We start from the raw sequence: 72,089 nt of genomic DNA on the forward strand, positions 1-72,089 counted from the left end.
CATGGTCACTGGCTTTTCAGAGGGAAGAGGTCAGTGATGGCAGAGGTTCCATGCATTGCTCATGGGGTCAGGGCCCTCCAAATACAGACCTGGGGAACTCAGTGTCAGCAGTTTTCAAACACCAGACAGTGTCCCTCTGTACCCACACTATCTAATCTGCAAGAGACAAACTAAGTCAAAATGGTACTGAGGATTATTTCCTGTCCCCTTTGGTGCACCATGAAACAAAGCTTGGAGTCTATCACCTAAAAGATAAAAGAAACAAACAAACAAACAAAAAGTCTGAAAGACTGGAGACAAGGTGTCTAAGCACAGCTTCTCCACGTAGGTGATATGAGGCCTTCAGCAAATAAATCAAGCTTGTTATTTTTTCATTTCTCAGGATGTAAGTGGACTTACTCAGTGGACATCAGGCACATGAGCCAGGGTGACGAGCCACGGAATTGCTCAGGAAGGTGGGAGGCAGAAGATGGTGGGCACCACTGCATGCACTAGGACATGGACAGGCAAAAACTGTGCGGCCATTGGGAAGATAAAGAACCCTTCACTGACTCCTGTAGGCTGAAGACACAGGATCAGACATGAAGATGGAAACTGATGGATGCTTCTGCATATGCTGGAGTCCTTCTTCCTTTCCACTGCACCATTGTGTTTCTCCCTGTAGCCTGAAGTATGTGTTTCTGCTCAGTATTCTTATTTCCTGGCACCTTTCTCATCTGCCATCTCTCTCATTTTCTCTGTCCTACATGGCACAGCTTTCCTTTGTTTCACCATCTTCTGTCATTTTTTTTCCCAGCTTTGTTCCCTGTCTGTTCCTGCATTAATTTATCCTGTTGGCTGGCCATTATGTAAAATATTGTGGGAACAGGATGTTCCTTTGATACTTAATTAAGGATAGAGTGTGAACAGCTGATCTCCTGGCATTTTTACCAGGGAGAAAAAAAAAAAAAAGTAAAAAAAAAAAAAAAAGTGGGAAATTATCTTCCATATCCATTGCATGTCTATTTTAAATTAAAATTGTTCTGGACAGAAGCCAGGTGGCAGTGGCAGGTTGAGTAACCTCCAAAATTTTCATTCTTCTTAGGCTAGGATGAGGAGTATTGTCATAGTCAGTATCATGCAGTGGTATATTCATGATTCTCAAAATCAACACATGCAAGTAAGAGGAGTGAGTGAGAATAGAAACCAGTCTGCTTTGCTGTGGAGAGCCAAGGAATCTTTCAGTGGAAAAGGACACACAATGGTGGAGACCTGGCTTCTTGTAGGGTTTGAACTTCTTCTCCAAGCAAACCCATTGCCTCCAGGGGTACCTAAGGCATGGTGAGGGGAAGATATATGTTCAGAGAAAACTTGTTATGGATATGACTTTGAGAAAGTTGTGTGGATGGATGGTGGTGACCAACAGCTGAACCTAGCTCTTGAGACAAGGCAAAAAAAAGCGTGTGACATTTGGATCTACAAATGGAAGAGAAGGATGAAAAATTGGACCAGGTCCACAATGAAGTGTGAGTGTTGGCAGTACGGAAAATGTCAAGACACTGTGGGACTCCTCAGGTTGTTAAACTGAGGTTAAGCACTGACTTCGTCACAAGCTTTCCTCACTTAATCAGAGAAAGGACACTCAAAATAAACACCTATTTTTAGTCTAAATACAGCCAGATAGAGCATAAAGATGTACAAATTTACTGCTAAGAGGAGTTAAGCACTGTAGCATGTTAATAGTGCTGATGGCACCTGCTCCATGACCAGAATTTTTAAAGAAAATATTAAGTGCCTGTCTCAGTCCTGCCCAATAATTCAGACAATGATGCATTTAGCATGACAGACAAGACGCTCACAGTGATTCCTCTAGGCCTTGCACCCCATTGCATACACTAAGTGTGTTATGGGACCACCTGGCATTGAGTGGAGTGTGGTGGATGTGTATTTACAGCGTACCAAAAAATGTGTGTGCTTTTCAGTGGGTGGGATCTGAATCAGAAACAATCTGCTGCAAGCTTCATAGGGCCGAGGAGAATGCCGAAAGCCCACGCAGGAGCGAGGATGCAAAACATGGGAAAAGGCACATGGTACGAGGGCTTCAGGTTGGAACGTGCTGCTGGGCTGCTTCCTCACCTGCTGGATCTTGCCGCAGGGCACCATCCCTGCTCTGCACAAACGATTGACCTGCTCAGCTGAAAGGCTGCCAAAGAGCAATCAGAAAATACTGAGAAGTAAATCAGGCTTTATTCTTTACTTAAGGATTTGCAGCCTTTCCTCCAATTTGTTAAATATTTCATAGCACGTTAAATAGGAATTTTAGGAGCCAGCTATGCCACTAGACAATGTACTGATCACAAGGGACACAACCTATTGTTATCGTCCCCTCTACTCTTGGAAGTTCATCCATTGTGAAAATGTCAGAGTAGGCTAATTTTGTGCTGTATAATGTATTTGACCTACCGCTCTCACTCAGATGCATTTGAAATTATTCAGATGATCCAAAGTAAATCTTGCAATGAACACTGAATTCCCAATGTTATTGATTTATGTTTTTATTGCACTAAATGATTATAACTGCAGAACACTGTTCAATAGGTCAAGCATTCTCTTTGCTTAATTAGTATTTGTCACAGCCAGTAACCTGAAGGTGCCTCAGTGAATTAAACTAGAAATATGCAGCCTGTAAGCTTCATGGAGCTAGAGCTATATTCAGATTTCCTTTGCATTCTGCATTAATCTTCCATCACATCCTGAGACAAACTCAGTTAGTCTTTTATGTTGGGTAGTTTGGAGAAATGCACAGAATTTGAATGTTACTAAAAATTCTCTGGTGCTGTGTCACCTACAAATAACCAGATGCTTAGTCATAAATATACGCATGGTGCTGTCCCCTCACTGCAAACCTTTCACCTTCCAGCTGCTCCGTTTTGCCCGTGATGCAGGTTGGTGCATGCTTTAAAAACTGCAGCATCAGGCTTTAATTTCAGGGAGAAAGAGCTAAGGGATTTAAAGGTTGGACCTGGCGCCTAGGGACATGGTTTAATGGGTGACATTGGTAGTAGGGTGATGTTTGGATCAGATGGTCTTGGAGATCTTTTCCAACCCTAATGATTCTATGATTTTTTCCTTATAGCTAACGACACACTTGGGCTCCCCCTTATTTTTCACAAATATTGTGGCTTCAACCCTGTGGACACCCAACAGCAGTGCTTCACTGCTGGGAGGTCCCAGCTGTCTCCAAGAGTAGTGTTCTCAGTCCCGAAGCCCAGCATCTCTGACGGGTCTCGTCAGGTTTCTATCAGTTCCACTGAAGCACCTGACGCATCATGAGAAGCCTCGTCCTAACGACAACACCCTTTGGGTATGCCTGGGGGAGTGGATTACTGTACAGATGCATACTTCAGTGTGCTGGTGGAGTTACTGGCATCTCATTATTATCCAGTCCCACCGGCCAGGCTGGCCTTGTGTCCATAGAGCCACTCCACGCACACATGGCTCCATCAGTGGGGAAAGCTCATCTGTGCCAACCCATGTATGGCAAACAGTTGAGTGTTGCCTGCCTCTTGGTGGGGACAAGACAACTTTAATGCACTAGCCCCTGCATAGACATGTTAATTGTGAACTTACGGGTCTGTGACCTTGTAGAAGACCTCAAGCATGATTTTTAGATTTTTTTGGTCTTCAAGGCTTCAGGGTTTTGGCATGTGTTGAAATTTCTCCGTCAATGGAAGCCTTAATAACATCTTCATCACACCATGCAGAAGAACATACCTTGCCCCTCATTCTGCACCTCTGCTTCCCTTTATTTATTTTCATTGATAAAGTCTGTCTTTTCTATCTCTCAGGAACTACTCTTTACAACATTTAACTCCTCCCACCATGTCTCCAGTTACCCAGAAAATTCTACTGCTTTCTTTTCACATTTATTCTTGCTTAGTTTCCCCTTGAATGAATTCTCTGTGTTTGGCCCCTAAGGGAATATCTGTTTTCTCACTTCCTTCCAGGAAGGGAACAGGAAGGTGGGCTATGTAGGAGGGAGGAGAAAGGTGCAGAAGTTTTTTTGTTTTCAGGCAAGGAGGTCACTGTGACATTACGAGATTTGCCTGTTGTTCTCTACCCCTCCTCAACAAACACTTCTTGCGAATACCCCACATTGATCGTTTTCCTCTCCAGTCAATCTGCATCTTTTCATCATATTCAGATGGCAGTCTCTGGATTTCAAGTACACAGCCCTCCATATCCTGATTTCCAATAAAACATAGTCTTTAGTCAGTCAGAACTTTTCTATGAATGCTCAGTATTATCTCTGAACTCATCTCTTTACATCAGCTTCATCTTGAAAAAATTCTTAAGGGGATTTTCCTTAAGTAAAACATTGGGCTGTGTCATGTCTACTCCTAGACAATTGCTCAATTTACATTCAGTGAAATTGCATTTCTCAGCAGGTCTTCAGGCTTTCTTTCCTCTTCATATTTCTACCAAACTGATATTGTTGATTGTGCTAACCCAAAAATGGCCGTCAAAAACCCTCCTGGAGTAAGTAATGTGCAACAAGATTATCCTTTCTGTGAGAAAAGTTTGTTGTAATGCCTGCATCTCTCTCCAGCCTGTTGTAAAATGCAAGTATTTTTTCTAATGAACACAAACACATTTTTTTAACTTCATACTTAACATGTTTTTCTTCTGCAGTCCTTGCTCTTCTTTTACCAAGGCCTCTGTTCCTGTGAGTGACTGTGAGCCTTCATCTCCCACTAACTTCAATGGGCATGTTGTGAAAATGCATCGACATGTCCCTATTAAGGCTGGGAACAGGAGGAGGTATTTATCCCTGCACTTTCTAACAAACCCAGAACTCTATCTTCAAAAACAACATCATGTCACAGGAAAAGAAAATAGTTTTCCTAGCTGCATTGCTGGTTAAAGTATTTCAGCAAAAGGAGCAGCTGTAACAGTCAGATGGAGACTTTTGAAAAAGTGATAGAAACAAACTTAATTAAAGTCAAATTAAATACTGCATGAAATATCTTTATTTTTTCAAGACTTTGGAGTCAGTACTTTTTGCCAGGACATGTTTACTTTCAGAAAGAAAAAGGATATTAGTAGCATGGCTAAATAAAGTTGTTTAATAGAATATACACTGCTTAGAAAATAGATAATAAGTTACAGGCAAAATTCATCACACTCAGGAAAACATTCAGACAGAACACAATATTTTTCCTATGGCAACACACCATATACAGAAAGTCTGCAGAAGCTGACCGAAATGGGTAACTTCATTTAAAAGTTTACTAAATGCAGGGGTAGAGCAAGTGGAACATGATGTTTCTTGGGAAATAAATCATATTATGAGAAAGGAAAAAAATATCTCTTTATTACTTCAATTGTTTTGGACATAGATTCACTCTGCTTTTCTGCTCTTTGGAGTGTTATGAGAACAGGGCTTGTTGTAGTGAGCCTGTGTTCCTTTGCAAGTACCACTTGTGAAGAACAAGCCAGACAGAGATCAGGCTAAACCCTCCAGCCAGGCCACAAAGACCACAAGAGTGTCTGGTCTATGGAGCCCCTTAGCCTGGCTGAGTGCTGTCAAGAACAGATGCAAACAGAGCAGGAGAGGGGTAAGCAGTATGGCAATACCGAGCTCCAGAGTCTGCAGCTGGGAGATTTTCTGACACTGAACCTTTATGTTGGTGTGTATAATAAGGTAAGATGAAATATGCAAAGAATTAGGGTGATTTTAATGAGTACTACCCCATTAAATGATCCTGATGAATCTAGAGGCACAGTTAAATATTATTTCAAATTTCAAATACTAAGGCATTAACATTGTTCTGCACTAAGCTAGTGACTCCTTTCCTTCTGACAACTATATAATTGCTATCTTTGCTGCATATACTGTGGAGCTGTCATTCTAGTGGTGTCTTGTGGACTCAGAAGGAATCAGGATCCTGGCCTTTTCACAAACACAATTAGAAGATAACACTTTCCACCTATCAATCCACACATCATCTCTTTCACTGAAACAATAGACCATACAGCATGAAATAAAGCAAGTACTGGGATCAGTTGTGAAGGGAAGCTGTCCAGGTTGCTGAGAGGTGATTTGCTAGAAGTCCTTGTTTTATAGCAGAATCAACAAAGCATCTTCCCCTGAACATCAGTCAAGACTTTTCAGTGCAGATGAATAAAGCTGACAGTGAGTTGAAAACAACAACCTGCTGTCAATGGGGGAGGTTGAACCTTGGCCAGTTTCTACTGAGCCTTTTAAAGTCTGATCCCAGTTTTCCTCAATCTGCCTTGTTTTGCTCTGAAGGTACTGCAACTCCCACCAAGGCCCAGCCTGGAGCACCACCCATGAGATGTTGTCACCCTGGGCTTCAGGAGGCAAACTGGGACATGCCTCATCAGAGAAGGATGCCCAGAAGAGAGCCTGTGAGCTGGGCTGGCCCCACACCAGGGTGCTGCTTGGCCACCCAGCACCATGCAGGGTGGCCTCCATGTGGATGATGGCAGGTACCACCATGGCTGTTTGCAGTGCTGGGATGAGGGAGGATTGCAACACCAGTGAGCCTGTAGATATCAGAAATAGTGTATCAGAAAGAGCTTGTATCAGAAAGAGTGTAGCCAGCAGGACTGGGGAAGTGAGTGTTCCTCTGTACTCAGTATTGGTGAGACCGCACCTTGATTATGGTGTTCAGTTCTGGGCCCCTCACCAAGAAGGGTATTGAGTTTCTCAAGCATGTCCAGAGAAGAGCAACAGATCTGGTGAAGGGACTAGAAAACAAGAGTTACAAGGAAAGAACTTATGGTATATAGTCTTATATATCTTATACATACACTCTTTCTCATGGAGAAAGAATTGTAGTGCACAATGGCACTGGTTTCCTTTTGGAGCACCTAGAAACATGGGCTGCTGAATGTCCCAGATCACAAGGGATGCTGTCTCTGCCTTTGCTTTCTATCAGTATTAGCAGCTGAAGAGGGATGTTATTTTCTGACATGTGAGTTCTACAAAAACATCAACAGAATATTAAACCTAGTAAGAAGAGGGAGGGCTATGAAGTCTGATGTTATTCAACCATTCTGTGGGGCTTATCTAGAAATGTCACACAAAATGCTGAGTGAAAATGGGAAATTGTATCCCCCAACAAATTCCAGTATTTTAAACTCTGGGTATTACATCAAGTCAAAGATGGACAAGAGAAAGGTCAAGATTTTTGCACAAGAAAGTTCAGAAATGTGACTACAGACCGTTATGGGGAGCTCCCTCATCTACCGTGGCAATCCATGCCTGATGTCCAGCTGATGGATGAAGAGGCACCTCCAAAGGGTGAATCATTTCACCCTGAGGCAGGTGTCTCAGACTGCTGAAATACCTCCTTGTGGGGTCCATGCCTTCCCTCCACTGACAGAAAAGGGCAAAGGGCTGGCTGCCTGTCGTGGTTTCGCTCGAGTGGGCAGCCGAGCTCCACCACAGCCGCTCTCTCACTCCCCCTCCTCAAAGAGGAATGGGGAGAAAATATGTGAAAAGGGCTCAAGGATTGAGATAAGGATGAGAAAATCACGCAATAATTATTGTAACGGGCAAAACAGACTCGGCATAAGGAGATAGTAAGATTTATTGCCTACAACTAACAAGCGAGAGAAGTGAGAAAACAAAGGAAAAAAAACAAAAGCACCTTCCCCCCCATCCACCCTCTTCCACCTCCTCCCCCCGAGCGGCGCAGGGGAACGGGGAATGGGGGTTATGGTCAGTCTACAGCACTTCTTCTCTGCCGCTCCTTCTCGGTCACTCTTGTCCCCTGTGCTGTGGGGTCCCACCCACGGGATGCAGTCCTTGATGAACTGATCCGGCGTGGGCTTCCCACAGGCAGCAGCTCTTCCAGAACTGCTCCAGATATGGGTCCGTACCACGGGGTCCATCCCTCAGGAGAAAACTGCTCCAACCTGGCTCCCCTACGGGCAGCAGCTCCTGCCAGATCACCTGCTCCTGCGTGGGCTCCTCTCCACGGGCTACAGGTCCGGCCCGGAATCTGCTCCGGCAGGGGTCTTCCACAGGCAGCAGCCTCCGTCGGTGCAGGGCCACCTGCTCCACCGTGGTCTCCTCCACAGGCTGCAGCACGGAACGCTGCTCCACCGTGGTACTCCATGGGCTGCAGGGGGACATCCTGCTTCACCATGGTCCTCACCACAGGCCGCAGGGGACTTCTGCTCCGGCGCCTGGAGCACCTCTCCCCCTCCTTCTACACTGACCTTGGTGCAAGGCTGTTCTCTCACTCCCTTGACTCTCCCGGCTGCTGTGTGGCGCAGCGTTTTTTCCCTGTCTTAAATTTGCTCTCACAGAGGCGCAAAACAACATCGCTTATTGGCTCGGATCTGGAAAACAATGGGGCCCTTCCCAAACATGGGGCAGCTTCTAGATCTTTCTCACAGAAACCACCCCTATGGCTCCCTGCTACCAAAACCTTGCCACGTAAACCCACTACACTGCCACAAACCCAGCAGTGACAGTAGTCAAGGAAAGCCTTCTCCACAGGTTTTCAGTAGTTCTCCCATTTGTTTTTTTCTGCCATTTCCCTTCAGTTGGCCTCCTATTCAAAGGCAACCACATAGTGCAGAGAAGTTCCCTCTCTTGTTCTTCTATTATTTCTAGGAGAGGACAGGTCATTTCCATGTCATGATGACAAAAAGTTTCTCCACCTAATCACAGTTCTGAAAGCACCTCGTTGCTTTCCTTAATTAGGTACACTCAGGATGTCTTGCCATTATAGCTAAACCCCTGTAAAGCACAAACTGCCCAGTCCAGCTGGTGGATACTCATAACTGCCTAACATTTATTCAGCCCAACTCCCTAAGCAAAACCAGCTTTGCAGTTAGAGCAGCTCTCCACCAGTCTGTTTATTGCAGAATAGCTCGTCTAAGTGCTGATAGAAGAAGTCTTTGATTACCAGTGTATTCAGGGGAATTTAAATTCCAATTGAAGTAATTAATTCCTTGTCCACTACAGACAAAATGCACTGCTACTAGAGATTGGCAGTGCATGGAAGAATATTTTCATTAAAAACTGAATATACCCATTTACCAATTTTAATTAGAGTGGCATCATTTGCATTGCTACAGTTAAAGGCCTATTGGTATTTCTGGTATAAATAGGCATCTATCATAACTTCTCAGTATGCATTTGCACTGAGATAGAACATGACAGGATATATTAGGTTGTTTTTAAAATGTGTTTTTAAATGTTAATTTAATACATTTTCAGTGTAAGCACAAATTTGAACCCAGCTCTGAGAGGAATTAAGTGTCCCTACTGTAGAGTTGTGTTAGAAAATCCTTTTAGCATTAACCAAATGAGTTTCCTGTCCTGAAAAACATTTTCTGAGTTTTCAGTTTTTTTTTCTTTTTATCCTTACCCTTTGTATCAGGATGAGGCCAAGACCCTGCCAAAGTTATTAACATCAACAAATACCAGGAGAAAAATAAGCCTTGCCTTAAAGCAGCTAGTGAATGCCAGCATTTGAGGCCCAGCTTTTGGCAGATTCAGGCAAAAAAACCAACAACCCTTACTTCTGATCTTTTGCTCACTCAGTTCACAGCTCACTAAGCTGTTTTGGGCTCACTTCACTACTTCTTCTGCTGGCGCATCCCGATGTTACCCTTGGTGTCCTCCCTCAAGATTCTCCTCACCTAGGGTCTCAGCTCTAGCTTTATATAGGAATTTCACCTGTGAGCTGAGTTTCCTCAACACATCAGCATCTGCAGCACCTCAGCATTCACAGCCAGCCAGAGCCCCACACTCCCCTGTGCACACCTTGGGAAACTTATGTATGCACACCTATCTGCAAGTGACCTTCCAAAAAGATAAGAAATCCTATGGTGCTGTCATTTCTGCTCCTTTTCTTCCGCACAAACCCACTACCCCATTATCTATTCAATTTGTATGAGCAGTAAAGAGAGGCCATAATTATTCATGAGCCCTGTTATGCCAGATCCTACGAGAGAGTGTCCCAGCCCTCACCATGCTTGTGAGCAGAGGCTGTAAAGCTTCGCTTACGACTTAAATGCCTCAGTTTTGCTCACGCATGCTGATGAGTATCCCTGTCCCCACTGCACTGAAATACCGGCTGTAAAGAAGCAGTCAGCTCCAGGTGGAGAGCAGAAAACTGGCTTCCTTGCAGCACAGGGGTGTGTGCAATGTTCCTGCCTAGGTTTGTGCAAAGAGAGCTCACAGAGTCACAGCCCCAGCATGAAACCACCCCTGAGCTGAGGGGGCTGAAGTCCAAGCAGGGCAGCAGAGAGAGGCTGAGGAAAGACAAGCTGGTCAGGAAAACAGTCTTTCTTCCCTTCACACATCTCCTTGGCAAACATGGTCACTCAGGGTTTCATTTAAAGGATGCCTTGTTTGGGACTTTTCAAAAAAAATTTTAGAGCCCCTCCCCAAAAAAGTGAGAATTTTAATAAGACACAGAGCAAAAAAAAACATTTCCCTTTCAGTCTTAAGGAATATAGTCTAGAGCTGATTCTGCATTTCTGAACTCTCAGGTTTACTATTGCATTTGTTATGCACTTGCCCGGTCTGAGAAGCCTGTTATGAATTTTTCATTTCCATTCTTGCCCCATGGATGCAAGGATCAAGCTTCATCACTACAAGAGGCAACCTGGGCAGCTACTGGATGGCATCCATGCAGAAGGAAGCAGGAGCTCCCATAGTATTGCATCAATCCCAGCAACATCAGTGCCTTTAAAAACAAGAAATAGCAAATGCCTGTATTTACTAAGTGATAAACATGCAAATTAAAGTTCGGGGGTTCTTCTCGGGCTTGCTAGAAGTTGTGAGATATTTTTCTCACTCCAGATATAACCATAATACACTGATAATGTAAAACAACTTTCTGCTACCCATGCTGATTGTCAGATGCACACCAAGCCTTCGTTATCCCCACTGTGCTACGCTCACAAATCCCAGTGCTAAGAACTGGGAGACAAGTGGGACATCTCTTGGATTCCAATGAGCTACAAAGCACAGATTAGTCGAGGAAGGGCCTGACAGATCACTGTGGGACATCTTCTCTTCCATTACCAGCTTCTACATGTAAGTTATCTTTGGGTGACACTTCCCCCAGCTTTGTCAGCCCTGACACTGCTCAGCTGGTGTGCTTTTGTGGTAGCAGCTGAGGCAGCATGCTATTACCAGCACAATCCACCACTAGCTGGTGAGGATGGCACCCATCAAGCACATACCCCAAGAGCACCCCAAGGGCACAGCACCACAAAAGATGGGTGCATAGCACGATCCACAGGTAATGGCTTTGTCACACCTCTGGCTCCATTCCCTCTGTTAAATGAAGGCTCTCATTTGACACCAGCACTCACTGCCTTGTGAGCAATTAGCTGAGTGAATGGGACCAAAATAGTGCCAGTATTTGGGTTTTCCTGCTGGAGTAGCCAAAACCCCACAGTCTTATTCGTGTCATATATCAACCACAAAGGTCACCTTCTAGCCAAGTTCCTGATCTCAAGAAGCTCATCTTGAACTTGGCAGAGGAAAGTTTGGTTGGCAGCATGGAGCTGAAAGGGCCGTACTAGCAATTCACAGCAATTTGTGAGTAACGTGAAGAGTGAAGTGCAAAAAAAAAATCACATTATTAAGTGGATTCACCTTCTGAACTGAAGAGGATGACGGAACTGGAGATGGTCACAAAGGTACAGAACATGGATGTCTTGTTCAAGTCCAGTAAAAGTTGCAACATGCACCTGAAAGCTACGTGGACTTTGCTGGAAACACACGTGAGAAATGCAGTGGGTGACAGAGTGGCATGAAGAAAGAAACAAAACCAGCTTGCATGAGAGACAAACTGTCCCCATCCCTCCCAACTTGTGGCCGTATATTTTACTTGAGGGGTGAGATCCCCCTGCACGTTAAAAGCGAAGTTATCCTCTCTGCTTTAACCAAGATTGCTAAATGATCAGTAACACCTTTTAGTGTCTCATTAAAGTGAAGGCAAGTGATGATCCTACTTAAATATGAATGAATAAATAAATAAATAGCTAGGTAAGTGCAAAAAAAAAAAAATAACCTCTAATAATCTGTTTTGTTTGTTTGTTTTCTGATTACCATTTAGGCATCTGCAAAATATTAACTGGTACAGCCTTTAAAGCAAACTCTCCTGCTAGCACCTATGAATGTTACTAAGGTTGCTTATGCATCATGTCTCCTTGTCTGTAAAGGCACATCAGTCATTGCAGAGGAGATTGTGTCATTGACTGTGCCATGTGGAAGAGTTGGCTGTGGGTGAATTTTGGAGGTATTTAAAAATGAAAAAGGAAAAAAAAAATCCTCAGGGAACATAATGAGCAAGCTTCAGTTTTGCTCACAGTGGACTTCCATGGCTATTTGCTAAATACATGGCAATGCCTTGCTTAGGCATCTTAAACCCACTTGCTAAGCATCTTAACTGCTTACCAGTATCCCTGCAAAGGCATGAAGGAGAAAAAAAGTGACTTGCTTGAACATTTGTCTTTGGTTTTCTTTTGTTTCTATGAGAGATGTTTTGTGTCACACCAACAAAGCTGAAATGGATTGAGTGCAAATAACTAATCTTTAACCACTTTCCCACATAAAAGCTCAAGAGATCCAGAACTTGGTTGGTAACACTAGAGGAAACTACTCACATTAGCTCTACAATTTCTTTACTCACCAGCTGAGCTTGTGTTCATGGATAGAAACAACATATTTTGGGAATAAAAAAATAAATTAATTAATTAAAAACCACATCCAGATAGGAAGATGAAGCCTGAAGTGCATGTATATAACCACAAATCATTGTGTTGGCACTACTCCTATTGTTTGTTAGCTGTGATGGGCATGTAGCTACAGGCTTCCTTCAGAGACCTCTCCTTGGCCTGCAATTGTCATCCTGAGAGCATCCTTCTCCTCCTGCTCTTTGTTCTTCCACTTGCAGCAGATCCTTTCAGAGCCTGCAGAAAGAGGCATCCGTGGGTGGCTCTGAAGGCTGAACGCATCCGCGTCAGGGTGGCCCAAGATGGCCGTGAAGGCACACTCACTTCTCCCTCTGTTCTGCAGCACTACTCCTTAAAATGTTCTGTTACTCATACACAAGGATTTACTACATTTTAATGTGCTCCTTCAAGATGTGCCACAGCAAGCTGACATCTTTGCCTATGTTGTGACAAACCATTTTCTCACCGTTCCTCCCAAAAGGAGGGCTGCGCTGACTCCCTAGGCTGTTCCCACCTAGTGGAGCAGGGAGAGAAGGTAAACCTGGGTATGAAATGCCTCCACCAGCAAAAGAGAGGATGAGAAAAGACCATTCTGGGTGAAGCTGTGCTCACACAGCATGAACACAGGCACTTCAGGGACTCAAAGCTGAAGTCTGTGCCTCCATCCCAGCAAGACAGCCAGGCCAACATGAAAAGCCCATCCCCAGGGCCTTTACCCTTCCCACTTAGGTGTCATCAAATCAAAGTGAGTAACTGGCTAACACATCCTCCCAAAGTAGCAGGTGATATTAAACGAGAGATAGACTGTGAATTTGGGTTAGCCATCATGCAAAGCTAAGATAACTGTAAGTGCTGTTTCTATAGCCAAAATCTGAACAATGTGTATATAACTTTTACTTATTTTTTATTTTTTAAATTAAAAACGCTGCCGTAACCTAAAAGGAAGTAACTGGTTGCTGTGCTTTGCACAGACCTGTTTGCAGCATCATTAAATGTCCCTTGAAACCTCGCTATGGGAAAGTGGATTTAGCCAAGTCCCATTCTGAGCCCAAACTGCTGTACAAAATTGCTTGCTTTATTTGTACAATGGTGCTTAAAATGTTCAGACCTCAGTGCTTCAAAGCAGGCATCCCTCTATTTACATTCCTAAATTAGAGTACGTTTTTATTCATGACTTGCTTACCTGCAGCAGACAGATTGTGGAGTTCGTATGACCCATCCCATCCTGTCTCAAGGGAGTGTGCTGTAATTAAATGTTCCCCATTTCCAGCAGCACACAAAACCCTCTGTAATGTAATCCCGGCCAGAGGTTCTGGCACTTCAACTCAGCTATCTCAGCTGGCATCTAACCATCAGACAGTCAGGAGCAGGAGGGGGGGCTTAAATAATCCTCCTGAATATTTATACAAATTTAAGCAATTGCTCTTCTTGTTTGTAAAAACATATTCCAGTATTTAGTTTTTTTTGTAAAAAAAAAAACTAAAGTATTTAGTTTTTTGTAAAAACTAAATACTGGAATCAGTGAGGGGTTAGCAGAGGGTCAAGTTAAATGAGTATGCTGAGGGATTATGCCACTTTGCAAACAAAGGAAAATGTAAAGTAGTGAAAGTATCTAAAACATATTTCAGAGATAAGAGGAGATTATTTCTCTTGCGAATTTGCCCTATTAGAGTCATTCACCATTGCACACTTGGTGTCCATTGCAAATTTTTTTCCTGCTTAGGCCCCTTTGCAGATAAAGATGTTTTTGCAGTTCACTGAAGAAGCAGGCAGCTCTGAGATGTGATCACTTGAGATACGAAGCGGTGGCCTCCTCCATCTCCCCTGCTTCCTGGGGCTCCCCCCTCTCCTGTGGGCCCCAAGGAGATCTCCTGAGCTGTGGAGGTGCTCACTGAGATGTGTTTCTTCCCTGCCAGTTTCTGCACACCTCAGCTCACACTCTCCCTCCTGGACCGAGATGTCAATGTCTTGTGCTGCAGCTGGGCTGTGGCCAAGGCTTTTCCCTCTTCTCCTGCTCATGCCGTTTTCAGGCTGGTGTTTGAACCATGGCAGATAAATACATTAAAAGCTGACAGCCATGAGCTGCTCCTGTTTCTGCTGAGCACTTCCAACACATTCTGCTGCCCAAGTTTTAAGTGTTGCCACACTGAATTTGGCCACTGGCATTTAAATCACTCTTACTATTCCCTGATGATGAGTTTGTGTTTTGGGACACAGGTCTTGGGACTGCCGTTTTAGTCCATTTGTGATTGCACCTGAGATGGAGTTAGGACCTTCTGGTGACTTGTAAAGGCTAGAGACTGATGGGAAACTCATGTGGTCCATGAATGCTGGACCCTGGCTGCTGAGGACATCTGACAGTGCTCACCACAAACGTGTAAGAGCACCTGAAGCTGGGACCAGGGTGCTGGGTTCCTCCACCCCCAGGTCCCCAAGCTGGCCAGGGAAAGCACCCAGCCACAGAGGTGGGTTTGACTCACGTGTTCTGGTCGCAAGGTTGTGCTCCCAGCAGCATTCACATCAGAAACAACTTTGGTCTCTGACACAAAAAATTAGCACACAGGGCAGTACTTTCTCTCCTTGGTCGGGAAAGTGCTGCTGCTAATGAGCTGCTGGGTGCCCCATGGAGGCAATCATAGGGGAAGAGGTTTATTCTTCTTTCTTTGCAGCTGCACACCCCTGAAACAGAAGGTATGGGACTATAAATATTGTGTAATTGAATCTTACTTGATGTAGTGTATCCTGCCGGTGGCACTGCCTTTTCTCCCGGCCACATATCTTTCAGCACTTGCTGCCGTGATTCCACATTAATACCCCGCCTGCTGCTGGAATGTGCTCTCGCATCAGCAGCTCCTTCCAGCAATAACACTATTAAAAATAATGAAATGTCAGGTTGTGCTGCTGTGCATCTAGATCCATTATGGAAAAGTGCTTCAGGACCATAGCAGCCTGAGCCAGTCCTCCATTGAGCTTTTGGAGGCGTAAGGTGCAGGCAAAGACATTTATGTTTTTAAAAGCACCTCAATTCCTTCCACAGCTCACCTCTGTCTGAGCAGTGCTTTTCCAGAAGGATGTGTGGGGAAACCTTTCAGTGAAACAAATCTTGTTTTACTGATGGCCCTCCTGTCAGCAGACAGAGCTTTTGTTATTTTTATCCACCAGAAGTGTGAGAATTTAAATGAACATAAAGGAAGTCGGAGGCTCCAGAAGGAATGGACCAGCACGGGATTTCAGAAGATTGGGGTAAACAGATCTAATAATGTAGGAAAGAAAAAACTAGTGGATACTACACAGGACATTTCAAATACTGTTAGCTATATTGTCAGAGAGACTGCAAATGTGCAGTCATTACAAATTGCCACTAGAAATAGAGGCAGGTCTTGGGGAAAAAGAGCAAAATGATGCATAAGATAAGGAAAATGTGGAGAGCTGGGTAGTACATAGTGGTACCTGGAATTTCTCATGCAACAAATGTGTTTGGATTATATCCAGATGGTTTAGCGTGATTGCACAGAGAAGTTTATTTCCATTTATATTATTCCTCTCACTGGGAATTCTCCACCTGCCTCCTCTATAAAATAACAGACCACATGAGATAAGCCTAAAGGAATACAGACTAGAAGAAAATACTGCTTGGTAGTGATGGGGTGTCCAATAGCTGCAGGATGCCATGCATAAATGTCCTACCCATTTCATTAGATTTTAGCCTGGGCTGGTGTTATGAAGCAGGCACATCTGCTTCTCCCCCTGTGATCCAATAGCACCGTAGCACCTCTTCTCACAAGGATGCCTGGGTTTTATCATTCACCCATGTGTTGTGTTGAACAATCCCACGAGCATATAAATTGTAATTTTAAATTACACACTCTGTTTTCTCTAGGAATAGAGGGGAATAAGCCCAAGGGACCGGATGAGGGCCCTGAGAAGGAGACAAAGCTGTCATCTTGTCAGCGATTTGACCAAGCAGCCAGCCTCAGCAGCTGGGATGCACCCAACAGCCCCTGCAGGGAATTGGGCGACCACCAGCAACAAGTGCTGTGCGAAACAAATGTGCCACGCACGTACGAGAAAGAAACGACCCATAAAAAACACCGTTCCTAACAGCAGCATATCCAAAATAGGCTCTGGCGTGTCAAACAGTTTACAGAGAAAGAGTGTCAGCTTCACTGGCTGGGGCAGTGCCATCAAGTGGGACAGCAGTGGCTTCTTGTGTGACCCAGCAGTGGTGAAGTTACCTATCTGGCTAGCTAGAGCTATAAGGATGTGAAGGATTTATTCACTTAATTGCTTGCAGCTGTTGTCCTAAAACACGTTCTCTAAAACCCCACGTACCTCCCTGGCCCATAAACTTTCCTGCATGTTTAGATCCTAATGCATCTTTGATCGGTAGTAATAAAATCCTGTTATTTAGTGAACCTGTCACTGGGCATTGACACCTTTACTGTGTTCCAGGTAGATAATGGAAAATGCTATTACGTATTTGCTAAAGGAAGGGTAGGAACAGAAGAGAGGATGTCTGACCGGAGATGCTCTGCACAAGGATGTGATGCAGCACATGTTGGGAAAGTTTTCTCGTCAACTTCAGCAGGCTTTGGGTGCAACTGAAAATCATGCTATAAAAGTGTCTGAAAAGACTTAAATCAAGTTGAAGTGACTGAATAGAATGTCAGACTGAAACAAAATTGTGGCCGCTGAGTATCATCTTCTTTTCATCTTCTCGTAAACCCATGCTGAGATACATCCCTATTAAGGGATCGCACTGTCCCCGCCTCCATTTATCACCCAGTTCAACATCGCTGTTTAACCATTTGGCATTGGCAATAGGAGAATTATGAAAGCACATCCTGAGTCAGTGATGTATCCCTATTACATCCAGGGTAAGAACCACACAACGTGCCCAAATAGCATCTCAAGTAAATATTTAATCCACGATAACAGAGCACACTGAAGCATAAAATTTACAGTCACCACAGGCGTGCCCTCAGTAGCTGGGATAGATACGAAAGATATTATAGATAAGCTGCAAGGTGTTGCCAAAATGAGTTAATGCTTTGGGACAGGTTTTTTTTTGTTTTTGTTTTTTTTTTTTTTTTTTTTTGTTTTTTTTTTTTTGAAAGAAAGAACAAATATCAATTATATAAAACTTTTATCCTGGAAGATTTTATGAGGTACAGCTATTGCCTACAATAGCCTTATACATGCTTTGTTTTGTGTGGTCAGTGTGAAACTGATGTGTTTTTTCACCACTTCAACCACATTTTTTTCTTTTCTATGTAACTTCCGTGCATTTAAATTTAGAATTATAGCAGACTACAACCATTTTCTCAGTGTCTCCACATTTTATTTTATTTTTTAATCGGGCTGATAAAATATAGACTTTCAAGGTTTTAAGATGCTGTTTGGGGTATTCCATATCTTGTAGTACCGAAGTCGCCTAGAAGAATATCTTTGTAGCGGTTTGTTAAAATATCACTGATTTTCACAAAAATAAAAGAAAAAGAAGTTATTCCATCACTGTACAATATGGCCTAAATATTATACTTAGCCAAATACCTGCTTTAGCAGAGTTTTGAGTATGCTCAGATACAATGACCACTACACTGGAATCTCTCCATACATATAAAGCCATTGAAAAAATTTGGTATGAAATTTAAACAAATTTATAACAAGCCTGGAGATTATTGACTGTTTTCAGTTTAAGAGGAATAAATATTCCAGAAATGGACAGTCATCATAAAACAAGAGTTTGTGAGATCCTGCTCCAGTTAATTTATTGCCATAAAAATGTGGGGTAAATTTAAGCTTGCCTTTTCATCCTCAGGTTATTTGTAGCAAAATAAAGATATAATTTTATAATTAAAGTAATTCACAGATATGTGGCTGGGCACTGGGACAGGCTCCCCAGGGCAGTGGTCACAGCACCGAGCCTGCTGGAGTTCAAGAATCATTTGGACAATGCTCTCAGACATGGCCTGTTTTTTTGGTGGTCCTTTGGGGAACCAGGAGTTGGACTTGATGGTCCTTGGGGGTCCCTTCCTACTCAGGATATTCTAGGATTCTACGAATTAATTTTAGATTCCAGTTAAATAAGAAATATATAGTCCTCCATCAAGAGTACTCTGTGTTGTGTGCTTGATCACATTTTAATCAACATCAGGGGCTTTTATCAATTTCAGAAAGGTGTCCACAAAAACTTCTGTGATAACAGCACTCATGTGATAACAGCACTCATGCTGTTGAAAATCCAAATTTCAAGTGCATTCTTGTGGAGTTTAGAAGACCCTTAACTACAAGTATATATTTTTCACATCTTTTTCCAAATCCGAGTGCCAGGAAAATATGTGTAATGGTACATCAACTTCCCATCTCTTCTAGAAAGCCCTCCATGCCCCCAGTGTGGAGGTGTGAATCCCAAAGGTGTGATTCAGGGGAGTTGGAGCTTGTGTACAGTAGAATGCAATGCAACCAGGTTGGCTGCAACTAGGTCAAAAGCCTGTGACAAATGTCAGCCTTGGTGAAGCATCGGCTGGCATATATCATACTAAGACTGTCACTAAAGCATTAACCAAAGCAGATCCCCTACCAGCCATGAGCAATAAATGAACTGCCCGCACAAGCATGAGCTGCTGAGGTTGGGAGGAGGCTACAAGATGAATGAGCCTACAAAACAGAAGAGTGACAACGATGGAGAAAGGGTGACATTTGCTGAGCATTTACGAGTGCCGCTGATGGAGATGGAAAGAAAACACCCAGAGCAGGGCACGCATGTAAGCTGATGCATAATTATTTTGACCACTGTGCAAATGAACAAGTCACAGAGGGGCTTTGCCCCAGACAAGCAGAGCCAGAAGGCTGTGCCTGTGCCATGTCACTGTCATTTTGTTCAAAGAAAGATGATGCTGATGGCACCAAGGCACCGGAGGCTGCAGCACCAACATGGGGACAAGCAAGGACCCCAAAGCCACAGCACAGCAGTGACCTGTTGCTGCCTTCTTCTTGCTGATGAATAGGAGCCTGCCAAGCTCTGAATTTCAGCAGCTTTTATTAGGATGGTATTTTTGTAAAGGGCAGCTATGCCTTTCCCTGCAAAAGTATTATCTGTTTATCCTTCAGGGCTGTAGCACTACTTCTGACTGGGGACCACCCATGGCAAACATCAGCCTGGCAGCAATTCTGAGAAGCTCAAACATAAAAATACACAGCATTTACACAGGCATTTTTGGTATCTTCTATCAGCTCTTAACTGCAGAGTTTAATCCAAATTAAATGAGGATGCTGTCGTATTTTTTTTTTTAATTTGTTTTTGAAGAGTAATTGCAGGGCAATTACTGGGCACAAATAGATCATTTTTTTCATAGAAGACAAAAAAGGATTATGTCCTTAGGAGGATGGACTGTGTCCGGAGCTGGGGAAAGACGTAACTTTGAGAGAAGGACTCCAGTGAGCCCAGTGGTCACCTCCTACAGCACCTCATCATTTGCCTGCAGCCAGCACAAGGTGCTTCAGTGAGCTGCAAGAGCCCTGAAAGTGAGCGTTTGGATCCCTCTTCTGCTGAAGAACTTGCTTCAGTGTAGACAAAAGTCTATCTGGGGTCACCTGTTTGTGAGTGATGTAGAGACGTGGTGTAGAGATGGGTGGCTGGGTGGGAGCAGCCCGGAGAGAAATGGCACCTCTGGGACCTGCTTCTACAACATTTCTTCACCTCTTCCTAAGCCAGCATCATCCTGCTGCACAGGGATCAATCTGACTGATCAGCAGCGCTTTTATTTGCTAGAAAACAGCACAGCAGCTCAGATTTGCCCCTAGCTAGGATTTGATAGGGTATGCAGAAAAGAGATTCTCAATCACCGCTGGGTCATGACTAGGAGAATTACTCAAAAGGGGTGAGATTCATTTCACCTCACTGTACGCATCCGAACGTTAATCACCTCCATCTAAGCCAGTCACCCTGGGCTCGCTTCAGACTCGCTGGAGAGAAATGGGCACCTCCAAAAGGCAGCTCACTTCATCTCCACGTAGATGTCCAAGATGGATGAGATGAGTTGCCTTCTGGAGGTGTCTATTTCTCTCCATTAACTATATGGAGAGCCTTAGGTGACAAGTTTGCATGCAGATGATTAACTTACAACGTCAAAAGCTCAAGGCAGACAAATCCCACATGCAGGGCATTAGCATTTGAGCACTCAGCCCCACAGACAGGAGGGAGGGGATTATGGAGCACGCTGCCAACAGCCACTCCAGTGGCTCCTTTCAGCTCTGCAGAGATGTACCTGGTGACATTTCCAGCGATCTCCTAGGAAAGAATCAGCAACATGACTGCAAAGAAAGGATTGGGAATTGGCAATATGCCAAAGAAAGAGTAGGTGTGTGTACAAGTAGCAACCAGCCAGCAATTCCCTGATGGACTTTTCCTGTCCAAAGCGGCATGGCTCAATATGATCAGTTATATCTGAATGGTTCTGAAATGAAGTAAGGGAGACTGTGACAAACCCGCAAAAAGATTTTATTATGCTCCCTTTCCTCCTGTATCTGCAGCTTTGCTGTGATGGAAGTGTGGCTGGCTGAGCGAGTGAATGCATACAAAAGCTCATCAGAAATGCAGCTCCCTTGTCATGGCAATGGTGGCTATCCAAAAGGAAGCAACTCAACGTGCCCTCTATCATGCACTTGCAGGTACACCCAGGAAACCACCAACCAGGTCTGGGGAGCACTGCAAGACCTCCCTGCCCCACATACCTCTGGAGGCATGCAGAGCCCTTTTATTGCTGGTTAGAGCTGGGTAGCTGAGGCACAGAGAGCTTACAGGACTCAAACTGGGCCATGCATGCTGAAAAGCAGAACCCACCTCTCCCAAACACCAGCCTGGTGCCATAATTACTGACTAATCCTGCCTCTGTAGCCTGTGACAAGAACAGTTTTTGGCAGTCATTCCAGCTCCCTTCACAGTCACATGAAATTAATTTAATTATTAAAAAAATAAATAAAGAATAATGGGATTTAATTGACTTAATATGAAGCTTTCTGGGCTGTCACTCCACTCAGCTTCGGATCAACTTGTACTCATTCAGCTGTGAGTGACTGATGTTTGTGCCTTTCATTAAGGGACCATTGTCTTCCTTTAAATTCTTCCTTCCATGCTTCATATTTGCATAATGTTGCTTTTATTTTTCACGTCTATGTTTAGATTATCAGGCACCCTGGCCAGAGAGTCCTCCATGTGTACGTGATGGATGCAGCCACCTCCTGCTGCTGGAGGTTTGTCCTACCTGTAGCTGCAGTGTGGTGGTGGGGAGAGGTGGGATGTGGGGTCACTGCCTAGGCTGTACACCAGAATGGAGCTGTGCCGTAGCTTGTTTTATTCAGTTGTGGACGTGTCAGAATAAATACTACAGCTAGCAGGTTTTGTTTGTCTTACCATCATGATGATGGCCCCACTGAGGTTTATGGCCTTGTTATGGCTGGTGCTGCATGAAATCACCGCAGCTTTCCCTTAAACATAAGTGGGAGACATCAGGAACTCTAGAGGAGGTCCTGGGCAGAAAATCTCTCCAGAAATGACGACCATAAAAAAATGCCTGAGAATTTCATTCCCTTGTTGTTCAGTATTTGAGGAGGACATGAAAGCCGTGATTACAGAGACCTGGAGATTTTTGCTCCGTGTCATCTTCCCCTCCCATTCCAGCCCACGGAGCCCTCCAGCAGCCTCGGACACGTTTCACCAGAAAGCAGCGGAGCAGAAGACCTCCCGAGGTAAAGCAGGAGAGACGGGAACAGAAGCTTTGTGAATGGGTTTTAAATCAGTGCCACTCCACATTCAAAAAAAACCACACATATATATATATATATAAATATTTCTAAAGCCGTGGGAAATGACATGATCCCCGGATAGAGACAACTTCCTTAGGCAAAGCAGAGGTGCCTTCACCTCCGCTCTCTTTGGAACCCTCCCCAAAACCCCACGGCACCCAAGTCTCTCTCCACCCCCGGGGGATGCTATCGCCGCTCTCCCCCCGCTGCCCGGCGAGCTCCCCGCGACCCCAGCCCCGGCAGCAGGCGGCGGTGCCCCCTGCTGGGCACGGAGGGGCTCGGGGGCGGCGCCGTGCCCCCGGCGGAGCCGAGCGGGTGCGGAGCGGGTGCGGAGCGGGTGCGGAGCCGCCGCAGGCTCCCCGCAGCCCGGCCCCCTCCCCGCATCCCCCCGCCCCAAAGCGGCCGTGCCGGCCCCCTCCTCCGCCCGCCGATAAATCCCCACCGCCGGGGGGGCTGCGCCGCACTCGCGGCTGCCGGGCTGAGGGCAAGACGGGGGACAGCCCACCCCGCCTGTCCCCCCAAAATATCCCCCCTCCCCTCCGGGAGAGACCCCCGACCACGGGGGGAGCGGAGAGGCTGCCGCCGGAGCGCAGGTGAGTGCCCGGGGTGCAGGGGTGGGAGGTTGTGGGGTGCCCGGGGGTGTTGGGGTGGGAGGTTGTGGGGTGTCCATGGGGCACCGCAGGGGAACAGCCCCCTCCCGACAGCGTACTTATTGCCGAGTTTTCCTCCGTGGGCTTGAGACGGTTCCCATTGGGGTGCCGGCATGGGGTAGGTGGCGATGAGCATCCCGCAGAGCATCCTCGGTACCCAGCGCTGCTTCGGGGCTCTGTTGGGCTGTCCGGGCGTCTCTGCTCGTTGTCTGCGGTGCTGTGAGCCCGTCTCTGAGGTGCATCACCCTTTTCTTTCAGTGCATGGAAAGGGCAGCTCCCTGCCCTGGCACCCGCGGCTGGGGGCTGAGCGGCTGGGAGATGCGCAGGGTATGGGAAGTATCGGTGATTCCCGGTGCTGAGCAAGGGGCATCGGGCTCCTCACTTCGGGGCTGGAGCTCCGGGAAAGTGAAATACTGGGCTGTCTGCCTACCTGTTAGTCCCCGTGGCCCCAGATGTGCAGCAGGTGGAGCAGGGATCTTCCCTTGGTCACAGACAGGGTCGGGGTCCTTGAGTGTGTGTAGAGAGAGATTGTCGGGGCAGAGAACAGAGCTCATTTGTTTTAGTGTTTGCCATTAACCTCATGCTCAAAATCCTTGATTCGGGTCCACACCCCCTCTAAATATCCAGCTGTTGAAAGCACAGGGCATTTCATCTGCATTTTTATATTTTCTGCTGGTTGGGAATCCTCATGAAACAGCCCAGAAATTTTCAGTTTTAAAAGAACAAAGCTGGAATGGGTATGCACTCATACACTCCAAAAACCCAGGGCTCCAGGTGAAAGAAAAAAAAAAGCACCATCAAATATTGCAATTTATGGTATGAGAACTGCACTACTTTCCCTTAGAGAAACATGTACATATGGCTTCTGGCCAGCAAAGTCCATGTTTAATGCTGGTGAGGGCTTAGGGGCCGTTGGCTTCAGTGGAACTGCTCAGTGGCTCAAGGCGAACATGTGCTTTTGTGCTTTCCCAAACCAAGGCTTAAGTCCTGTTTGAAAAGCATTTGCTCAGATGAATCAAGCTCATTCAGGAGTTCAGTGCAGACCGAGTCAGGGAAGCATGGACTGAACAGCATCACCAGCCCCCCTGTGCAGGAGCTAGGAAATCACCAGTGCCTTGGGTTTTTTCCTGGAAATGCAGACAACAAGCTCATAGGAGCCAGTAGCCCTCTGTGATCATGGGCTGCCTGTAGCCTATCTTTGCAGTTCAGTCCTTTCACAAACTTTGAGACCTAGGAGGGCAGCTCTTACATGAGCCATCCAACTTAAAAAAAAAAAAAAGAGAGAGAATCTCTCATTCCATAAAACGATGATCTGCAATTATTTTACAATCACCGAACACATAGGTGATTGTCAGGAACCAAAGCACTTTCAAGCATTAAAAAAAAGAGAACATTACATAATTAAGATGTCCAAAGAGTTATTCTAAATAGCTTGATTCTTCTGCAAGGAACGCTTTGATTCCTTTAAAAATTAGAGAAAATTGTGCTTAACTGTTCCATTTTTTCCCCTTCTGAAGAAGTCCTGCACATGCTGAAACCATCTGTACCCTCAAGTAGCTTTCTTTTTTTCTATTTTTTTTTCTGAAAGTAGATAAACATGCCTGCATTTGTACTTAAAAGCTCCAAGAAAAGTTCTGAAGCACTTCTGCTTGTACTGCTATTATAATAGCTTCGGCACAGCAGAGGCAGTGTTGGTTCAGCAGCTCTGAGCTTGAGCCTGGTGCTGTTGAAGCCTTGAAGCTTTACCACCAGCTTCACCAAGTGGCCACCTAAGGACAGTGGATATTTGTTTTAAATCTATCTCGTGTTTTCCTGACCCTAGACTTATATCCAGGCAATCACATGAGGATGTAGAAGGGGAACCTGGCAATTGCAGCTCTTCTGGCTGAGGGGTTCGGATTTAGCCATAACCTCCCTGCAAGACTGGTATGTTTAAGACATGAGGGTCCCTTCCGGAACAAAAAGGGAGCAGTCTTGTTTATTAAAAATGGAGAACAAGATCTCAAAGCAAACAGTGAGAAAAGCCTTAAATCAGTTCAAAGCTATTTGAAGTCATTGATCAAACACTGGGAAGACATGATGATAAAGAAAAAGGTCACCGGGCCAAACTCATCTCCACGTAATTACATTAAGTCTGTCAAACTAATCCCTGGCCTATCTTGACGGAAAATATTATGCCGGTTCTTTTTAATCGAGTGACCGGTATATTAAACAGCCTGGCACCTCTTGTCCACACACTCAAATATGTAAATATGCCTGCTTGCGAGCAGCCCTCATGAATTCAATGGGTTTGGCCTTTGCGAGGTTGACCACCTGCATGGGTTTTAGTTCTGCAAGCAGCCAGTGAATTAGCCCTTCTGAACCTCCCCTTGTAGCTAATTTGGTGCTCTTAATGGCTGTGGCAGTAAGAAGTGTGGGGTTTGTGGGGGAGGTTGGGGTGGAGAATTTGGCAGAGGCAAGTGAGGTCAGAACTTAAATGTGGCTGAGATGAACTGGAGATGTGATAAGCAGAAGGCCAGGTAGGAAGTACTGCTCTGAGCTGAGAATAATCAACTGCACAGCTATAGGAGGGGAAGCAGCTCTCAGGGGTAGTATTCTCAGATGACTGCATCGCACTCTCACATGGGAGGTATCTCACAGGGCTGCACAAGGGAGCTTGTAGGATTTGACCTTACAAAGCATGTGAAGGGCTTAGGTCCTGCAGCTCAGTGCTGTTGAGGTCCTAAGAGGAACACTTGGCCATGAGGCCCAGGCTGGGGCACTCAGCAGCCCTGAAAGAGTCACAGGAGGTTGTAAGACATCATGGCCTTAGGTGGGACTGGGCACAGGTGACAAGAATCCACTGCGACAAAGGAAGACTTTTTCTTAGTCCCACAGTCAGCAAAGTCAGGTTGAGCAGAACTGTTTGGGGCTGTAAATCGCTTGGTAACCCCAGAAGCACATTGATCAGCCCCAATATCTAACCTCTGCTCGCGGGTAATTAACAATTTTCATTGATGTTCCTTCACAGCCAGCATGAGCACAGGGGGCCAAAATGACAAAAGTAGGGCTGTCCTTTAAAAGGTGAGCCACAGTCTGACACACGGCAGTCACAAAATCTGTGGCTGTTGCCTGGGGCTTTCTGAGCTCCAGTTCCCCCTCTGTGGCCTCTGCTGGGTGGACCTTTTGTCCCAGCTGGCAGCTTCTTGGCCTGCACCATGTCTGCCTGCTCCCCCCAGGCCACCACTCCTTCTGGCCCCACCACCCGTCCACCACTCACAAGCTCCCACCCATCACCAGGCACTCTCCAGGACAATGCAGCTCTCCTTCTGTGCCTGTAAGACTTCCCAGGTTTGGATGTCCTGAAGGGATATCATGTTGACTGCTTCTAATTACTCCATTAGTTGATTTATCAGTTTATGCTGAAGTCAAAGAAGCCCAGCAAGGCCTCCCATTCCTGAATCCACATCTCAGATGAGATGGGCTCTGTTTGGAGGGGATGAGCAGCAACTACCTGGTCCCCTGGGTCAGACAGCTGCTCTCCCCAGCATGGTCACCTGAGCCCTCTGACCCTGTCCTGTCCTTCCAGACACCCTCTTTGTGTCTTTGGGCTCCTTGCCATTCCCCATGTGGTGTCAGTTCTGTACTCCAGTCCAGTCCAAATACACTGCCCAGCTCCACATCTGCCTTTTTTCTCTGTTTGGGAAGCAGGTTTTGTTTTATATTTATGATACAATCAGCAAACAAAAAAAAATAATACGTTTATAGAACTAACAACCTACACATTTGTTTATTTTCAGCTAAACTTACTCCTCTCCACAAGCTAAATTAGACAGCTTTTCCCATTAAGTTACTACTGGTTCTGATGTACTTTTTTTTCCCAAACAGGCCAGGCTATCTGCTATCACAGACAGCAATTGTTACATTACATATTCTTTCTCTTTTCTTCATGTTTTGAAATATCGAGGGATCAGTTCAGACTAGCTTTTAATAAAGAAAAGCATGCAAGTGGGGGCCAGCGTAGCAAAACACTCTTGAAACGTGCTCTGTGGGTTGGGTCCCGTTCTTATTCTGTCTCCGAGTGTCTTTCCTGTAGGAGAAGAGATTGAAGCCGAGCACATCAGTTGAAAGATACCATTCAGAAAGAGATTTATGATCCTGTTTCATCAGGGATGCTTATGTGGAATTACTGCCTGCCTGAAAGCACTGACTCAGAGCTCACATGTAAATTGCCAGTATAATTCCACTATTCTGTGTTTCACAGAATTTAATGTTTTGTGCCTTGCTTCAAGTGTTTTCTTGATGAAAATCTTTCAGTTTTCTCCTAAAGAGAGCTTTGTAGACAGCCTAACTGTAACCATGTCTCCCTGAGTTGCAAACATGCAGCAACTGCCAGTCAAATGCGTGATACCTTAATTTTGAAATGGACAGCTTCATATCAACACCACTGTGTTCTTGCAGGAGTGTTTTAGTGGTATCATTCCTCCTCGTATGTGTGAAGTTTTGCATGAAACTTAATATCCATGCTGTGCTTTAACTTCACATCCTCAGTCCTTTGCACAAAACCAGAGGTGAATGCTCAGCAAGACCAATCATGGGAGTGGGTGACAGTAATACACAGGCATGATCCACACATATTTATACAGCCAATAAATTGATCTTGATCCATATACTGAGACACTTCATTATAACACTGAAACAACGTAACAAAGTGCTTCTCATGCTGTTGAAATAGGGCAGGTTCAGTAATCAACACCCAATTTGGAAACTAAGAGCAAGGTCTGAAAAGGTTCACACAAACAGGAGCATGCACTGTTTCTTTAGCAGGTATTTTCCAGCCAATGATTCCAGACTTCTGGGGGTCAGAGCAGCACGTGCCTGCCCTTTGCAGGATGAAGTGGTCCAGCAGGGTGCACCTCTCTGATTAAGGCAGCTCATTGCGATGCTCAGGCAGGCATCCATGCAATTCACGCCTTCATGAGTTGTGCACGTCAAGTGTCCACCTTTCTCTTTTTGCCACGACTAATGGTTTTGTTGCTGTTGCATTTCATAGGAGAGCACAGACTAGTCAAGAGGCCTCACGGAGCTGTAAATATTTGATGAAGCTGCCGGTTGGGGCTTTGTACAGCATGAGTGTGAATTCAACACTGCAAGACAGCTAAAAATCAAATTATGCTGAGCATTATCTTGCTGAATTAAAAGCATGAATTGACACAGGTCTTGATCCCTGAGCTGAAACAAAAATCAGAAACTCCTGAATAGTTTGACATGGTATGCAGTACAGTCTGGTAGGAAGAAACCGCTCACCTGAGGGGTTATAAGTGCACATCCTTGCAGTGCATGTACCAGCCTTTCTCTGGGCTGCATCTCCCACTGTGCCTGCTGGTTGCGCCTTAGGAGGGATTTCAGGCCATTAAAACACACAATGTTCCTCTGAAAAACAGTGATCGTCATGCCCATGCTTGCATACCTCCCGTGGGCCCTTGGCAGACACAGGGAGGAGGAGTGTTATCCGGTTGTGTCAGGTAACGCGTGGCCATGAAAGGAAAAGCCCCCTCTTACAGAAGAGAAGAAAACAACGTGAAAGGAAGAAATAGGAAATTCTTACTGTAGCACAAGAAATCCCCAAAGCACTATAATTTGGGCCTGGAGCCCGCTATGAGAAAGTCTCCCGTGGTTGGCCTGCGCTGCCTGGCTGAGCTGAGCTGGGCCCGGGGGTCCAAAATGCTGTGTCCACAGCTGGGTTTGGGAGGATGGGGTAGGGCTTTAACTGCTCCCACCTGTGGAGATGTTTGGAGCCAGACTTCAGGGAGTGTAATTTTCACATTATTGTTAAAGAAGTGGGACAGGCCCTGCGTTTCACCTGCTGCTTGTGAAGGTCTGTGTCCTGAAGAGCCTGAGGCGAGCTTTCTCTTCTGTAGGCACCGAAGCATTAGCAAAACAGGGAGAAATCTTCCACTGATAGCAATGGGTGCCAGATTTAACACTTTTTAATGACATCATTGCTCAATTGTCACTTTGAAAAAGATACAGCATTTAGCATAAATAGTTCCTTATAGGCTCCAGCTTATGATTTAACATATATACTAAGCTGTTAAAGGGAAAAGCATGCTAAAAACATAAAGGATGCATATTTCACAACTACCTGATGATAGAAGAACTATTTTCAAGCACTTTGCTAAAAAAATAGCAAAAAAGGGAAATGTCTGAAGTATCTGATACAGGAGGAAAAATTAAATCATAAATAAGACCAGATCAGCCATACACAAAGGGTTTGTGCACAGCCGCCTTTGAAGCAAACTGTGGCTAGGCAAGAGATAAGTATATTTTGATTTACTGGTAGAGGTGTTTGCAACTTTTTCAGCTTGGGCCCATAGCATTGTGCTGTCAAAGAGCATCTCATGGGTGTTTGGAAACTTACTCTGGTGCCTTTTCTGCTAAGTGTTCCTGTTAATAAGTGCTAGCAGAGAACCCTGCCTAACACTGCTGATGTGCAGCCAAATGAAGGAGTGCAGAAATGAGGTGAGAAAGTCCTGGCCAAGCCCTAGGGACAGCCAAGTTTGGGGGGGGAGCAGAGGCTGAGGTTCTTGTGTTATGATAGCTTACTATTATAACAGCACTGCTTTGCATTACCGGGAAAGCTTAAATCTAGAGTGTGGGCAAGTCCAGACGCCAGGTCCAGGGGAGAAACAAGGACTTGGTCCAATCACTGCATGTGCTTTGGGGTTTCGTCCACATCCCTTAGGCATCATAGACTTCACTGGAGCCAGTCGATGTCTGGAAACCGCTAAGAACATAAATAAATTATTAATATGCTGTCAGATAAGGGAGAAAATATTACTTCAATGTCTTCCACGCTTTGTGTAAGAGTTGGCTTTTCTGAAGTCCAATTTCTTTTGTTTGCTGAGGGAGTTTTCTTAAGGAACCCATTATTTATGCTATTATCCTGTTTTCTCTATCCTTTGGGGAATTCAGCAGATGTGAATATAGCCAAGACAAGTTCCTTCCTAACCTATTCATATGTGAAGGAGATTTTCCAGGGTTTTATCTGTCCTGGCTGTCCCTTGCTGGTACTTTTGTCCAGGCACCAGAGGAGTGGGAATCCCCACACTGGAAAAGTGTGGGGATTGCAAGGGTAGTTCCTGAGCAGCCAGAGCCAGCTGATGGGCATCAAACTGAGGGTTTGCATCCTTGACTAAAACAGCTTCCCAAAATGAATGAAATCAAGCTGCATCTTCCTTCCATGCTTTCTGAGTGCCCTGGGCTGTGACCAGCTCCTGTGCCACAAGCGTGGAGCACAACAGCAAGGAGCAAGCAGTAGAGTTGCTACCATACAGCATTTGGTGCTTGGACTTCAAATGTAGACATAAAAGTAGGATAAAAATACAGAGGCTGGCATTTACCTCTTCTCTTGGTTTAATTTTTACAGGGCAGCCTAATTTGATCTTCTCTTTTTTTGTTGTTTGATAGTGTACAGCACATTCTAAACAATCATTTTATAAGATGTTTCTGTGAGGTTAAGAGCCATAGCAAAGTAGTCCCTATTTATTGCTAGCTTTCTACCTGAGAAGCTTGCAGGCAGCAGACTGTGAGTTGTGTGATGATTTTAATGTGAGGGTGGCATTTACATGGATAAAATTTCCATTATTTCATAACCAACCTATTGTTTTCTACCCAAGCACGCAGTGGGAATGGTTCAAGAGAAAAAATATCTATTATAGTTCTTTCATACATTATACTTTGGCTGCATGTAATATCTCTCTTACTTCTGTATTTATTTCCTGGTATTGTTGATATGATAGTCTATTTTCAGAAAAATACTCTTTCTCTCTGGAACTGTTTTTTAAAAATATCTTCTTTAACAGGCAAAGCATGCAAGTAATTTTATTTTGACTATTTATACATAATGATTTTACATTGTTCATTCAACAATAAATATCTTAATGGATATTTTCAGGTAACAGCATTTAAATAATTTCACTATCTAGTACAGCAGTACCAACACTGATCTAATTTGGGTCCATATTAGATAGAACATTTTAAGATGTTCCATGAGGCAAGAATTCTTGCGTATGTGGTTGAAACTGTGTGCAGCACAAGGCTGAGCAATACTGCATGATCTTCAAAATGGTCCTGAAAATCAATCATTCTGAATTTTCAATTATGCTGGAATGTTTTTTGGCAGATAGAGATATATTATTAAAAAAAAAAAGGAGATGCTAGGGTGTCAAAAGTGCTTGAAATGTGCAATACGTATAAAAGCCTGCCTTGGACAGTGAAGCCAGAAGATGGGAAGAAATTTGTCAACAAGCTATGCCCACTGATAGGTGCCGCATCCTGTCCATCTACCCATCCCCAATATGATGGAGTTAAATTGCCAACCATTCCTTGATGATTCCTTGCATCTGACTCTGTACTGAAGCACCAGCACACTAGCCTTTGTTTCTGGTTGAACCAGCTTTGTCTTTAGAAACATCCCTGGACAACTGACTACTAGTGGATCTCAGAAATGGTGTCTCTTAACCTAGTTTCTTTGTCCTCTCAAAATTTGTATTAAATTTCTGTTTTATACCTGTCAGGTGTGCTACAAAAAAGCATCCCAAAATGCTTATTTTGACAGCTTGTTTAGGCACAAATTTACCTTGAAGGCATTTCCAGGGCACTTTCAGTCCTTCCTTATCTATTTGGCAGATATGTTGAAACAGTTGCCTACCTCTACTGTTAACCTTCTTGTGCCAACACTTGTCCCCAGGTGCATTACCCTTTGCACTGAATTCACAAGTAGGTGTGGATGTAGCCAGCAACTTTGGAAAGAATCGAAGCACCTCTGATCATGTAGAGACCTCCAGAGAGTCATCTGTAGGCTCTTTTGCCAAATCAATGTCATCCAGGCAAATATATATGCTTCCTATGGCACCAAAAAAACTTGCATTTTCCTGATATCTCATTCCAAACATAGCCTTGCTGAGGAGAAAGCCCTTTCTCCTGGTTCTGATAGGGCTCAAATGTGGGCTCTGTTGTCCAGAGCACCTCTTTTCTCTAGTTACTATAAAGTGTTTCTCTTGTTCAAATTGCTTCTGTGTCTACACCCAAGGAAAGGGTCTGGGTTTGGTAGGAGCTCTTGCTGGTGACCTTCAGTTGGATCAGCCCTGTTCTACTCCCTAGGTGCCTCAGAGCAGTGAGTCTTTCCAGGATGCAAAGAGAGAGTGCAAATCTAAATCTGTTCTGCTTTTCCACCCCCCTTTACAGATTTCTAACCTTGGTGGGACTTTGAATTGCCCCAGTATTGGTAAAGTGGGATCTTTCTCATTTTCCCCTAGTCCTGTGGTGCCTGGTCACTCTTTGCAGACAAGCAGGAGGGCCACTTACCGCCATGTGCACTGGACCTGACAGCCCAGCCCTGGGTAAAAGAAGACATGGGCTAACACAGCACTGCATTCCCACACTAGGGCTGCTCTGGATAACCCTGTCTCATGGAGGAGCCAGGGCACATCATCTCCTGAGCTCCCTTCCAGCATGGTACTTCTAATGTGATTTAGCTCCTGGATTTCTAAAGCATCACATAAGTGTCATCTTCATGCTCTTCAAGTATGCTAGCAAAACTCTCACTTTATTGTGAAGAATAATGAAATGTTGTTTAATGTCCCTCCTCCAAGCTCTTAGCAATTAAACTTATTTCATCGTGCTGATTTCAAACAGTCTGGCAAAATTCTTGCAGAGTGGCATGTTGTCTGGAAACTGTTCATGCAACTTCTCTCTCATTCTTTGCAAGATAATCAGGGAAGGCGCACACCGTGCAGGATCCTTGCTCCCCATCCCAGCAGTGCATACCCAAACCAGCACCCACGGGGAGACACCCTGCTTGCTGGGAGGAGGAATGCACTGTGTGCTGTTGTTTCCAGCTGGTGTGGCAACCCACTGGGGCATCGGACTGTGGACGCTAAGAGGAGATGTTAGCCATGGAAATGCTCATAGGCAGGGGATGAAGAAGTACCAGGAATGATTTCCTATGAGCAAGACAAGGCTGGACTCACCTTCTTCTACCTTGTATGCTCCTTAACAATGAATTTTAAGAAATCATCCAGAGTGACAATCTGACACCTTCTTCTGATTAAAGGACATCAAATCCAGTTACTGTAAGCTCTGGCTTGGCTGTTTTTGTGATTTCCCTCAATTCCCAGCAGAAATTAAGCACGGGAGCTGGGATTCAGACGTCTGAGATTAATGGAATTGCTCAGGTATCGAAGCAGTGACAAAATGGAAAGTTCTTCCTTGCAGAAAAAGTAATTAGTCCCTTTCAGATCTTCAATTTGACACTAGCTCAGCATCACTTATTCTCCAGTGGGAATATTACATCTTAACAAGGTTCATTGTAATATCATCCTTTTTCAGTAGTAATCGGAAGAGAGAAGGCCTCTTAAAACTGTTGTCTTGCTGCATTGAGATTTTTAACATTTCAGCCTCCCACTTATCAGCTGATATTGCTCGCATTGACTTCAGCACATGAACAATCCCAGTACTCTCAAGTGTCTAGAAATCAGCTCTTCCTTCTTCACCACCCCCCCACCCAACCTCCACCCCCCGTATTTTTGGCAGGAGTCTGCAGAGAAAAGCAGCAATGTTTCCAAATTAAAAGGTAGTGTTACAACTGAAGTTAAAATCCTCAGGGTGGGGAAAACATGTCAAAATAATCTGTGAGGCTGGGTTTTGGGGGAGAAAGGATAGCTCCATGGTGTGGATTTCACCTTAATAAGAAATCGTGTCAGCCCTGGGTCTCTCTTCCTTTACGTCAAGGCAATTCTTCCAAAAGTAGAGTGTGCCATCCATTCATGTGTAAAACAGGCAAATGCAAAAGTGCTCAGGTGAAAAATATGCTGTATTTTTAAGAGCTGAGCTGCTGTCCTGGCACACACTTCTTTGAGAGTTTAATAAAGCCTGGAACAGCCTATGCTATTTGGTTTTCTCAGGCCAAGGAGATCCTTTCTCCGTGCCACCATTCATAGTACAACCCCACAGCCCTGGGTTGCCCTGGGTTGCCATGTGCAAGTCCTACCTGTGTTTAATTGCTCGTTCTTCCATTTCCCCATCTATCATGCAAAGTCCTGTCTCCAATTTAGCATCATGTGTTTGAGGCTGTTGAAAAACAGTTGAGAAGACTTAGATGTACATCTGGGTGGCTGCATCTCCTAGATAGGTTTGATAATCAGCCTCTATGCACAGCTCCAAGTTATTTTGAATAGAGGACTGCTGAAAATAAACAGAAAAAGAATTAAATAAATTGTAAGTGACCTCCTTTCCTGCGCCGCCAGATTGGGACACTCTGTGGGTAAACATCTCTGAATAAAGCTGTTCTAAATTAAATAAATCGCTGGCTGTGGTGGGTATAATATGAGGCTGCAATAAAAGCTATTTAAAATCCCATCAAGATGTTGAAGCCCTCATCCAGAATGCAATGGGACAAGCACGTGCTGTTGCCAGCAGACCTGAATGCAGCAGCTGTCTCGAACCAGCAGCCCCTGGTGTGACAATCAGCTTCAGAGCAGGGGATGTTCAGAAGGGTTAAGGCATTGGGCATCTCTGAGGGACTCACAAGAACTGTTGAGCTCAGCAGGGAAGCTGTGCAAGCTGTGCAAAAGCAGAGGGCTCCCGCAGAGACATTTGCTGCTGGCTGCCAGCACCCAGCCAGCCCAGTTGTCACAGGGCCTTAGCTGGAAATGAAAAGGCATTTTTGAAGTCAGTTGTGCTGAGTACTTTAACTTGATTATTTGAAGCATTTGTAATAATAGCATTGCAAACCTCATCTTCATTTATGTGGTTCTCTTTGCAAATTGTTAACAATTACAGGTCACCATTGAGATGGAAGCATCTTAGCATTTGTTGCAAAAGCTTTTTAACAGTAATTCAAGTCTTATTTACTCTGTCACCAGATCATTTCATGTGCTAATGCACTGGGAATGTCAAACTGTGCTGATGATAGTGGAGTTTTCCTTCTGCTCTATTTTATTCCTGTGCAAATACAATTAAAGCAAGAAGTGTCTTAGAGGGGCCTGAGTTAGCTCCCCTTTTGCTCCTAAGGCAAGCGCACCCAGAACTGTAAGGTCTCAGGGAAAGAGACAGGTCTTGTACCTGTTAGGGCAACACCTTGCAGGCTTGGCTCATGGCCTTAGCACCCATGCGGGCTGTTGGCAGATGGTTGTGGAGGGTGATTCACAGAGAACTTAAATAGGACAAGCCTAGGGCATAACTATATCTTCAGAGTAAATTTTGCAGTGTGCTAATGTCTCCCTGCAGAGTCACAAGGAACTAGAAGTATCTGATGGGGCTCTGATCAGACCTGAGGCACCCAAAGGATAATTTCACCCATCCCCTGAAGTCTGTGGTATGTCAGAGACCAAGCACTCCACTAAAGGGTGACTTGATCCTAGACCACCTAACAAGCAGTCGTCAGTTATTATCACCATACAGAGGGAGCAATTTAGGCAGTGACCCACGCATGCTGACCACCCCTGCAAACCAGACTGGTCTTGATTAAGCACCTGAGAGTGGTTTCAGATGCCTAATACAGGATCTGTTCAGATAACGAGCCTACAGTGACATGGCCAAACCACTCCATCACTACATCAGTGTCAGGCACGGGCATATAATTTGACCCTGCGTGATCCATCAGCGTTCATCTATCTCAACTAACAATGACCTTGTACATGAATATATGAAAGTTTAATGCTCTCCCGTTTTCTAGTCCCTCAGTTTCCATAAAATAAATGTGTTCAGTAGAAGGCTGGGAATATATAAGTGAAAGGAATCAGCTCTCTGCCCTTTTAGACTGACAAAAAATCATAGTAGACTACAACTAAAAAGTAATAATAACTTGTGAGTCACAAAAGACCTTTGGGTGAACACAATTAGAAAAAGAGAATTAGTGGTATATTGTCTGTGTATGTCTGAACTGCAGGCAGACACTGAAGTGGCAATAACTTGAAGCAAGAGAGTTTGCTGTTGTTGCTCAGTTTTTTTCAGACTGCTTCAACATCCCATGCAAAAATAATTTCAACAGCTTCCAGTTGTGAGGAAATATGTAGCCAAAATTTGTTGCTATAAACATATATTCAAGAGGAGGACAGAGTAATGCTCTGTGCTAATCACTGTCAGCATACTGTTGAACTGTCAGTGTCACCAGATGGTGTACATGATGTCTAAAAAAAACCAACTATTTTTCTGTTGTTTTTTGCATGGTGTTTTTTACACTAGTTTCACCATTATAGCAGAATATCAGATACAGTTGTCTCATACCAGTTTCAGTGGAGATCTGGACTGGAATAAACAGGTGACATAATAATGCTGCACGAGGGTGCACCATGAAGATATGACAAGCCATAGTACAATCAGTAGTATAGCAGCATCATTAACCTTTTTTTTTCTTGTTTTTTCTTTTTTTTTTTCTTTTTTTTTTCTTTTTGTAGCTGCACTAAATTTTCCACAGACAAGAGCATTAGTAATTTTAACTTTGATTGAGAACTGCTATTATCCACTCACAGCATGTGGGAGCAAACAGGCACTTGGATAAATCACAAAAAAGAAAACCACTTAGCAAGCTGCTTTCCTCAATAACACCTTTTTCTGAAGGTACAAGGCTGAGTGCTGTAGGGAAAGTGTGTGTGAAGAGAAAAGCAAGGCTGCAACAGCGCACTGAAGCGCGCTTAAGGTCAGCCCCCCTCATAGAAGACCAAGAGGTCACGTTTTGCTTGGAAGGTATTCTGAAATGTTTAAAAAATTTAAGTAATTAAATAATTCAGCAAGTGAAAGCCATCAGGATTCTAATGCAGTGTTAATGGGGTCTTTCAGGAATCACAAAGATCAGCTTCAAGAATGACAGGACTGGAGCCATTAGCAAGCTCATCCAGCAGTAGTCATCCATCAGAGGTGAGTGTCTCCATATCCTGATGCAGAGGAGCGTGAGGAGCAGCACCACATTCCTGCCTGCAGAAGCTCCAAGAGGCTTGGGACACGTGCAGATAATCTCCTGAATTCCCTCATTTTCCTGCTGCAGACTGTCAGCCCAGGGGTGTGTTTGCCACCGCTCAGCAATGGATGAAGCTGGCAGTGACTCCACCACGCTGAGTAGATGCAACACTCAGTGAGAGATCATCTTCTCCTCAACCAGTGCTAGGTGAGAAGCAGTTTGACCTGGTTTGTAATTTGGAATATCTCTCACTTGGTCATTGATATGAAGAGTTGATGGACAGTCTCCAGGGAACTGCAACACCAATTTGGATTTGGTATTTCCTACTGAGAGCACAGGCAGTGCCAACACAGCAGAAGAGAACGAGGAGTAAGGGCTCCAGCTGCTCCTCCACTGCTTGTCAGCTTCTGCAGGCCTCACCTCCGTGAGGTAGCCTGGTGGTACCGGGCAGTGTTCGAACTGGTCAAAATGTGGTGAGAAACAGACAATTTCATTCTCCTCGCTCAAAGCTGGGATAGCCTCCAGATTAAATTCCACCTCCTGGTAACTCCTACTGGATGTATCTTCTACCAAAGGCCTGTGGAAAGGACCTGAACCAGAGGAGGTTTGGCCTTTCGCATCTGTGGTGCAGAATCCAGCGGTACATTATTCTGATTAGAAGGTCTAATACAGCGAATAGAGCATATAAAACTGTCTACTGAGTTTCATCATACATAATTCGCTGCAGCAACCTACAGCCATCCAAGCTGCTTCAGCCTCCCTCTCACAACCCACTGGTGCCCTGAGAGATGCTGTCCCAGCAGAGGGGTCCCTACGTCACCAGCACCTCAGCACTGACAGAGCGGTGTGATGCCTTCAGAGCATTCAGCAGGTCCCTCACCTTTTACTGGGCGTCTGAAACTGCCGCGGGGAGAGGCAGGAGGCACCCCGGGGCCTGGCTGTCCCCACAGAGAGCGGGTGACCACCTCTGGGGCAAGAACTTCGGGAGCACCCAGGCTGTGCAGCAGGTTGGTGCATCTCAGTGGGCTTTCTCCAGACACAACCTCCTGTCCTGTTTTGTGGTTTGGGAAGGATGTGATTCACTACCACGCTGTGCCATCTGTGCCCCGTGGTGGTGCTTAGTGCTACGGCAGGGATTCACTGGTCCCCCCAGGATGGTGAGAGGTGGCAAGAGTGTCCCAAGCTCTAGAACAAGAAAAACATTTTTGCTGCAGTAAGATTCAATTTTAGCTGCTGTGAGAGTGTGTTGGCTCACTCGCAGGCTTGGTTATTGGCTGCCAGTACAGGACATGGTGCGATCTTGATTGCTGCTGTACAGTTAGGGATGGCCTGGAAAACGTAAACTGAGAACGATATATTAGAGAGCTTAAGTTAGATTTTATCTAAATATACTTAAGAAGCCCAGGGTCAAGAGGGGAACAAATGAAAACTTCAATCTTCTTTTCAGAGTCTGATCTTTAGCTGACTGTCCATGATCATTACACCAACTGGGGGATACTATGTATTGGTAGTGAGTTTATGGAGCTACTACACCCTGAGAACTAGATAGTCTTGCAAACTAACTTTTCTCATTCGTAGTAGCAGCCAGAATAATGCACTCCTGTGCATTATCTGCATTATCTGGCAGATAATGCAGAGTGAGAATGAATGAAAGTGGCATGTTTAAGGGTATCTGGAAATTTAGTTAATCTGTACTCAGAAGCGATGGAGGAAAGATGTTTTATGTTCCATAACGGTAGACATACATTTGTTTGTGTGCCACTGATCTTCAGCACCAAAGATGACAAAAGTGGTGGTACTAGAATAAAAGGTTTTCCTTGTAAGTCAGATTTTCATAGAGCTCTATCTTGTAAGGTCACAACACAGCAGTACGCACAAGCAGCATTTTTAGGTTGTATTTCATAAATGCAGTCTACTTTTACACAGAGCAAAGAAATGGATACGTGAAGTTTGTGGTGAAAAAATAAAAATAAAAATAAAGAAGGAAAAAAAATAAAACAAAGGGAAAAGAAAAGTAATGCTAAAACGATGCTAAAAGATTACTCCTTTTGGATGCTTCCATTATAAGTCTTTCACTGTGTACATCAGTGCTGGGATTTGGGGCCAGAGGTGACTGTTGTGGCACATTGACAGCAGGTGTGTAGGATGAAAAATGTTCCATTTTTGCTTTTTCCACTCATTGACTCCTTAGCACTTCTGCACTATGCTGTCCAAAGCAATGGTGCCGTTAAGGGGCAAGAGTCAACACCTGATTATGAGGATTATTGCTGTGGACTGGGTCTGACCTCCTGTCAGTCAGCCCTCACCCTCTGCAGCTACTCATAAGTCCCCCGTGGGCTGAGAATTCCTATGTTTCAGCCTCTGTGTGATTTTTTGCAAGTCTGAGCAAGAACATCAGCTCCTGCTGTTCTGCTAGTAGGGAAGAAGTTTAATCTCTCCCACATGGTGCAAGCACTTGCACAGCTCAGAACTGAAGGAAGGCAGGAAGGATAAATTGCCCTACAGAGAGGTCTCTGTCTTATCTATTGAAGGAGCTTTGGTGGCAAGCTGAGACTAGAAGATTAAACCAGAGTTTGCTAAAGCCTGGTAGAAGGTAATGGTGGGAACTACTTTATGTGTCCATCAATAAAGTTTGCTCCATCTTAAGCCCAGTGACTTGATAACAGAAGATGATCTCCACTTCCTCCATAACCTGTGTGTACAACTTAGTGGACATCCTAGGAAACGATATTAGATTGCTGGACCCTGCCAGACTTATCTGTTACTCTAGCCTGCAGATGTAGAGGCCCAGACAGACGGGCTACTTGTTCTTGACCAGTAACCAGAAAACGTTCCAAGCTAGACCAAGTCCTCTCCTTATCTGAAGAGTCCAAATGCAAAGCATCCACCAGACCACCACAGGTGAACAGGTAGGAGGGAAAATCATCTCATAGCTACCTAACCTTATATTTTCTGCAAAGGTTTCTGTCACTGCCCTTCAGATTATTAATTTAGGAAATAATCTCACTCATGCATTCTGGGGATCTGGTTCTTCTATACCTGTAATTAAACTGCCATCAAAGTGGATTTCTGTTTGGGAACAGGTATTTCTGTTTATTTCCTAAACCATTCCTTTGGATCTATTCTGTTTCATGATTACTGAGTTCTGAATTCCTCATGATGATTACTATCACGTTAGCCCAGAAATAAAGTTGTATAACAGTGACACAGAACCACAGCAGCCCCTTCTCCTACCCCAAGCTCTGCTCTTTTACATTGTTAGTGTCCTACGGTCTCCACTAAATGGAAAAGGAATATTTACCTAGCACAACTTTTGACAGAGAAAAATTTACTTGCTCTGGTAGGTTTTCAGGACAGTCCCTCAGAAACTAACTCTCCTTCCAGCTGATGTTCCTCAGGTCTGTATGAGCTCACTTTAGAGACAGAGGAGCATTGCCTGGTGAGCAATGTCCACACTTAAGAGAACAGGAGGGGTGTCAAACCTAACAGCCTGTCTGCAAAGGATTGGCATTGTACAGCTGGATGCTGCCCATCATCTCTTACTGCAAGTAACACGGGGCTGGGTTTCAGCTGCAAAGCTGACATGATCCAGAAAGGGAGCCAGCAAGTCTTACCATGTGGGATGAGGAAGCCTCAAACACCAAGAAAGTGTTGTTCATCTCTTGCTGGGGGCTACAAAAGTCGCACAGTGCCGGGTCCTTTGCTTTTATCACTTCAGAGGCAGGTGAGTCAGTATAGTGGTGGCATTTGTCAAAACTCCTCAAACTTTCAGCAAGATTGTAAGGAATAGCATACTGTTTTATACAGTCTCATTGGATTTGTGTATGCACATGCAGATACGCATTTTCAGCCCATGTATGACTTAGAGAATATATGCTGTTTGAATTTTATAGAACTGATGAATTTTAAAACACTTTGCTTCGTTAGAGTCACCTCTGATCCCACAGTGAGTTCTACCCAAGCAAGCATCTGCAGTTTGCTGAAGCAGACGTCTGGTAAAGTGAATGAGGCATACGCTTTTCATCTTCTACCCCCTCATCATCTCCTTCATTTTCTGAGGCGGCGTAAATCAAGGCTTTGCTTATGGTGATGATTAAAGCACTCTGGTTTATTCCAGAATTTAATATTGTTCTTAATGAGAAAAACATATTTGAAATGCACACAGTAGGTATGAAATCTATCTTGCCTTTAAAATCAGTCTTCTGCCACTGAGACACGCACCAGGGTGGAGCAGTAGAGGAGATTATGGTTGATTTTTTTTTTTTGGTCATTGTTTTTTTTTTCTATGTGTCTATGTGTTTGTGACATTTCCTTTGTTAGCACAGTTTTAAGAATTCTTATTTATTATGACTGTTAGCTGCTGCAGCAAAACCTAACCAACGGCAGGACAAATATCCACATTAGGAGTCTAATAGAGGGACGTGATGTACCAGTAGTCATGGGATGTTTTGAGTGTGACCCACAGCCTTCTGTACTCATTATAACCAATCTACTACAAACAGGGAAAACGGAAATATGGTATATATGGTACATAGCTGAAAAATGCATATTTCACATAGAGACATCATAGAGAATGACAGCCAAACACTGTCCTCCTCTCTGTCTTTCTGTCTCTCCAACACACACGCAAACACCTGCTGTCAAAATATATGTTACTTCCAGCAGAGTTTGGTTCATCACATTTTGTTACACCTGTTAAAAGACAGCTCAATCTTTGTAGTGGATGAACTTTCATAATTACTCTGTATTTATGTTGTATTTGTGGGTTAATTATATAGCGCTTATGGGTTTTGACAGCTAATTACCACTAATTCATATAATGACATGTCTAATATTGAATTAGTTTCATAATGCTATATTTTACTTATCCTGTATCTACATGGTAATTGATCCAGACATGTAGTTACAGTGCCAGTTATGTGAGGTTAGACAAAGTTAAAAGTTTCCAAGAACAAAGATATGGATTATCCCAGGCAATGGACAAAATTAAGCACATTAGTTTGGTTGTAGGTAATGAAGGGTCTTCATATCAAAGCTACAGCTAGAACTAGTTACTGCTAGGACTCCAAAGAACATAACTGCAGTATTACAATAGTCACTGTATCACACTGGTAACCAAAAAATTCTCCATATGTGCTGTCAACTCAGTGAGTTCTGACACTGATCTCTTGGTTAGCACCACCAACAAAGTTTGGAAACAAAAGCAGCAATTCTCTTTTTCATGTGATTTTTCTGGTGCTATTGACTGGGTTTGGTTTGTAACTTCAGTTCTTAGCTAGGTATATTGCTAGGGACAGTGCTATAAACACTCCCCCACTCTGTCTAACTCCACTCAGCAAATACGCAGACTTCACCATGATGCTCCAGCACAGGAAACCTGGCCCCGCTGACCTGCACTTGGCAAATACGATGAAAAACTGCCTTCTCCCAAGGTTCCAGGGCCATCGCCAGCAATTTTGCTGTGGCAGAGCCATACTAAGCAGGAGCCTGTCCTTGACCTGCTGGGTGTTGTACACCACGTGGGCTGTCAGTAATTCATTTCTCTTGCACTTGCAGCGAGCGTGCTGGCCAGATGGAAATCCCACGCTGGCAGCCCCCAGCAGCAGTCTCGTGCCACTAGCACAAAGCTCTCACCGTCACGAGACATTATTCAGCGTTAGGAAGGACTCACAGTTGCCTTCTGCTATGATAAAACTATTTGTTCTGTCACAAAATTTTCCTTCCAAACCAAGTCTGGAGCCATTGTATGAGTCATTTGCTTTTTTTTTTTTTTTTTTTTTTTTTTTTTATCAGCTAGAAATTGGACATATATTCACTAAGGCTTAATCTGAAATCTGTTGCTCACAACAGAAACATTTCCATTGATTTCAAAGGGCCTTGGATCAATCTTCCACGTCTTTAATACACCATTAAGTTTTAGTCTGCCAGATTTCTTCATTTGGGCCATTATGAACTGCAGAACAGCTGTGTACAGAACCAAGTCACGTGGATCAAATAAACCCCATTGACATCGGTCTCCTGACAGGGAATAGCAGCAAGAAGCAAATAATGACTTGAAAAACAATGCATGTACAGTGACATTTAGCTTGAATAGTGATTGTCTCCATATAAATACAAATAGCACCATTTCCCCAGAGCTGAATAAATGATATTCATCAGCAAATATTTGTGTGTCTCTGACATATCTCTAAGCAGCAAGATGAGAAATTGAGATGGAAAATGCATTTGCAGGTGAGAATTCAGTGTAGATTTTTAGTTGTTTTTTTTTTTTTTTTTTCTCACAGTTTTTCTCAATGCATTTGGGAGACCTTGACAAGCAGATACTTCTTTTCCTAGATATTGGTTGAAATGTGAAGTAACAAAATAATAACAGACCATGACATAATAGGCTCCTGCCAAAAGTTTCCTGATCCCACCGCTTATGCTGTGTTATACTGCAAGCTGCAAGCCTGGAAACACTCCTCAAATAGAAAACCTAAAGCATTCAAGTAATTCGGAGGCTTCATTCCTGTTTTCAGAAAGGATTTATGCACAGTGCTTCACAATCTCTATATGAGAGTTAGGGTCTTTATGGACCAGGGTTTCTTCTCAATTGGAGTTAAGTGACTTAGGCATCTTTAATAATGTAACTCCTCTATAATGGGCTTGTTCCTCTGTAAGAGAAAGTTCTGTATGAGACAAAGCATTGCTGACAGGTCAAGGGATGTGGTCCTTTCACTCTACTCAGCACTGGTGAGGCCACACGTGGAGTACTGGGTCCAGTTCTGGGCCCCTCGGTACAAGAGAGACCTGGACAGACTGGAAAGAGTCTCCACCAGAAGGCCACCAAGATGATGAAGGAGAGCCATTTACCATGAGGAGAAGCTGAGAAAGATGGGACTGCTCAGCCTGGAGAAGAGGAGGCTTCAGGAGATCTTATCAATGTCTATAAATACCTGAGGGGAGGACGCAAAGAGGATGGAGCCAGGCTCTTTTTTCAGTGTTGCCCAGCACCAGGACGAGAGGCAATGGGCACAAACTGGAGCACAGGAAGTTCCCTCTGAACATCAGAAAACATTCCTTGACTGTGAGGGTGACAAAGTGCTGGCACAGGTTGCTCAGAGAGGTTGTGGAGTCTCCATCCTTGGAGACCTTCAAAAGCCACCTGGACATGGTCCTGGGCAGCCTGCTCTGTGTGGCCCTGCTTGGACAGGGGCTGGAGCAAGTGGCCTGCAGAGGTCCCTGCCAACCTCAGCCATTCTGGGAGTCTGTGTTTTTGTGAATGACCGCACAGACTCAGACCCTTTAGGCAGGAGAAAGACTGAAGTCCAACTGATGGCAACAGAGACCTTAAAACCACAGGTGACACAGGGAAGACGGCTACGTGACAACTGACAACTGTTCACCATAGCCTGCAACTGTTCCCTAAGAGGTGCAGTCTCAGAAACATATTTAGATTCTCTTTAAGAAAGGCTATAAACCACTGAGAATGAAGTAGGATTTCGGACAGGGGCCAAGAGCTAAGCACAGTTCATCAAGGGGTTACACGGCAGCTGAATTTCCAGTGCTCACTCAGCATTCGGGCATTGGGGGCTGCAGGACGGGTCAGTCCCCTCGTCCTTACAACTGCCTGTGTGCAGTAAGTGAAGCATTAGGCTTGCAAGCCTCACAGGGAGCTTCAGCTCAAAGAGTAACAGTAAGGATTGCCATGTGGGGAGGAAAACCAGCTGTAGATCCTTCAATGACTTTTCCTAGCTGTATTAGATGTAGTTCTCTTACACCTCAGGGGATTTTTTATGATGTTCCAGTGTGGCGCTTTAATAGTTTGCAAATGAAACAAGCTTCTTTCCTAATGAAGGATTTTTTTAAATATACTTTTTCCCTCATAGGATTTTTGCGTATCAAAATTGGCTTTGTTTACTACAATTTTACAATGCACGACTTTTATTCTAAAAGGACCGTGGGGGGAGAGTCACAGCTAGGCAGTTCTGCTTCCAGTTACAAAACAAGCAAAAGATTGTATTAGTTCAGAAGATACTAACCTTCAAAATCACTCATTATTTAAAAAGTTTTGGTTCCTGAAGCTTTATGAATGAACTTCCATTCTCTGGAAAAAAAAAAAAAAAAAAAAAAAAGTCATTAATCAAAAGGTTTTACATACTGGATTTTCTTTTTGTAAGTCCATTTGAAAGGGAAAAAAAAATTCTTGCTTAGCTGTTAAGCCAAGCTGTTAGTGACCAAAGGGACACTGAAATATTTTGACCCTGGGTCTATTTTTTGAAGTGGTTTTGTTTGTTTTTCCAGAAAATAATAAAGTGAACTCCTCTCTTCCTAAGTCCTCCAGCTCCTTGATGCATCATACTCTGTTTCCTCAAAACACCAAGACACTATCTAGCCTCTTCCCAGCTAGGAAATGGGGATGTCTTCCCATGGCCTTCCAGCTTCATGACAGCATAGCCCCCACAATTAGAATCCCTGGCTATGGTTTTTGAAGTGATTCGCTTAGGGTTTTGAATGTGATTGCATTTCCTTTCTCTTTGGAAAAACGTTTCTGGGACTCATTGTGGATGGAGCTGCATCTTAGCTGCTGCCTCCCTAAGGAAGGTTGTAGGTGCTGGAAGTGGCATGGTCCTCTTCCTTCCCTTCTACAAATTACACTTAGCTGGCAATATCTAACGTGGCATCTCATTATCTGAGCTGTCCTCCCACCTGTATTTTATCTGATTGTGGATCTTAGTCATGCAGTCAATGAATAAACAGTCTGAATGGAAGCTGGAGCAGTAGGAGGAAGGGTAGTAGAGGGCCCCACAGATCCGCCAATGCTCAGCATGGGTGCTCTTTCCTTCTGCACGTGTGTGTGCTTCTAAGCCATTCAGTAAAACCACTCAGAGATCAGTGCCATGGTCAGTCTTATAAAACAACAAAATTGAAAAAAAATTTAAACAGCGTTTAAAAAATTAGTTAAAAAACACAGGAGAAGGAATGTTGGCAACCCAGAATCTTTTACAGATGTGTGCACAGAGGTAAAACAGAAAATTCAGAGAAAAGGGCTTCTTTAGTGATGAAAAGCATTTAGCAATGTAGAGTTGAGTAAGATGATCTGCACCACAGGCTTTCTAAAAATAAGTAAATAAATAAATAAGTCAGAGAACAACCTGTCTGTGTGAGAGTAACAGCTAGGCGTGAACATTGCAAGAGTCAGCAACCTGCGCAGACCATATTTTTCTTTCCCAGACAAGAGGTTAAGTGTGCAGGTTACATGTCTCCTGGCTATAGCTATCTACTAAATTAGGAAGTCAGCAAGGATTAAGAGCTCCCTCTCTGTACTGAGGCGAGATCTGCCGATAAGCACAGCTCTGAAGGTTGTTGCCTCAGGGCAACCAAAACAAGCTGGTGCTTCTGCTAACAGATGCCCTATGTGCCAGGGAAGGGCTTGTCAGCTCTTTCATCAGGTTAGCTCACACAACAAGGCTGTTTCTCATCATTTACACCAATTTTTACTTCCTCAGTCCACTCATCATGCCGAATAGCAGCTCCAAATATCCATAACTCTCAAGAAAGAAGAGAGACATAAGGAGGTCTCTGCCACAACATAATATGAAAGGCAGCACTTGCATGTTTTGGCAACATACGGTTATACGACTGATTATTGCAAATTCTGTCCAAAAAAAAGTTTGCAGGATCCAGCTACCCATGTTTCCTGGCTCCAGCACATGGGGAGATACAGCCTGTGGTGTTCATGGGATTAAACTCAGGATTTAAGTTAGTGCAGGAAAGGGGGAACGTGAAGTCAGCTGCAATGAATGAGCTGAAACTTAAATGAGTATTTTGTGTACTATAAAACAAAAGAGACTTTTTAAATGTACAGTGTTAAGAGTCTAAAGTGTTATGACAAGTGGTGATGAGTTTTAAAGTCAGTTTTTTAATTTGATAGTCTCTATAAAGCAAATTATTACAAATGAGGCATCTCCTTGAGTTGTTCATGAGAAATCGGGGTATTTTACCTGAACAGAGGATTTTACATATATTTAACTAAAGACGGGATGAAATCCACATTGAGTCCTAGTTTGTATCAGATTGCAGCTCAGCACTGTCTTATGAGCTTGCACTGCCTAAGACTGAGTAATTTTTGTATTAAAAGTAGATAAAAATGAGTAGTCATCTGTGAATGACAATTACACTGCTGCTTGTGGGAGGAAGCATGGTTTGAAGATCGTCACCAATTGTTTCTCATTTGAATGTGCCAAGATCTACACCAGAAAACCTTAGCTCTGAAGTGTGATCCTGAAAGGATTTCTTTAAAATTTGCTTCACAGAGCTCCCTGCTTGGGGTCTTTCATTGACTATGGATTGGATTGATTCAGGCCCCAATTTGCAATGATTAGGCAAAATGGTTCATTTTCAAACGTCACTGTAAAACTCCTCCTGGAGAATCATGAATGAGCTTAAAACTGGTGTACATCGATTTGACTTAAGTAGGTTTGTGACCTGTTGAAAACAAATGAATAAGCCCACTCTAAGGTATTTGACTAACAGTTTCATATAGTCGGTATTTCCAGTTAGAGTGTAATTGTTTTCAAATACAATGATTTTGAGCATTACCAACATGACACAAGCATTTATGATGTGGATGGGAAGAGTCTGTAGAAAGCTGCATACCTTGCCCCTGGAGAAAGTGCACACACATCCAAAAATGGCCTGTATGAGCACTTGGTTTTTGCCCTTTGACAGGCAAGAGGCCATGGTTGGCACCTCGTCTCTCTGAGGAGGTGGTGGGTTGCTGCCAGTGCCACCAGGTCTGGGGAAGCCACTGACACCGTGACACCAGGGTGCTGCGTTCCTCCACCCCCCAGGGCCCCCAGCTGGCCCACGGAGGTGGGTTGGACTCGCATGCTCTGGTCTGAGCAACCGGTTGGCTTATTGACTGACTGTGGGCAAGCAATACATACCCCTTTTATACTTGTTACATCTTCTGCCATTTCTTGTCCCTCCTTTTCACCAGCCTTGAATGTCCTTTCCTCCATCCCAGTCTCCTCCCAGATGGAAAACCCTGACTGAATTACCTTCTGCACCTTGGTCCAAGTTTGGCAACATCCATACCCAAATCTGGTATTTCTGATACAGTTTCATAGGCAAGCTCAGCCATATGTTCACTTACTGATGTGGTGACCAAGGTGCTGTGGATCTTGCAAGGTTGTGGACTCCTAAGGGTCCCCACAGCCCTAGCAATCTTCACTACACAGGCATGCTGGAGAATAGGCTGCAGGCCATTATCACCTTGATTGTAATGTACTGCACCCTGGCTATTTATGTCAGGGTGAATATATATATCAGGATTAGTCAGATAGTCAGAGATACAAATAGACAAATAGCCAAGCCTCCACGTGTCTTGCTTGGTGCTGAGCCCCTCTGATGAAACTGCATGCTGCTCAGGTCACCACTGCAGAGTGAAAACCTGACTTGAAGGTCAAATTTGTACCTCAATCCATACAAATGTCATAGTAATTTTGTTCTGGGCCTCATTCAGTCTGCGTTGAAGAAGGCTGGATCCCTAAACCTGAGAACCATAATGCAGCTAGGAACTTCCCACAGACAGGCTGAAAATTTCTGATCTAGCACGAAAATAGCCACTTCATTTATTCTCCTATCTATCTCAGTTTACTCTGTTGTGAGGCAGTCTCAGCCCACCTTCTGATAGTTTGCCTTCAATACAGTCAGCATCAGAAATCTCATGCTGTGAGTGTGAATATGAGCTGTTGGTGACTGCAGGATTTTATCTTGCTGGCAATCCTTCCAGGGGTTGGTGTGATTCTGACCACCTCCATTTGGTTGGCTCTTGGGTACCACTTTTTGTAATATGATGTTACAATCAGAATCAAGTGGCTATATAAATTGTAGTTAATTAAGACTGCTGCTGTAGCATTACCTCTGCAGCACTGAGGTACTCAGAAACCCAGAGAAACACCAGCATGACAGAAAACAATACAAGGTACTTGGCACCTGTAATCCTCAATTAAAATCAGCTCTATCAGTTGGCTATGAAGGAGTCCAGAAAGTCTTGACTTTACAAGAGTAAAGTACAAGGATGATCTGGAAAGTTGCAAAACCTTGCAACCTAACTTCAATGTGAAATGCTTGAATTTCAGTGCTTTTTGTGTTGAACTTGGAAGAGCCAACCTCTTTGAGACAATAAGGAGGAGTATTGGAAGTTTAACATCTTTCCATAGCTTGAAATATCAACATTATCATAAATGTGCTAAGTAATATTTTCCATAAGCTAACCACCTGTTTCACAAAGCACATCGCAGTTCTTGCTCTTCACAACTATGGAAATGGAAATATTGAAAGTGAAAAGCACTCAGACCCATTCAGAGTGTAACAAAGTCATATTGATCTATTGCTGCCAAAAGCATGAAGTACCGTAACTGCCCAGTGCCTTAATTGCTTAAAGGCAATGTAAAATCATGGTTATAAAGGAACTAACCCCTCTGCACACATATCCACATGCACATGCACACAGGCACATGCAGACATACAATGCTAGTTGTCCTTGTTCTCTGCAAGTGATTTTATTCTATTTCTTAAGAAACAGTGAAAAGTTCAGTGGTCAAGGAGTTGGAGTCATCCCGTCCACTTATCTATTAGAAATTCAGAGTACTGTGCCATGTGGCAAAATATTCTTACTCTATTGAGATGATGGAGATATTTCCTGGCAAGAGCAGACAAGGACACTGCCATCTCACAGCTTAAACCTGTCCTGTTGTTTTTAGGGAACAATTAATCACCCTTTTCTCCCCTTCTCCCTCCCAGACAGCACTCAGTGCCATTACCAATAATCAGCTAATATGCGATGTGATTGATTCTCATTTGGAGGAACTCACGCAGGCTTCTCCCACCAAACCAGTAAAATCAGTCTCTGTGTGAGATGACTGACAGCCTGAAGGGATACAAGCACAAGCCAAAAGCATGGCAGTGCTTTTAGTGAGAGTACTTTAAATAAGATAACTATGTTATTAATGACGCTTCCCAGAAGTGACTTATAAAACCACAGTCGATCACTATAGTGATAGTAATGCTATAAATAGCAACTATGTGGTCCCTGGCACTGGGCAGGGGTTGACAGGTACCTCAGAAGACAGCAGACAATGAATTAAAATACAAGATCTAGAAAATGTGTGACCACAGTCACACCTGCATTTTTAAAGATTAGTGATGAATATCATTTAAATCCTGCCCTATATTAATAAGCAAGGTCAGTCACTGACATCTACTAAAGTCACTTCCCAGTTTAGAACCCCACCTCTTTTCTGGGCCAAGATATTTTGTATAGGGTGCCTTCTGATTCAAAGGCAAAGAGATGAAAGCTGGACAAGCAAGGACAGTGAGGGATGGGGCAAGCACACTGAAGCTGGCTGAGCTGCTGGAGGTAGAGACTGAGGCTGCAGCAGAAGGTCAGGAGAGTCTCAAGCTGGTCCGGCACAGGGAGCTTAGGGTTAAGGGACTGCACGTGCTCTGGGAGGCAGGAGTTGTGATTAGATCCTATAGGATGCTTGGATCCTATAGGATGGTTTGGAAAATGGGGAGCAGCAAGGGGCCAAGCAGCAGGAGAAAGAAAATTTCTGTTGCTCCATCCCACTGGGAGTGTGGTGGGAAGGACTAGGTCTAGGCAAGATAGTGCTGGTCTGTCCTGAGGATGGGAGCTCACCAGTGCCTCCAGCTTTGCCACCACCTTGAGCTACCTGTGCAACAGCTCCAAATGCTCTGACTCAGCCAAAAAAGTGTCTGCTGTGTCCTCACCTCGGTGAGAACTGGCTGGTGATGCCAGGACCTGTCTGTACCAGGCCAGAACCTCTCTGATGTGCCTCTACCATGAGTAGGAGAAGTGCCCATACCATAAGAATGCCTCATAATGGGTGAAAGGGATGAGAACAGGGGAAGGCTTAAGCCATAGAGGAAATCTTCAGCCTGAGTTCTCCAGATTTTTCAGCATTTAAATATACTTCCCTAATAACATTGGTTTAATACAGTTCTTGTATGTGGTATTTCTATTGTCTGAATCGCTAAAGGCTCGTTTCCTATAAAGAATGTGGGAATTAAAACCAAATAGCTCTTCTGTGATGGTCTTTGACATGACACACTGTGTCTGCCTGGTCTGAGGTACCTGCGAGCTTGTCTTCTGCAGGGAGGATGCTTTGTTTATATTTCTACTCTGACTTTAATTATTGCAGTGATTTTCCAAGGGGAAAAAAAAAATCATACCTGCTGAGCAGTGAGCAGACTTAAACAAACTCCTCCATGCAATCAGCAGCATCCTTTTTTTTTTTTTTTTTTTCTAATGGAAGCCACAGCACTTGGGCCTGACAAAGTATGATAGGTTTTGTTTAAAGACAAATCCATTAAGAAAAAAAAAATATATATATATATTATTTTTTTCAGAGTATCTTTGTGGTGGTGCAAAGAAGGAGGGCAGAGCTCAGAAAGGTTATGTTGGTATGAAAGGTCATCTAGGGATTTAAAACTCATGTTCTGCTTGCCTACAGTCTGCAGTGATGCAACGAAACAGATCTTCTTTCCTAGGGCTGATCTGCAAAGTACAACGCTTTTTTCTTTTCTTTTTTTTTAAGTTTCTATTTTTGATTGTTCCTCATTCGGCTCATTCAGAAGATGGCACTCCAATTTCTGAATAAGAGTGTATGTACAGACAGAAGCAGCTGACTAACTTTACATTCATAATTTCTCATTCAGACTCTTAATTACTCATTAGCTTGCATATGCAAACTCTCTCTCAGAGCCTAACCCAAGTCCCACTGGTGTCAATGAGAATGGATTTTACCTATCAAATTTAGCCATCGAAAAATCAGGCATGTATTCTAAGAGCAAGTATGGAAGAGCCACTTGTAGTCAAAATTGAGAAGGATCAATGTTTCCAGGGGGTGATTCATACCATCTGCTTTATAGACTTGTCTGGAGAGGGGACAAATATGTTTCTGGCAGCAGCTATCTCAATCTACTCCTCATCACGGGAGCCTACACAACTAGCCTAGAGGACTCCTTACTTTTGGATCAGTAAAGCCAGGGAAAGGAATCTTTTGGTTTATTTGAATGGTAAACGATGGTCAGGATTTCAGTTTCCTACACCCTTTATGAGGAAATAAATTACAAACAAGAACGCAAGGCCCTGGAGAGTATCTGAAGTTGCATCCCACAGGTTGCTAACTCTGGCCTCAGTCAGCATTTGGGATGCATGGAAAGGACTTACATGTTTTCACAAAATAAACACCTGAAACAAAAGTAAACCTTTTTTTAAATATATATATTATTTCTATATTGCAGTGGACTTGGATTTGTGGACTTAGTGGACTGCCTGACAGGCAGCAAAATTTGATAGAAATCTCAAAGCAAATGCAAAAGCTTTTTGTCTGTCTCCTTGAAAGACACGCAGTGGGATATGTGAAATGTCAGGAATAATTAGCCAAAACTATATAAGCTCCTAGCAACACTAATGTGCAGTGTAAAACTAAGCGTTCACCATAAAGCTTTAAACATTGTTTGAAACCTGCATGTTAAAGGCAACCTGAGTAATTTTTAAGTACTGTTTCCAAGATATTAATAAAGTCATGGATATGAAAAAGCAGAATAGAAAACTATGAAATTTTGGCATGTCTATTCTGATGTAGGCTGCTCCGTTTCTTTTTTTCAAAGGTGATATATAGAAGTAATTGATCCCTTTCATACAGCAATTTAAGTGAAAAGGCAGATTTCCTGAACTCTTCATTTGCTGGAGCCTATTTAACAAGCAGGCAAAGACTAGCTGCCAGTATCAATAATTAACAGAGATCACAGAAATGTTTGTTGGAAGGGATCTCTGAAGGTCTTCTAGTCTAACCTCCCACTTCAAGTGACATCTTCAAAGTCAAAGGAGAAATAAGCACTTCACACCAGCAGAAAAATCTGGCCCAAAATGAGAAAGAAATGACTGCAGAGTAAAAGGGGAAGAAAAGGAAGCAGAGAAGAAAAGGAGGAAAAATGAGCAAAATTTGTATTTGAGGTGCTAATATTAGAAGTGTGGGATTTTTGCCAAAAAGTGGGATTTACCTAGATTTGCTAAAAGATGTACTTTTGTCTTCTAGGAAAACAATGAACGGGAGAAAACCTGGAAGCTTTTTGCTGCACTGTTGAATAAGGAAATATAAAAACGTTTGTACCTGGAGCATCTCTGTCCCTGTTTCCAATGGGTGACTTCTGAAGCTGGAACTACCCCGCTACCTGCAGCAGCCACTTCTTTCACTGTGCATCCTGCAGGGCGAAAATGAATTTCACAAATTGCACCACTGAAGCCAACGTGGCTGCAAAGCCAAAAACTGTAACTGAAAAGATGCTTGTTACCCTGACCCTGGCCACAATCACAACCTTGACTATGCTGCTGAATTCAGCTGTGATTGCGGCAATCTCCACAACCAAGAAGCTCCACCAGCCAGCAAACTATTTAATATGTTCGCTAGCTGTGACGGATCTCCTTGTTGCTGTCCTTGTCATGCCCCTGAGTATCACTTACATAATGATAGACAAATGGACTTTGGGATACTTCATCTGTGAGATCTGGCTTAGCGTCGACATGACCTGCTGCACATGTTCGATTCTTCACCTGTGTGTCATTGCTCTGGACAGGTACTGGGCAATCACAGATGCCATTGAATATGCCAGGAAAAGAACAGCCAAAAGGGCTGGGCTGATGATCGTCACCGTGTGGACTATCTCCATTTTCATATCCATGCCCCCTTTGTTTTGGAGAAATCACCACAGCGTCAATATTCCCAGCGAGTGCCGCATTCAGCATGATCACGTCATCTACACTATTTACTCCACATTCGGGGCATTTTATATACCTTTGACTTTGATCCTGATTCTGTACTACAGGATCTACCACGCTGCCAAGAGCCTTTACCAGAAGCGGGGGTCAAGCCGCCACCTCAGCAACAGGAGCACCGACAGCCAAAACTCTTTTGCCAGCTGTAAGCTCACACAGACGTTCTGCGTCTCGGACTTCTCCACCTCCGACCCAACCATGGAGTTTGATAAAATCAACGCGTCCGTGAGGATCCCTCCTTTCGAGAATGACCTGGACCTGGCTGGTGACCGGCAGCAGATTTCCACCACTCGGGAGCGAAAGGCTGCTCGCATTTTGGGACTGATCTTGGGTGCTTTCATTTTGTCCTGGTTGCCCTTTTTCATCAAGGAGCTGCTGGTGGGCCTCCACGTTTGCACTGTCTCTCCAGAAGTAGCAGATTTCTTGACCTGGCTTGGATATGTCAACTCCCTTATCAACCCTTTGCTGTACACTAGCTTTAATGAAGATTTCAAACTGGCCTTCAGAAAGCTCATCAGGTGTCGAGAACATTCTTAAAAGTACTGGGAGATGATGATGATGACATGACTCCTGGCCTTAAGAATGAGAAAACTAATTTGACTATTGTCACTGCCCTTGACAAAGGGAAAAAGGGATTTTTGTGTTTGCCTCTTTGCTCGACTTCTCTTTAGCCTGTAAATTTGTTTTGCTGTTTTTTTTACCTCTGGTGTTATTCATGGTAAAGAGTTTGAAATAAATTTATTCTACAAAGAAACAGATTTTTTAGCAATGAAACAAACAAACAAAACATTAGATAGTCATGTTTACAGCATTCTGTGTAATCAATGACTTGAGAAGAAAACAATATTCACATTTCTTTTATACTTTTTTAATTTAAGAAGCGAATGTCTAACTTAACATGCACTGTAGTAATATGAAGACTTATAAACTGAATTCCATATATATGCATTCAAAATTAATAAACACTTCATGGTCATAACATCTAAACAGAAAATATTTATTGTGGCATTTTGAAAAAACTGTAACAGTTTTTTAGAAGGATAGTAGCCACCATTTCCAGCGTAGGTTACAACAAAAATAAACCATTTATTCTTCTTACCCCCACAGAAATACACTGCCAAAACAGAAAACAAAGTTCAGTTCATGTCTCCTAAAAGCAGATCGCATCTCGTAGTCCAAAATAAGTGGCTCTTTTTTTTGTGCAAGTGACCTGATTTATGTTAAAAGTATTGGACAGACTCTGAAGTTTGTTTAACAACTGAGAAAACACAGCTATCAAGTGTTGTGCTTGTACGACCAGCTGCACATCTGACTGGTCACCTTTTAATACCACTATTTATTACCATCTTTCTTCAGGGCTCAAGCTTTGTGCCTCGGTCAGCTGTGGGGTGGCATTGTTCAGTTTTTCCCTGCTTCCTGTGGACCTTGCAGTGCACAACCCCATGGATTGACAAACCTTACCCCACAGACTCAGAGTGTTGTGTGTCTTCTCAGAAGGCCAGTAATGTATGGTGATCAGAAATATCATCTAAAAACAAATTACTTTCTATTTGAACAGCAGCAGCAGAAGAAAAAAAAAATAGGGAAAAGAACTTTTTAAAATAGAAGTCTATTGTATGCATGTCCCTCTTATCTTCATCTTAAAATTCACAATGGCATTCTTGAAACTTAACCTATGATCAAGTCCTCTAGTAGGATTTCTTGTTTTGGCAGTCCACCAAGGAGTTACTTGCCTTGTCCATACAGAGACAGAGTCCTTCGTATGCTGTCTTCTGTGCCTATGGAAGTTAACATGCCCTGGTTCAAACATTTTGGAAATCAGGCTGGGAAGAGACAAAATCCAAACTAAGAATCTGGTACTGTCCATTAGTAACTCCTAAATACTGCTTAGATATTGATTACTTATCTTGCACCATAATCTTCTCCCCTGTCCATTTTTCTGGACAAATTCTTTTTGAATTAAACCAATATACCATATAGAAAATATCACATATATCAAGCTGACGTGCAATAACAGTGAACTACAGCATGGCAGCTCCAAATCCATCAAAACAAATATTAGAGGTAGCAGAAATGTTGTAACAGCACTGGAAGCCAGCCCTGAAAAATGTTTTGAAAATTTACAGCACAACGATCATTTTTCTTATCAAGAGTCAAGGAAGTGTAAGTAACATGAGTAATAAACTCCAGATGGAGCTGAGAAATTACATCCTTATTTCTGAAGGAAAGCGTTCAGTTGGAAAGATGCAGTTTTGCAAGCTGAGTGTAAATCAAATCTGAAGGTGACAAAAGTGTGACCTACTGCTTACCCACATCCCAGTGGGACTCTGCTTCAAGGCCTACAAGTTTCCCATGCCTAGATTTAGGAGGCTTATCTCCAGCTGCCCTTCTGAAGCTCTCCTCACTGCTGCCTTTCCCATCTGCCTTTAGGTTTCCTACTAGTTAATATCTAAAATGAGGGAAAAAACAATCATCCCAACCACTGAGAATGTCTTCCAGTGTGAAAGTCCAGAGATCCATAGTGGTTTTTCCCTTTCTCAACTTGTTGGAGACTGAAACTGTCAACTGAATCTGGGAACAGTGGCCTGACCCTGCCCATTCAAAACTCTCAAAGCAGCTTTACAGAGTACGTATGCTATTAGGGAAAAAAATGGCTGAAGGACCAGAAGTGATGAGCATGATCTCCATAGTAGCTGCTGCAGGTAGGTAGACATATTTCAGACAGGTATGAAAGCTGTAAAATAGAGGGGCTGCATTATCTTCATTTCTAGCAGTCCTTCTAGTATCTGGTCTGCACTATTATCACTCAAACCACCAATCAGTGTCAGGTTGAAGACTGTGTTTAGATTTAATATTTAGAGGTAATTAACAGGAAAAAACAGATGGCTGGCTAATTTTCGTGCTTCCCTGTTAAATAAAGACTCACCATTCACTGCCAGCTGACTACTGCTTTTCTAATTAAGTCATTAGCTAAACACAGAGCTATGTTTTCTAACAAATGCCACTAGACTGATGAAGATGTCCTGTACGTTTTCCGCACGCACAAAGTCAGGAAGAGTTTAAAGTACTATTTACTTATAACAATTTAACTTGACCAGAAATTACCTGTTATCTGATGGAAATAAAAACCTTTGCTAGTCTGGCATCATTATTTAGCAAGTTTTTATATATATATATATTTATTTATTTATTTATTTATTTATTTTTCTTTCCATTAAGTATTTGCTGATTTTACAAAAGGTTTGGAGACATTTCCTGAACTTAGACTTCTTGTCCATGGCAATTACCCATTCATCCCTGGCCTGGCCCGGGCCCACCCACACTATGCCCTGCCATGCAAGCTTCTCCCAGCAAGCTCTTAATGAAGCATCCAAGACCTTCACCCAACATCCACCTTAGCCTCTCTGAAACGTCTTTTCTCCTCAAAGTCTTATTTTCTCTGATGGTCTCCTTGATCAGTTCTCTTATCACCTTTCTTCCTGTCTGTATCTAAAGGTTTCTCTCCGTATCAATCCCCTATCTCTACAGCAGGCTACATACTTTCAGTGGGTACTGTTTCATCCTATATTTACGCCCCCAATTTACCATCCCACCTTTGGATTTCTGACTCCCTCTAATCCCAAATTTAATGTGGTCCTGCTGGAACAAGGCTCCACGCTCTCCTCCCATCTCAGCCCAGGTCTCAGTGCTGTTAGCAAGATTCTCATGGTCATGGGTGTTCAAGTCTGAAAGTTTTTACTCTCTCTTGCATGTGCTTCACATCTTCAGGGAATATTTTCTCTCTGTAAGCAGACAGTGCTTTGCTGTGAGTTTGTATATCCTTAGCCCTGAATACCTCACGCATCAACCAGCTGGCCTCCTCAGAAGACGTACTCTTCAAATGCTATTTTACCTGCTATTTTTATTTTGTCAACCTTCTTCTGTACCCTACATCTGTTGCTCCTTTTCTACCACATTAAAATCAACTTTCCTATCTTCACTTTTAGGGTCTTGTACCCATACCTGCACAGGAAACTCATGTTGTACTCAGCCCTTCTGTTCTGCCTGTGTCAGCCTCAGCTCTCTTCTCTGCAAGCTTTCACTTCACCACATGGTGCCACATCCCTCCTTGCAGCTGGTGCTTTTTTCTTTCTCTAACCCACTTCTGACATGACTCTTTGTGGTTGTTTCATCCTCTTGGACAGCTCAACTCCACCACAACTGGTCTATCACTCCCCTTCCTCAAAGGAAAAGGGGGAGAAAATATGATGGAAAAGGACTCAAGGGTTGACATAAGGACAGGGAGATCACTCAACAATTATCATCGTGGGCAAAAAAAACTCGGTGTAGGGAAATTCATATAATATATTGGGGTCCCTCCCACGGGATGCCGTCCTTCCCCAACTGAGCCTACAGGGGCTGCCCACAGGCAGCAGCTCCTCAAGCACTGCTCCCACACGGCTCCGTCCCACGGGGTCCATCCCCCAGGAGCAAACTGCTCCAGCACGGGGCCACCACGGCTGGGCAGCAGCTCCCCCCAGACCCCCTGCTCCTGTGTGGGCTCCTCTCCACGGGCTGCAGCTCCGGCCCGGGGCCTGCTCCTGCGGGGGCTCTCCATGGGCCGCAGCCTCCTCCAGGCCACATCCACCTGCTCCACCGGGGGCTCCTCCACCCATGGGGGGGCTGCAGCGTGGAGATCTGCTCCATGTGGGACCCATGGGCGGCAGGGCGACAGCCTGCTCCACCAGGGGCCTCTCCACAGGCTGCAGGGGAACTGCTGCTGCCTGCCTGGAGCACCTCCTGCCCTCCTGCTGCACTCACCTTGGGGACTGCAGGGCTGCTTCTCACTCTCTCTCTCAGCTACTGTCCCACAGCAGGTGTTTTTTTTTCCCTTCCTTTAATCTGCTCTCCCAGAGGCCCACCCAGTGTTGCTCCCTCGCCCAGCTCTGGCCATCAGCAGGTCCTTTTTGGAGCCATCAGGAGCTGGCTCTGATCTGACATGGGGCAGCTGCTGGGCTCTGCTCACAGAGACCACCCCTGTAGCCCCCCACTACCAAAACCTTGCCTTGTAAACCCAATGCACTGTTGAAAGAAAAAGAGTAAACATGGGCATAATCACATAGGTCACATCATCTCCCAAGTTACGTTATGTTTCTCTAGTGCATAACACATCCTAGGCACAGCAAAAGTGCATTAATTGCTACTGAGCCACTCAGATGTGACCCATCCACATCCATGAGCCCCAATGCACTGATCTGTTTGCAGCATGTCACATTTATGTTGATGATCTTCCTGAATGGAAATGGACATTTGAATTGAGCTTTCCGAAAGACTTTGTAAAACAAAGCCCCTGTTTCACCAAGTTTATGCTGTAAAGGGCTGTCTCTATTTGCACATCACTGTTGTATGTCTGAGCTGTGCAGTTTTCTGTAGTTGTCACTCCTTATTTGTCTGTACTACCAGCGGACTCTGTCCTTTGCAGGTACCAGAAGGGAACACAAAAATAAATAATGTGGCTTTATTTGGCGCAAGATGCTAAAAGAAGAAAGGAATCTTTTCGAAGGACTCTATTTATGCTCCTCTGTTTTCAATCCCAGTTATCAAAAAGTAAACAGCGTTGCAGAGTTGAGGAGAAATGTAGGCTTCCAGCACAAATAGAGAGATTGTTCTTGTGCCTTGTGTACTCTGTAACCACTGCAAATATCAGTGACAGACAGGCTGTTCTGCAGTCATCTTTTACACAGCCAAATGATTTGTATGAAGAATTATCTTAAATTGCTTTATTGTCTAAGCGGGTACAGATATTGTGATACCTTTTATTGGTCTAGTCAATATATTACGAGTTGTATTACATAAGAGTCCCATACAACACACATGCTCCCTTTGTGTTATCTGTTTATTCTTGAGGCCAAAAAGAGTAATTCAAAAAATAAAAATAAAAATCTGAGTTTGGATAAATGCCGCCTTCATGAGCTGTAAAAATATTCTTTACCATTTTCTATTTTATACTATGTATATAACATTGCCAGTGTTTCTCACTTCTTCCCCTGCCACTGCCAGGGGATTTTTACTTTTCCATGAATCCCATGTAGGTGTTCGCATGTCGATAATTTTATATGTATTGTCTGCAATATGATAAAATTATTTCTTCTTACCCAGTCTAAACTAACCATTTGCTACTTTCAAATTGAAATAAACTGGAAATTATATCCTGCCATGCCTATCAAGCGTGGAGTACAATTTACAACATTTCTCGTGGTTTAATGTGGCCCTGCCCATGTGTACAGTAACTGTACTACAGATCCCTGTTCAGTAAACATGCCTGGGAAGAATTCCACTAAATTCTATGAGCACTGAATCAGCCCTTTACCTTTAAGGTAAACTTTTAGTGTTGCTGCTGTAAGTAGAAGATGCAACCGTGAGTGAGCCATGGAAAAAAAAAAAAAAAAAAAACATATGCTAGCAAATTATATGAGCCTCTGCTCAAAGACCTAAGGAAGAATGAGTCCTTTCACATTTTTTCCTTCTTAATCATTTTGCTTTCCTCCTCATCTCACCATTTCCTGGTCATTCATTTTTCCCCATGTTTATCTCTCTCTCCTTCCTCTCCACTTTCCTCTGCGTTACAGTGGCATCTAGTAATCTGCAGCAAGCAGCAAGGCTACCTTGGGCAATGCTAACACATTCACCTAAGCATCACTCTGCTCTTGATTTCAGGAAATCAGGCTGCGGATGTTGCTGTTCCATGGTGCTGCTCTGCAGCCTCTGCCACTGTTTCATTGCAGATTCACTACAAACCAGATTCCTAACATGCATCAAGAGTCTTCCAAATGAAAGATGTTGTATAACACACCACGATAGCTTCCAATGCACTATGATTTCTAAGATCTCTTTTTAATAAATATCCCTCTTCTCCCTCATGGGGTTTCTATGCATAGAAACTACTGCCATGGCTAGTATGGTCCCCAGATGCAAAAAGCAGTGATGGAAATGCTCCCCCCTCCCCCCCCCCCCCCCCCCCCCTCATACTTTACCCTTTTCCAATTGCTTGCACTGCACTCTTAAAATACATTAGCATATAGATCAGCTTTCTGAAGTTTTCATGGATTAATTTCCTGCATGACAAATTCTCACCCTCATTTCTGTCTGGTGCAAGGTCCCATGTCATTGGGGTACTCAACTCTTCTGAAGTATTGTGCCTGCAATACCCATTTCATATACCACATGACTGCAGATGGACACATTTCTATGAGATGAGGCACAAAGCAGTCTTCTTGTAACTATGCTTTATAAAAGATGCACATTTTGTCAATTAAGAAACAAAACACAACTTCTGGGAAGAGGGAGGACAGAATTTGTACTCCTTTGTAAACTGTTGTTTTGCACGTAATGTGAAATGACTCAACTTCTGGCTATTAATTTTAAAGGAGTACTAAGAATCAAAACATGAAATCACACGTGCGTGCCTGAGTTACCTGCAACAAGCAGAGTGACCTTCCCATGGATTTAACAAGAACACAAAAGATTGTTTCTTTCCAATGCCTTCCACGACAACCTTTTCAGAGAAATAGAAAGTCACAAATGACTACCACTTCTGTGATGCCACTAGAAAAAAATATCTCAATTGTTTTTAGGAGGTACAGCCTGACAAGCTGCTAAAGCACTGGGATAAGCTCCAAGAAGCATATTTCTCTAATAAGTACAAAACCAGGTTAACACCTCCAGCTTGTTAGTTTTTGGATTGCAGAATTGGACCACTGAAATCAAGCTTACCAGCTAGAGCTTTATTTTGATTTATACATACTCCAGTGCAATTTCTCATTCTTTTATTGCTAAATTTGCATTTAAGAAATAAAAGGGATCACTTCTTAAATACAGAATAACAAGAAAATATTCTCTCATTCTTGCAATTTCAGCAGAACTTCTCCATATTATGACTGGTCATTCATTCTGAAGCAGGCAGAAAGAGAAGAATTTAATCCAATTAGGTCACAGAAGTTAATCTAGGATTGCAAAATTAAGCTTGTTTGTCTTGGTCCAATGTTTGCATACACACACAAGTCACAGATCATAATCAGATTCATGAGGAGCAGTTTTGCTTCTTGCTAGGGAACAGTGTATTTGTGTTTTTAATAGAGGTCAGTAAGAGGCTGCACTCATTCTTCTCCAGCAAGAGAAATAAAAGAGCAAACAGGCAATGGCCTTTAGTGGAAGAAAGCTAGAGAAACTGTGCGTGGCAGAGCAGGAGAGGCAGACAGACAGGTGACAGACGGGGAACAAGCCATTGCACCAGCATTGCACCCAGTGGACATCTCTGTGAGGCACTGTTCCTTCCCTATGGCCCAGCATACCCCATGTGCTCCATGTCCAGCGACCTCCCTCCAACCTGCAGCAGAAACCCCCAGGAAAGCAGACCTGAGAGAACTGAGCACATGCTACTATATCCCTGCATGTGTCACCCAGCCATATGGCAAATCGTAGCAAGGAAGAGATAGTGGCAAGGTGGACAGTGGGAGGGGCTGAGTGTTTCCTCTGGAAAATCAGTCGTTATCAGTGGATCCTGATGGAGCCAGCACAGTCACCTCAAGGCAATGGTGAGGACTAACAGCACGCAAAGGCTGGAGGCCCACACATTCCCTTCAAAGATTACAGCTATTTCTATATTGAAGAAACAGCCTGCAGAATATCTTCTAAAGGGGATTGTTTTCAAAGAACAAACTCAAAAAGTTCTGGATCAGCTCATTGTGTTAATTTTTAAAAATATTGCACGCCCATAACATTTTTTGGATTTCATCAAGACACACAAGACAGTGGTAGACCTGGTACTGTGTTCAACTGCCTTTGAATCAGTCCCTTGATGAACAAAATTTGGAGCGATTTTTGAAGGTTGACTGAAAATTTGACTTAGAAGCTGGCTTTCAGAGTTACAGTAACCAACATTGCCTGAATGCTGATTATTTTAGGTTTTCTTGATTCTCTCTCTGTTTCCTCCCTCTTCCACACATTCCCTCTTTATCCTGATAGACTAATTTTACTGAGCTATTTCCTTTATATTGAATGGGTCAGTTTGACTTCATCAGCAGCATGTAGGTTAGAATGTGCATTTCTCAAGCAGTTAAACCAAAGCCACAGCAAACATGAGCAGCAGGATGTGGAACAGCAGCCTAGCTAGAACATATGCAGGATAAAGGTTGATTTGCCCTCTTGATTTGCTCCCTACCATTTTTCACTGTATTTCTCATCAATTCTGTATCTCTGCAAGAGCTCTCTGCACTCTGTGGTACTCTGAGATCAACACTCCTGGCATTGAAATGACAGGAAAAAAGCTAGGCAAGCTAAAGAAGTGACAGGTTAAATGTATTATGCTTCTACTTATGCATGTGCACCATTAGGGACAGAACTACCATCATCTGTACAAAAAACACTGCCTGCTGTCATCTGAGCTAGAAGGCACACTGTTCTTGTAGTAAGCCTTGCCTCCTACCCAGGCCAGCAGCTGGAGGCAGAGATGATTTCATGCCTCTACACCGACCCCTGGTACAGGAGACAGAGGTGGGCTGCTCGCCCCCTGCCCCTGCCCAATACTGGAGTGTCACAGAGTAGATATGCTCTGTACCGTCATCTCACTTGTCTGGGAAGCTCCTTTGATGCCGACACAGCTCGAGTCTGTGTTTAATTCACAGTTGTCAAGGATTGCCTTCTTTTGCACAGGAATGTGATTGCAGGCTGGAGATGGCACATCGCAGGCAAAACAGAGGTATGGAAGTGAACCTCCTGGCAAAGCCTCTTCCTTACTTGCCTAGGTGCCATAAGCTCTGCCATGGAGCTGGAGAGACCAAGAAACCTGGGTGCACAGCTGACCATGTTGCTCCTGTGTGCCATAAGATGGAGAAACGGCACTACACAGAGTTCAATCTTTTGTTTTAACATCACTAAAGGGTTTGATTTGAAGCATCTGACCCACCAGGTTCATCCCCCTGGGCTCACAGGCCTCAGAGCCCAGGAGCACACTGTTGCCATGGATGTTAGCACCCCGTGGGAGGGCAGGCAGCAGGAAGGCAGAAGTGCCACCAAGCCAAAAACTTCAATTTCTCAGTACAGACATGAAACCATCACCTTGAGAAACACACTTAAATGCCCGGATTTACCTTGTAGTGCCAGACAAGTGCCTGCATCAGATCTACAGTACCACAAGGGCAGTTTGGGCTGAAAAAGGAAAGCTAATGTTTAAGTTAACTTATTCAGTTCTGTTTATTAGCAGAGTTTATTTCACAAGCAAGTTTCAGACACCACTTGTTAGACATATTCGCAAAAACATGATAAAAAATTAACATGCACAAGCCTAAAACTCAAGCACTTCCCATTTAAAATGTTCTTTGAAAGTAGCAGAGAAACATTTTTAAGGACATTTTGAGCTAAGCAGTAGCAAACAGCCAGGGGTTGCTCTGGACACAAATCTCTTCCAATAGGCTTCTGCTTACACTGATGAATTTTCTCTGTGCCCTAACTTTCCCCAATTACTTTACAGTGAACATTTTCTGATGGTAGTTTTCAGGGTTTTGTGGTGATTTAATCATCATGGACAGCTAAACTCTACTGCAGCAACTTTCTCACTCCCCTTCCTCAAAGGAAAAGGGAAAGAAAATATGTTGAAAACAGGAAAAGAAGGAGGGGATCAAGGGTTGGGATAAGTTAGGGAGATCACTCAAGATTATCAACATGGGCAAAACAAACTTGGCATAGGGAAATTAATAGAATTCATTGCCCATCATTAGCAGACTAAAACAGTGAGAAACTATAAGAAAACTCAAAACACCTTTCGCCCATCCACCCTCTTCCACCTCCTCCCCCCAAAGCAACGCAGGAGAATGGGGAATGGGGGCTGCGATCAGTCCCTGACGCTTCGTCTCCACAGCTTTTTCATGGTCACTCTCTGCCCTGGCTCCCACACGGCTCCGTCCCACGGGGTCCATCCCCCAGGAGCAAACTGCTCCAGCACGGGGCCACCACGGCTGGGCAGCAGCTCCCCCCAGACCCCCTGCTCCTGCGTGGGCTCCTCTCCACGGGCTGCAGCTCCGGCCCAGAGCCTGCTCCTGCGGGGCCCTCCATGGGCCGCAGCCTCCTCCAGACCACATCCACCTGCTCCTCCGGGGGCTCCTCCACCCACGGGGGGGCTGCAGCATGGAGATCTGCTCCATGTGGGACCTGTGGGTTGCAGGGGGACAGCCTGCTTCACCAGGGGCCTCTGCACGAGCTGCAGGGGAACTGCTGCTGCCTGCCTGGAGCACCTCCTGCCCTCCTGCTGCACCAACCTTGGGAGCTGCAGGGCTGCTTCTCTCACATTTTCTCACTCCCCTCTCCCAACTGCGGCCACACAGCAATATTTTCCCTTCTACTCTCCCAGAGGCCCACCCAGTATCGCTCCCTGTCCAGCAGCAGGTCCCTTTTGGAGCCAGCTGGAGCTGGCTCTGATCTGACATGGGGCAGCTGCTGGGCTCTGCTCACAGAGGCCACCCCTGTAGTCACCCACTACCAAAACCTTGCCTTGTAAACCCAATACAGCTGTTTACCAACTTCACACACACATTGTTTTCACTGCTCTTCAGGTGTGTTAAGCACTCTGTTCTTCAAGTCAATCTTTTCATTTTTTCCTGGTAAATCACAATTTTGTGATCCTTTTTTTTAACCAATCTACCATTTAATGTATAGTGAATGACAAGTGAGTATCTTAAATATTCAAATCAATTAAAGAGCAAAACTCAAAAGCTTTGATAATTATAAGACCTCTCACTGGCTCAAAAGCAATTTTGCCACTTATTTCTCTAATTCCTGCCAAAATAATTGCTACTTTATGTCTTACATGAAGGTCATTAAAAAAAAAGTAGTACTTGGCTTTCCAGGTACAGAATTTTAAGTGATCCAAAGCTTTTTGTTGCCCAGTTCTTAAGCACATTGTTTTCTAAAGCCAAAAATGAAAGCCCTGATTATTTCATGTAATCTCTTGCTTAAAAAGGAGAGAGCGTAGAGTTCAGCTGCTTTTTGCCAGCAGAGATGCAAAATTAATTGAAATCCCAAATGGTCAAGGTTGCGTCATATCCTTTGCCTAATGAGACTGAGATTGGGGTACAAGAGGGGTATCGAGGAGTGCATGGAGTGGTGACAGACAGGATGGGGTCTGGCTGCAGAAGAAGATACCGAAATTTAGATATGTGTTGAGAAGTTTCTGTGTGTGCAGGGCCTGTCAGCTCCAGCACAGGCAGGCAGCAGGAATAACCACAGACTCACAATGGAAACACAAAGCGTACATTTATTTTCATTACCTTGCCAACCAGGGGACCCACAGAACAACACCCAGGTAGAAGCACACAAATGGGGACGCAGGCACCACTGAGCTCGATCCATGCTAGAGGATCAGTCACCTGCCTGCTGTTTATGTCTGTTTACTGACACACAAACATCGTTTACTGCCATGTTACGATCCTTGCTGTGCTTTGATCTTCTCCATACCAAGGCAGGGAGCTCAAGCATGTCTGATGGGGTACCTCCAAGTCTACCGAATACCTATGCTATCTATACACAGATGTTTTACTTGTCAAACACACAGAGGATAAACAACAATAAGTATGATATATGTGTTTTCCTACATTACCACTCTCCAGGCTGTATGTATTCCCAGCTGCAAGATCACTTGAATGTACTTACAGTCCTCCTCACCAGTCTTCTGCTTTTAACCCATTTTCTCCAACAGCTCCTGTTACTGTCAAGAGAGATCTGCTCAGCTCAGCCTCTGGAGTCAGGGGTTGTGATTCATTTTGTCCTGGAACAGACACCTATGCCCAGGCACAACAGATGCCTCACAGATCTGTGCCTTTCCAAAGCAAGAGCTTTGCTGTAAAGCACCCCAGGTATCCCCAAATGCCTACCTGTAGGACACCCAGATTAAGCACTAGATTGTCACTGTTTCCAGCAGTGGCTTGGACCCCTGCCTTGTCTGTAGGTAGCTGCACGTACACTTCAATGCTGAAACAGTCATCCAAGAATGATTTTTTTTAATTTGACCTTTTAAAAATAGCCTTCAAAAAAACACCCTCTGTGTGAATAGCACATCTTCTAGAGAGATAGTTTTCTTCTTTTTCCCACTAAGCACTTGCTTTGGTCTTTCTTTGAATCACATAAAAGTATTTTCTACCTCACTTCTTCAAAATAGTCATGGGTAACCTACAGACTGCTGGAAACAGCAAGGCTAACCAAGGAAATAAAGGTGGGAATACATGTTCGGATGAAGAAAAGGGCCAATTTTTTGTAGTGAATACATGAGCACACAGGGAAAAAGGAATGCAAACAAAGCCAGTCTTCTAGGTCGACTAATGAAAGAAAGAAAGAAAAGAGAGAAAGAGGGAAAGAGAAAGAAAGAGAGAGAGAGAGAGAGAGAGAGAGAAAGAGAGAGAGAGAAAGAGAGAAAGAGAGAAAGAGAGAAAGAGAGAAAGAGAGAAAGAGAGAAAGAGAGAAAGAGAGAAAGAGAGAAAGAGAGAAAGAGAGAAAGAGAGAAAGAGAGAAAGAAATCCCCTGCTCATGTACCACAAATGGGTTAAAGGGTATCAATTTTCCTTGATAGCATTTTTTTTCTAACTGATGATGTAGCTGCGTTGTTGAAATATTTAGTAATGTCCTGTGCAAAAACATCCTTGGTGTACACATGGAAAAAAGAAATACAACCATGATGCAAACTCGTTGCCTTGGCAATAGCCGTGAATTCATGTGTGACCCGCACCCTTGTGCAGCAGCTCTCCAGGACAGCCTGGTTTGCACGGCTATCCAAGTGAGAGGCACAAGTGCTTTGAGGAACATTATGGTGATAGGATCAGTCTCCAGGACTATAGCTTCATTAAAACTAGGCCCTTAGGTCACTAATCTGAGAACGCAGGTGGATCTTCATGGTCCTGGGCCCAGAGCAGCCACCAGCTTTGTAGCGGCAGCTCACCAAAATCCCAGTACTGACACAGTGACTGCTCCCTTCTGTAGGCTGCTCACATCGGTTTCCTGATTAGGAGCACACCATCAGCAAGTTCATGGTGGCCATCCTTACCATTGAGGCCTACAAGCCCTACTGTCATCTGCTGCTTCCTCAGCTCATCCTCCTGTCCCAGGCCGGGCGTCACCACCCTGTTCCCTATCAGAAGTATGGCCAGCTATTTTGGAGCTGCTGACTGGGCACCTATACCCCACCTATATCCCTTAAAGCCAGGCAGTTGTTATTGCAATCATGGGAGGAGCAGTTTCTTCATACAGAGAGGCCTCACCAGTCACTGGCACAATTCACGTGCACCAACATCGTTTTCAGATACGATGCTGGCATACTCTGGAGCCCTGTTTTTTCTCTAGGACGTACTTATACTGACACCTAGGGTGTGATGATGATGACACTTGCTGATATTGGCTGAGATGGCAGTAACCCAGATCACCACCATTTCTGCCACCATTCTGTCATCCCAGTGCTCCTGGTGGTCACTAGGACATTGACTGTGTTGTCATTTACCAACAGACACTTGTCAAGCATAGATTTTGGAGTTTGAAGGCCTGCTACTACTAGCTACAAAATCAGGCAGAGCCAAGGGGGCCAGCTAGACCACTTGGGTCTTAATCTGAATTGAGTATAACTTGTATAACAAACAAACAAAACACCAAAAAAAAAACATTCCTTAGAAAGCGTAGTGCTGTATGACCCAGTTTGCAATATTAGAAGCAGTAAGTGTTACACTCACACCTTTCAAAACAAGCTTCCTACATAAATTCCTGAATCCCTCGCTTCATTTTAGGAAATAAACCCCAGTTATACATGAAGCATTAAACTTGCAGCTGTTAGGCTTTTTGTGTGCACTTGCGAAGATCTAAACAGTCTGACAGATACATTGCTTTGGTGTTGATGCCAACGGACTCATCTGCAGTAAATAATTCATCTCAGACAGCCGAGGGATCTTGGGGCTGGAAGGGTCTCATCCATTCCCCAGCCTTAAGGCAGGGTCACCTACAGGCATGTCACTTCTGACAAATGTTTGTTCAATCTGTTCTTAAAGCCCTCCAGTGATGGAGATGCCTCAGTTCCCTCAGACAGCCTATTTCCTGGCTTCATTTCTTTCAGCAACAGTAAGCTTTATTCACTATCTCATCTGAGTCTCTCTTGCTGCAACTGGAGCATGTTGCTTTTCATCCCGTCTACCACAAAGAGAAAAAAAAATAAAAATGCACTGTTCTTGCAGCAGCCTCTGAAAACTTATCACCTGACAAATCTTCCTTCCTTTTCTGCTTATGTCTTGCCCGTAAATAGATTGCAGCTATTCGGATGCTGTAGTCGGAAAAGTTTACCTCAAATGTCATGTATTTTTAAGGCTGAAGACTGCTGCATTGCTGCAATTGCTGACAGACACACACACACACACACACCACCACCTCTTCAGCTCAGTTCAGCTGTGGAAGAAGGTATTAATACTTTTACTTATACTCCAGCTCCCACTGAGAACATTTGTCGATAGCAAATTGCAAATTTGCTTAATACTAACATTTGCTGAGCAAACTGTAGCTGCTCAAAAATACATGGGAAAGAAACACAAAATTTGACTGACGACAGACATTCAGTGTTCTGTACTAGAAACCACCCTCTGCAAAATAACGTCTTTGAGGACAGTCTTCACCATCACCTCCTACCTGTGTCCAGCCTCATGGGCTCTCCTGTGCTCTGCTTTTCCCAACCCAGTGGCCTCCTCCTCTGGGCACCACCAACCACTTTGTCTTCCTTGGTGTCCTCCTCTTGGCCTCAAGCCCCAGCAGTGCTACTGCAGAGCTCCAACTAGCAAGCTGAGCACAACTCAATAGGGTGATTGCTGCTCTGCTGTCCCAGCGCCAGTGTTTTTGAGGTTCACCTCACCAGTTAGTGACTGGTGCTGTAGGAAACACACAGCTGGGGTTTGTTTCACCCAGTTCTGGCCATCCAGAAATGAGACAACTGAGCAACTTGTGTAGTCTTCATCACAATGCAACGAGGAGACAAATGAGCTCCAGCCAGGGACCTGTCTCTCTGCGTTGGTTATAGAGGTAGCCCTGGTATCTAGGCACGTTAAACAAATTTCACTCCCAGTGAAGGACAATAGTTTCCATCATCAATGGCAAAGCCATTTGATTTCACATGGTTTCCAACAAAACTCCAGCAAGGACTGGGGTTTAAATAAAATACGACTATCTCATGCCTAATAGTGATGAGGTCGAGGTCAGTACCAAAACCTCACTGCACAGACCTTTTCTTAAGATGCTTGTTTTTCTGCAGCTTTCAGTCCACGAGGAGGCTGAGACCACTGAGTCATAAGCCCCTCTTAAGCGAAAAAGAGAACCAATCAGCATCCCTTGAAGTCAACAGGAGCAGAAGATGGCAAGAAACAAGCCTTTATTCAATCTACAATTCAGATCTTTTACTCCTCTTTAGCTAAGTGCCTACTACAAAAAGTACTTGTAAGTATGAAATGATCCATACAGTGTACATTTAACTATCAGAATACTCTTCAGCAACTCTTATCTCAGGAGCAAAGTATTCCAGGAAGCACATCACTTAAACAAGTGTGTGTTTACCAGAAAAAAAAAAAAAAAAAATAAATAAATAATGACCTTTAGCAGCAAGAGAAATCTCTAAAGTGTCTCTCTGAGCTACAGGCTTTACAGCTGATTGCTTTTCATATGCCTCACATACATGCATGAAAAAAGTTGCTTTTCAAATAAGTACATCATCCTTGTAAATAAAATAACCTTTTATCCTCCTGTGGCATTCTCAGATATCCCTGGCGGGCACTGACTATGGAAGGAGAGCACAAGTGGTTCCCTGCTCATCTAGCAGATGGGATGACAAACCCCATCTAGCAGGTCTAGCTCCAAGTACAGCAGCACTTGCTTATGCATAGCCTGGGCTACCACAGATAAGATACCAGTGTGACAAACAAAATCTCAGCCTGAACAAAGCAGCTCCACTCATCTCCTAAACCTCTCACCAGAGACTGATTTTGGGTGGTGAATTCAGCTGGCATACCTGTGGCCCCTATATGCATTCCTCACCTCTCATCCACAGGTTACTACTCCTGATGCAGGGACGTCTTAAGAGGACAATTTTCTGCTCTTGAGGAGTTGTGGCTTACAGTTAGTGAATTAATAAAGTGTGTAACGTAGCATTAATGCAACTATATAAATTTCCCTCTACCTCTTACATGACAGCACAGTGCGGTGGCAGCTGCAGTGAGTGGGAATTTAAAAGGATATCAAAGACAGCTGAGAACAGCCACATTTCCTAACATCCATTTTCAAACATTTAATCTCTCCCTCAAAGAAAGAAAACAAAAAGGAATGTATTTCAGGAGATTTTCAAAACAAACCGGCAGTATGGCCCTCAGCCACTTGTGCTGTGAGCATCTTGAAACAGCAGTATTCCCAATTAACCTCAGCGATAAATCACTGATGTTTATTTGTCAGATCTTAGCAGTTCCTTGAAAAGAGTTTCTGCGAAACAAATGGTAGAAACACTGTGAAAATATGCTTTCCAAACTGGCAGAGTCCCCAGAAAATCAAAGTCCAGGCTTCGTTTGTGGCAACAGGGAAACAAATGACTTCATGAAGTGTCACCTAAAGTTTGGATTCGTGTGCAGTGCAGTGGAGCACTGACAAGCAGCACTTGCTGGGAAAGTTTCGCAGATGTTTTCTAGGCGAGACTATTGAGGCCCTTTCTAGCAAGGCAGCATAGAAGGTTTCCGAAGTAAAATTCTAGCAGGCAGCCACAAAACAGTAACTTCTCATGCAACTTCTCACTCCCATTTCTGGGAATATAAGTGGGACAGGGCTGAGCAGCTCCCAGGTGGCACAGGGTTGCCTCTACTCACACGTTTGCTGGCAAGGAGATGCTCTCCTCATGGATTCCTGTCCAGCTGGTTCAGCAAAAGGTGTTGTTTGTCTTTTTTTGTTTGTTTGTTTGTTTGTTTATTTGTTTGAGTTAGCAATGCTTGTTTTACTTCTGTGCAGCTTGTGACAACAGGCTTCTATTCTGTTGCTGCAGTGCTTTTTTGTAGGTAGTTATTTTTAGATACGTGCTTCACTATCAGACTTCCTGAGCATTGCACTT

The 72,089-nt window shown here is 43.9% G+C and overlaps 1 protein-coding gene across 1 annotated transcript; it reads left to right on the plus strand.

The window, feature by feature from the left end:
* Positions 1 to 22,998: 22,998 nt before the first annotated feature.
* HTR1E (5-hydroxytryptamine receptor 1E) lies at positions 22,999 to 57,142 on the plus strand. The gene is made up of 3 exons (XM_032184234.1): positions 22,999 to 23,120; positions 36,999 to 38,123; positions 53,226 to 57,142. The coding sequence occupies exon 3, from the start codon at positions 53,405 to 53,407 to the stop codon at positions 54,497 to 54,499; it is 1,095 nt and encodes a 364-aa protein (XP_032040125.1). The 5' UTR covers positions 22,999 to 23,120; positions 36,999 to 38,123; positions 53,226 to 53,404; the 3' UTR covers positions 54,500 to 57,142.
* Positions 57,143 to 72,089: the final 14,947 nt, after the last annotated feature.

The sequence above is a fragment of the Aythya fuligula genome, chromosome 3 (genome assembly GCF_009819795.1).
Source record: "Aythya fuligula isolate bAytFul2 chromosome 3, bAytFul2.pri, whole genome shotgun sequence".
In the NCBI taxonomy this organism is placed as follows: domain Eukaryota; kingdom Metazoa; phylum Chordata; class Aves; order Anseriformes; family Anatidae; genus Aythya; species Aythya fuligula.

Bases quoted from the DNA above. Each gene is read 5' to 3' on its own strand.
- HTR1E (XM_032184234.1), top strand. From the start codon at position 53,405: ATGAATTTCACAAATTGCACCACTGAAGCCAACGTGGCTGCAAAGCCA.